At 42.0% G+C, this 72,089-nt stretch overlaps 1 protein-coding gene across 1 annotated transcript; it reads left to right on the top strand.

Annotated features, from left to right (window-relative positions):
* The first annotated feature begins 38,269 nt into the window (after positions 1 to 38,269).
* EGLN3 (egl-9 family hypoxia inducible factor 3) lies at positions 38,270 to 66,295 on the top strand. Its single transcript, XM_054635136.2, has 5 exons — positions 38,270 to 38,997; positions 58,721 to 58,840; positions 60,689 to 60,825; positions 61,515 to 61,588; positions 62,694 to 66,295. The coding sequence occupies exons 1-5, from the start codon at positions 38,641 to 38,643 to the stop codon at positions 62,729 to 62,731; spliced, it is 726 nt and encodes a 241-aa protein (XP_054491111.1). The 5' UTR covers positions 38,270 to 38,640; the 3' UTR covers positions 62,732 to 66,295.
* The last annotated feature ends 5,794 nt before the right edge of the window (positions 66,296 to 72,089 follow it).

Here is a 72,089-nt window from a genome sequence, read left to right as displayed (position 1 = left end):
ATTCACATGGGAAGTAGCCTCAGTCTGCAGTTATTCAAACTTTCCTGCAGTGGTTTGCTAATATTTTATGGAAGAAAGTGCTGGGATGCTGCTGGCTGTAAGCAGTCTTGCTGGTACAGATTTTTGCACAATATTCTGAAACAAAACTAGCCCTTTTACCTTAATTAGACCTGAGCACTGCTCAAAATGCATATCTTGTTATTAAGGGATGTTCTCGCTACACTAAGCACAGACATCCCCAAAGCCTGGTCTGCTTCTGCAGGAAGAAAGCAGGGAGAGGCTCTGTCTTTGTGAGGCTGCTACTGCCTGCCTGCCAGGGTCTTCCACTGACCTGGAGCTGCCCATGCCCTCCCCCACAAGTACAGTCTCTAACCTGAAGAAAGCAGCAATTTTCAGAGTTCTGAAGGCATGGTTATTTGCCTCAGCACGATTTATATGTTTAATCTTGCAGCTGGTTCTCATGGTCATGAGCCTGAGGTCCTGAAGCCCAACTCTTTGGCTGTTGCATCTGCAGATTGCATCTGCATCTGCTAAAGTTGCATCTTTAGCAGCTGTTGGGTATGTTATATAGATGCATCTGGGGTTTTTTTAACATAGGTGTGAAAATATGGGTGCTGATGAGAGTGATGAGAATTGTTCTGTCACGAGGTGTGAGGAGGAGAGAGATGCAGATAGAGTTGTCTGTTACCAACAGCTGCTTGCTGGTTTTGTCACACTTTGCAAGTGTCTCCTGATGTTGCAATGAGTAAAAAGGAAAAAAAAACCCCAAGCCCACCTGATATTCAGTTCTGCAGAATAATTATGGAAAATCTACAGGAAATTCTGTGAATGAATGAATGAATGAATGAATGAATGAATGAATGAATGAATTTGTTTGCTGTCTTTATTGTTGTGAGAAATTGAGCTGTATTTTGCAGCTTGAGATGCCTACAGGTGTAAATCTACCTAGACCAGAGTCTGCATGGTGAATACTTAGTGGAAATGAAGGGTTACTCATGGAATGGAGGTTGGAGTTTAAGGGTAAAATGTGGGTTATGTACACATCACTCTTTCTATTTTAAATAGCTGTTTTTCTTGGGAAATAAAATTCTATTTATTTCACCATGAGGTATTCTGGGAGACAAACAAGACCAAAAGAAAAAAGTAATGGGTAAAATATTTTATGTACTTCTCATTCCTTTTTTCTTACTAATGTCTATTGTCTTTTGCTCAGTTTTTTTCCCCTTGCCCTGCTTTTTCTTGTCAGGCCAAGTTTGTTAATTTCCATTAGCATTTCCTTCAACTGATTTCCCCCCTTTTTTTAACTGAAGATACACCACAGTTGTCTCACATGACTATTTCCTTTTCCAGGCTCTGGGCTCCCTTTCTTCCGTACTGAAAGTCTATTTTGTTCTCATCTTTCTCTCTCTCTCTCTTCCCCTGGCTCTCTCATTTACTACTTCTTCATCTTTTGATTAACATTCTAGCACTTACCTTTCATGACCTTGCTCTAACCTCCCTCCAGTGCTCTTCTCCCTGATTCCTCCATTCTTTCTTTCATCTCTGTTTTCTTCAGAGCAGCATGTTCTTTTTCTCTTACCTTTGCATCTAGGAAAAAAACGTTACAGGCATTGGCTTAGTGGCTACTCACTCTTTCCTACCTGCCTTAAGGTTCCACACCATGACAGACACAGGGAGCTGGGCACTCTACCAGGAGAATCAGAGATGGGAGTAGCTCATCCCATGTGGGGATCTCCTAGTTAAACAGCAAAGAAATTTTACCCTTGCTTCACTACATTGTTTTGGTCAAGAACTTAGCTTTTCATAAACTATTTACTGTGAAGTAAACTGAATTCTGTGTCCAGCATTACTCAGTGAGAACAGGAATACAGAATCTTGTAATAAACTTCCTTTCTCAGAAACTGCCTCAAAAGGGCTTTTAGTAAGAGCAGTATGATAAATTTTGGAAGTTTAGTTCTAAGTGAATAAACTTGTTCCTGAGAGACAGGGAGAGGAGGAAGATACTTATTTTCTCACGTCTCATGAAGGCACTGAAGGGAGGTAAATATCTCATGATAACCACACCCCTTGTCATAGTCTATTAGTCACATCACACGCTTCCTGAGCACAACACTTCTCTATATTGCCCTGACATTTAGCACGTCTCACCAGCACAGTGACTCGTTGTCATCCTCGGGGCGAGCACCTGTTAAATGCAGTTCAGGGAGCCTTTACAGGAGCCTCTCATTGCCTACAATGTACTCTATGCTAGGCTTCACAGAGGCTGTATTTGCTCCTGCCAGAGAGAAAGTGCAGTTGGATGTGACCAGTATGTTTTGATCTTAAAGTTGTGCTATATGAGTGAAAAAGGAGCAGGAAACCTTTCTGCCTTTTACTACAAACCTTGAGGATTGCATGCTGTGGTTCTGCCAGGTGGCACTTGGAGAGAGACTGCATGAAGGTGGCCTTGTCCTAACTGCTGCTCCTCACGTGCTGTGGGCCCATAGGACAGTGGTCCTGCCAGACTGCAGGAAAAGAACTTCCCAAGTTGTGCATTTGGGGATTCTAAGGCAATAGGGTTGCTGTTGGCTGGAGGATAATTCCAGTTATGGGCATCCTTGTCTGCAAAAGGTGATGGCAGCCTATACAATTTTGCAGTAACTTTGTTAACCAGGAGCTACTTCAGCTCATTCACCCTGTCTCTTCTCCTCTAAAGCTGTTGTAGGTAGGGAAGCAAAGAGAATTAGACACTGAAATCCCTTTGGTTTGTTCTGTGAGTTAGTGGGATTCAGTAACCACGATGCCCAACTGCTTCTTTGTCCTTGAGATTTGTATGTCTGGTATGACAGCACTATATTGTGATCTTGTTGCATCAGGATAAAAAAAATATGACAGAAAGTAGTTTCAGTATGAGAGCCTGGCCTGGAACATCAGATAAGCGAGTTTTTGTTAATTTTTATGTAATGCCATGTTATGGATGAAGATGCACAGAGAAACTGGGCTAGGTTAGGTGCTCAGGGCACTATGACTTTAGTCCTTCCTTCATATAAATGTGGCTAAAGTACTGAAATCTTCCTCAAAAATTTCTCTTACTCTTTGATGGGCTTGAGTTAAAAATAGTAAGTTAGAAAGGGCAACTGCTGCCTATGAGAAACACAACCAAATGCAGTTATGGTTCAAGACCTGAACAAAAACATTATGTCCATGCATAAGCCAAATACCTTTTCCTGCAATATAGGATGCTTCCTTTTGTGTGTCAGGCTCTGACCACTGAGTCACTTCCTGTGGGTTTGCATTGTGCAGATTAGCAGGTGCAATCCTAAGCACGTATAGAAACTTCCTTTCTTACTCTCTCTCAAGGGTTGTCCTTGGCTTCCTCTGAAGTTCAAACTTCTCTATTTCCTTACCCACACTACATTTCTCTTCACCTCTGTCTCTGCCCTGCCTGTCCTTGCTATCTGCCCAGGCTTTCTTCCTGGCAGCTTTCTTCCATTTCTTTCTTTGGCCAGTAGTCGTAGAGAAAATAGCCAAGCTAGTCTGTGGACTAGTAAAGCTAACTCTTCACAAGGAAGTGTTTATTCTGTGTTTTTAGAAATACAATCTGCCTGCAAAATCTGGAATTCCTCTGGAACTGCATTTGGTGCATAGGTTTTTGCAAAGGAAAGAATATGAGTGGGAGAGTTTGTTGAAGATGATACAGTCACTGAACTAGAATGGTTCAGGATTCCTACTTTTCCCAAATCTTGTGCTGCAGCTATGGACTTCATGTCTTTGTACCAGAGTAACTATTTCAGCTGAAATATGGAGGTTTTAATCAAAACAACTAAGCAAGTAAAAGTGGCTGTGATTTTACATGTCTTGCCCCACTTTTGTTTTGTTCTGCTGCCTGCATGGGAGTAGCTATGTTGGGGTGTTGTTTTAACTATACTAGAATCAGTTTTTAATTTAACATTTGTGTGTACATGATCTCTCTGTCTCATGTCTACTTACCTTATGAATCAGTAAGGATGTCCCTTGTGAGGACACATGTTATTTTAAGGGCTGAATGTCTAATAATCTGCCAGAAAACTATGAGAACATGGTGATGCATTTGTTGACTGAAAGCATGACAAATAGAAGGCAGGAACCTATTTTGAAGAATGGTGCTGGGATTTTACTGATATTCTAGAACTACGGTGTTTAAAAGTACAATAGCAGAACAAATGGTCTTGGACTTTGCCAATATAATGAGCATCTGGACTTTGCCAATATAATGAAGCTGAAAACAGTTGTGCCTGTGTTCTTCACATTTTCTAGAGCTTGCCTCTGGCTAGGGTTGGGTGAGGGATGAGAAAGCAGGAAGGACCTAGACTCAGAAGTGTGCCGAATGTTTGTTTGTTTTTTTCAGAGGAAAAGGAGAAGTGACTGAGATGATGGTGCTTCACACCCCAGAGGGAGTTTCGCTTCACAGATAAGCACCCTGAGTCATGAGCTGAATACGTGCCAGAAGGTTTCAATGGTAGAAGTAAATCCTATCAAAGTTTGCTGCTGTGGTTGGACTGCTGACTCAAAGCACTCACTACGTGAGCTACCGGGAGAGATGGGGCTGGCACTAAGTCACGCAGTGGCTCACGTGGAAATTGGGAGGCAGAAATTGTTCTGCACATGAACGAGAAACAATCTGGGTATGTGAAAATGTAAGCCGTTTGTTTCAATGAAGAGGTTGGGTTTGGCTTTACTCCATGTAGTTATTTGAAGGCTATTGAGAAATGCGAATCATGATTTATTTTTACTGTGCTATGTGATGGGACTCATACTTCAGAGGCAGAGAGACAAGTTTCTGGAATCTGTCCAGAAATTAGCCAAAACGATAAAATAAAAGAATCACACAACTTATTCACTTTGTTTAATATGATTATGAAAACTTGGGGAAAAAAACAAAAAGGTTAATGTGATTCACAAAGGACAAAAGAAGGTAATTGTCCCAGGGGCTTGCTGCAGAAGGAGATACATTTTGGTCTAGTGGCCTAAGAACATTGGCTATCTGGGGGCTTTAGCCTTTTTCATTAATTCAATTTGTCTCTTTAGGGGTTTTCTGTTTCTCCTGCTTTGTGTTAACTTATTTAGGTAAAACATGCTCAATGTACATATGTTTTACTCTTAGCTGCCAGACACCTCACATAGTCTTTTGTATTCTGTCTGTGAAAAGGGTTGGCACAATTTTTGAGAGACGGCGTGGAAGGATTTTACAGATTACTTTAGAATATAGGTTGTTAGTTATATCCTGGTCCTGGAAAATGCTTTAAAATTATCTTAAACCATTTATTCTTATGAATAAGAGTTGTTACAAAGAGTTATACTTAGCTAATAAGTTAAAATATTTCCTTACTTAGTAGAAGATGCTGACAATCCTATTTATAGGATCATTCTGCTGTTTAATTACATTTTCCTTCTTTTTACTCCATAGAACCTGAACAGTTGAGAATAAACTTGAGACAAACTGGTTTGAAGACAGAATTTATAAAATCTCACAAAATCTGTGTCTGTTGTATGATCTATTCTCCTCATTAAAGCAGGTCAGCTTTAAATAGAAATATTTTAACCTTGCTGCTCTCTCATAATACCTTCCATATTGACACACCTGCCTTTTCTTTGCAATTTCAAAGATGTTAAGCACTAATGCTAATGACACTCCTTCTTGGAATGTGTTAGACAGAAATATTCTTGACTGAGTGTGGCAGGAAATTGAAATGGTGTGATGCCAGAAACTGAAGAAGACTCGTGTTTGAACAGCACTGGGAAATGGAGGGACTTTGCTTGCAAAAGTTCCCTTTGGGATTTTCCCTCCTACTTTCTCTCAGCAAGGGCAGATGCAGGTCTAAGTTTCAGCCCAACACTGACTGTGAGAACAAATCACTTTTTTCAGAGTACAAACACAACTGGAGCTATCAGACCACCCCTGAACCGGTCTAGGATCCTTCACAGCACAGGTACAAGGTTGGCTGCCTCTGGGATCTTGCCATTACTTGCTTATCTGTGGATATGCCCATGTTTTCCAAGAAGAATAAAGAAATATTCCATATTTAATATTGGCATCAAACAGCTGGTAAAAGTCTGTAGGTGTGCCAAAAATAAGCACTGCAGCTTTATATGAAGCTGCACTTGTGATCCTGTTTTCCTAAAGTCTTTTCTAGAAAAAACTTCCCTAGTGGAGGACTGGAGTGGCAAAAGAGAGCTTGAAGAAGTTGCCCATGCAAGAATTATGATCAGTATTGCTGGCCTTCTTCCAAAATTGTGAGTTCTTAATGTGAATTCGAAAGTGCCACTAATAATCAAGTCAAGGGAGAGAAGGTGGAGGCTCAAACAGCTTATTGGTATGTGACCCTTAATCATGTCCTGGGCACCTAGATTCTCATTAGGGCTGAGCTAGGAATGCTTAATAGCAAGATCATTTACTCTTGACTATTCCCCACGACCTCCTTTACTCTCTGAGAAAGGCAGTAATGAGCAGCTCCGACGCTGTGTGGGGCAGCAGGACCACTCAGTCCAGGCTGTAGGTACGTTCAGTTCACCAGTGAGCTGGCAGCTGGCTGGCACACCCCCCCAAACATGCTGGATTTCTTTATCAAATCAGCAATAAGTGTTCGTGTTTGTTCTGGTCTGTGTGCAGGAGCTCACGTATGCCTGCATACCTCATAACTGCCTGAGCAATTACATCCCATACTTCCCTTTTCTGTGTTGCTCTATTAAGAGTTACAACATTACATAGCTATACAGAGATTAAGCCTATCAAAATACATACCAATATACTGCATTTCCTTTCCCACTTATGCTGGATTGCCAAAGCAATAATTTCTTCCCTATTCTTTTTTCTTTGCTCTTTTTCTTTTTTATTCAACTTTATAGCATCTTCATCTATGCCTTTTCCCTGCCTGCTTGCGTTCTGGCACTTGACTTTGAACTCTTCTCTGTCTTATTGTAGTTAATGGTGGAGAGTTAAAAAGTCTTTTATTAAAACAGAAACAGAAGAAAGGGGTGGACAGAGGTAAGAGTAAGTACTACCTGATAAGCCTCATAGGTGTGTTTGGGTTAATACTGAAATGGCCAAAAGTCAGTCCTCATGGTTACTGTCATGGGGCCTTAGCAAACTAGGCTAGAAATATTGCTTTTACTGGTTCTAATGACATCCTATTTTTAAACACAGGATAGAATTTGTTTAGCTCTATCTCATCCTTGCATTACTGCTGCATGTTTATTGTGCTCCTCTTGAAATCAGTTGACTTCTCATTTCTGTTCTTGTCCACCTTTGTTCTTGCACCAAGAGAGGTCTTCTTTCAGTAGTTTTCCTCGTTAACCATATGACTTCTCAAATTTACTCTGTGGGAATTTTCTGTAACCCTATAATTATCTCTATTTATGTAATGGAAGTTTTTTGCATGTCCTATTTAGCTTTTGCTAACTGCTCTTTGTGCTTGCCTCTCCCTGCTAACAATGGACTTTGGATTTATTTTTTTTTTCTGTATGATTAGAACGTTTTTAACTCTTGCATAGTTGGACTGAACTAGTTAACAAGTACTGAATGTGGTATTTTAAACAACAATTCTTTGCAAGGCACCTCTACAAGAGTACAATTTGAGAGCATTAGCTAAGACTGACCTTGAAATTATAGGCAAGACTGAAATCTCAGGCTAATTTTAAATGATGTGAAATGATACTGTGCAAAACTTTTTTCTCCTTTATATCCATGCCAAGTGGAGAATTTGTTGAATCTTCTTTGCCCAAATCATACCAAACTTATTTGCAATAAAAGCAGCTGTTGTTACTGCAGCACTGGGTGCAGCGTCAGTATTTCTGAGATGACTGTACAGTGGTGCATATTTTACCCTACCAACTAATCTGAGGTGTTTTCAACACCAAACAGGTGAGCTGGGAGGGGGAAGATGAAAAGGGGTATTATATTCTTGCTGAAGTGCAGTGCTGGAGTGTGTAGAAACCAAAGAGGTGAAATACTCTAGAAAGATGAGCATTTAGGCAGGGTAATAATAATAAAAATAATCAGATCTACGTGGCCCTAAGCATGATTAAATATGCTGTGTAACATGTTCTGGGTTATTGTGATTAATTAACATTCAAAGGATCTGACAGAAATACAGCTGATGTGAACAAGCAGGCAGTTGCCATGGGGGACACTCAGTGTGGTATTTTCTCCTTTCAGATTTGACCACTAAGAATAATTAATCTAGGTGTGAAAAACCCAGATTGTGCATTCATACCTAGCTCCAGCCAACAGGGAACTTCCAGCATGGGAACTGAATTTAGGGATTTAGGCTGTACTAGTCACCAGGAGATGTGGCCACACTAGCTCTTATTGCTTTCTCTTTTGGACTGTCTGCCCTGTCTGCCCTGCCCTAAAGATTTCTGTTACCTTGAGGGAGAGTTTTCACTTTGGATAGCCAGACCTTGGGGAGATTTCACAGGTAGGAAGGGCAGGGATAGGACTCAGCGTGGTGCTGTCAGTGACATTCAAAAACACATTAAATCAGTGCAGTTGACTGGAGCAAGTCTTATCAAAGGAGGGTTTAATGAGCACAGTATTTTATCAACATGTTAGGAGGAATGTTTGTAAAAAAGATATATTTCTCTTAAGTATAGAAAGTTTTCGAAGCTCATTCTGAAGCTGCATGGAAAACATTTTGGAAGGTTTTCTGCATTCTTGAGCCACTTTCAGTACCTTTTTGAGAAAACATATTTTCAAACTCAGTTCCACTGCTTTCTGTAGACCAGATGACAAATTGAACATGCTTGTTTTTAAGATCTCCAAATTAGAATGGTGCATGAAAACCAGTCACAGGCAGTGAACATTCCTCCTCCAAGCTGAGTGTTTCTAATCAAAATGAAATGACACCAGCAAAGAGAAGAAATTAATCGAGCTCTCTTTTCATACAGATTGGGATTGTTCCTCTTGTATTTTTATTACATTTTTTTTCCCTTACAAGTACCTGATAGGTATAAGAGGAAGTTAACTTTTTTCCCCCTGCACAACTATGATAGAAGACACTTTAAAGCTGGTTTTGTTTGTAATGACGACAAATATTTTTCCTACATTAAAAAGGCAATCCATGCTGATTCTGAAATATAAGTCATCTTCTACTTCCAGTGAAGCATTAGGCAGCTCAAATATGTGTAGAGGTATTGGGTTAGCTGAAAAAATAGGTTTCCTATGGCAACCTGCTGAATAGTTCTTAATTATATCAATAGTCACAGATTCCTTAAAAAATCCCCCAAAACCCAAAAAGAAACAACCCAAAACTTTAACATTTGCAAATGAATGATCAGAGTTCTGAAGTTTGATTAAGATTGAATTGCCTTGAGTTGCAGCAGAACATTAGAGAATATGCTATGTATTATATTTTAAAAAATGCATTCATGATTTTCCTGCTATGTTGCTTTCATTTGAAATAAGAGCATAATCCTGTGTCCCTACTTCTCATTTGGGCTAACATCCTTCTTTTTTCTAGCAAATAGAAAGCCTTCAGATATATTCTGTTGAATACAATGCTGTGAGACTGCAAATGTGATTAGGTTCAGTAATGGTATTGCTGCTACTTATTACTGTGACAACAGAGCTACAGTGCTCTCTGAATGGTAGTAAATATCCTTATTTTGAGTTTTTAGAATCTTAACACCCTTGGGCTCTTTACTGTATCAGTATAGAGTATCAGGAGTCCAAGTGAATGCTTTTTCTATCTGAATCTTTTCCCAGCTGTGTGTCATGGTAATAAGATGTCATTGTGCAATGATATGGAGCCTTTCATCCCAGTAAGTTGTGAATAAAATCTTCAAGGTATAAAGTCAGCCACTGAGGTTCAGTGTGTGTGGGACAGGAAGGCTCAGGAGCCTCCCTAACTCTAGAGCTAAACAGTACCATGGTCACTTACTCAGACTCTGTTTCAGGATGGAAGAAGCTGCTCATGCTGCTTCTTGAAAAAGACAATTATCAGTGACTAATGATCCTCCTTTTGATTTATGAAACATCTAAGATCTAAAGATTGACCTTCATATACATGGGAGTCACTAAGAAAGGGCAAAATCTTATACTCTTAGCTTTTTTTTTATGGTATGCATATAGTTCAACATCTCTCTGGCACAAGGTGGAGTTTTAAAATTTAGTAGCATATCTTACTGAGAAGATGTGAATTTCTTAAGTTTTTCCTAACTTTATGTGCTATTGCAGTCACATCTTTTGAGTATGGAAATAGTTTACCTCAAAATAGGGAACAGGTTACTCCTGACTGTCTCTGGTGTCTGCTCACTAATGCACACTCTACTAATGCAACAAGCTTCATTTACAGACAAGAAACCATAAATTTGATTTTTGAAACCGGAGAAAACGCTTTTAGGTCAGCTGGTGAGCCCATTTCTGCCAAAGTATTGGTTAACCTCAGTGAACAGCATTTAATCCAGGGGTGTATTTTTTTTTTTGTGTTAAGCCATTAAGACTTATTTCTGTTTCTTATCATACTGCTTCTCTTGTTTTAACATGGAGGGTACCAATTTACTTTTTCTAGGTATGAAATGTAAGACAATATTACACCTGAGATCTTTAAAAAGAAGAGCACTTCACCGTGTTCTGTTCAGCCAAAGCAGGATCCAACAACAAACCAGTTCAGCCAAACCAGTCCAACAACACTGGTACATTGCTGTAGCTTTGTTTGGAATTCAAAGTAAACAGAAACACCTCACATCAATTTCATAAAGCCACGGGCAGTCTTTTTACATTAAAGTCTTTTTGCATTAAAGACTCCAGAGTTTAGCATTTGTAAACTTGATAACAAACATGGCAAAATTAACTACACATAATGTAAAATGTTCTCTAAACCCACATTCCTCTCTATTTAACTGTATACGGTGGCAAATAAAGATATATGAAGACTCCTGAATTCAGAGATGTTTTACCAAAATGCTGGTTAGTACAGTGTCCCTCCAGATGTGAAGTGCATTAAGAGGAGCAGATTACAGAAGGACAGGTGTTAAATGCAAATTTTCACCTGCTTGATGTAGTTTCCCACTGCTCCACTTACAGCATTCTAGAATATAAAATGTTTGATCAAGGCCTTGCTCAAATGTGATTTCCACTGAAGTCAGGATTTTTTGCTTGAACAAGGACTACAGGATTTAGTACACAGGATTTTGTAGAAATTATTTATTTTAGTGGGAAGTTTAATAGTAAGTGCAATAAGAGAAAAAGGGGAAATAACTTGGGATAAGGGATTTGTAAGAAAGTTCCTGTGTTTGCATAAAAAATCTCATGATTTTTAATGTTTTGGGTTGTTCTTTTTTTTTTTTCTCTGTTGTAACACCTGTGTTGTAAAAATCAAAAACAATGTTGCATTTTAAAGCTAGCTCCTTTAAATTTTTTCTTCTTCCTCTATTACTCGCATTTCTTTTCCGGTTTTTATTATCTTGCCCCAGTGGGGATATTCTTTTAACTTTGTTATATTATAATAGGTAGTGTGTGTACATGAAAAACCCACTGACCTTTTTCTGACTTGTGAGTCACAGGATTAATAGCTGTGCATATGACCTTTTGAAAATAGGAAAAAAATTTCCCTTAACCTGGTTTGCAGGTGAACAAAAGGTAAAATTCCTATTCTGTATTTTCTCCACATTTATTGCAATAGATTGCTTCTTTTTTATAACTGTCTCAGATTTTCAAGTTGTATATTTTGATTACTAATCTACAGAGTTATCCAGATAATAATATAGGTAATAATATAGTTATATATTCTGTGTTTGTTTTAAAAAGCAGATATTTTGTGCATTTTCCAGTATGTAGTTTCCGTAATTGAAAATATTTTGAATTAGTTGGTTAAGGTCAGTCTCTAAGCTCATTATTATCTTCACTCTTATGAATAGTTTCAGAGAAATACCATAGGAAATCCAGAGCCAGTCATTCCAGTGGTCATGCTGCTGGAAGCATAACAGCATGAGGGAGAGAATCTTGCAACTATGGAGGAACAAGTTGGTTATGGCTTTCCTCTGTAATTCACCCAGCAAATGCTAAGAGCAGCATTAGGACTTGGGATTTGCCTCATGCAGTGACCTTTAGGGTAAAGAAGATTAGTGAAAATTTTCAGAAATCCCAGTTTTAGAGGTTATGATTACCAGTGGCTTTCTCTGAACTTCATGGGAACCAAAAACTTCATCCTAAAGAAGTCACCAGTTCAGATACCCCATATGGAGACATCCAAAAGTGGAAGTCACTTGGGTGAGTTCTGGCCTTAACCTTTGTGTCTCTAAAACCATTCCATGTAACAAGTAGAGGTTCTGAGAAGTGAGAGGGACAGGGAGATATCATGGGAGAAAGATATCTGGCAGTGGCATTTGCTGCAGAGAAAAAAAGGGACACAAATAGCAAGGAGCAGTTTGGGCTCAACAGAAGGGGAGCAGAGCAGTAAAAACATCACTTTGAAATGGAACAAAGTCCAGTCTGTCTCAAAATAAATTTTCCAGGTGCATTATGCAGCCTACAGAGAGCACTCTGATGGTAAAGCACCCTATGCACTGTCTGGAGTGTAAAGTAATATTTGATTTGCATGTTATTTTATTTTACTTCATTTTTGACCCTCCTTACATAGTTTTCATTAGTGTAGGGCTTTCATTATTTACTGAAAACCAGACTTCTTGTGAGTCAGACTTGCTGAGAACATGGGAGTATGTATACTGAGGAAGTGTATCCCTTAGCAACAGAATGCAAGTTAGGGTTCCTCAAAACTTCTCTATTCATGTTTCTCTCATTGTTAATAGATCTTTTACAGAGAAATTGGCTCACTCTTCATTTGGAGTGCTTTAGACCCAAAGGTTAGTCAGTTTAATGAGACAATTTTGGGAGTTTCATTTGCTGCCAGAAAGTGAAAAACATGTACAGGGTTGCATCAATTGTTCCAGAGGTATAGACCTCCTCAGGAAAAAGGTAAGGGGAGAGAATTATGTCACTGTTTTTGTAGGTATGAGCTAATCTACTTAACAAACATCTAAACTGGAGACATGGTACATTTTAACCTAGTTTGTCTTCATGTTGTTTGCCTTAGTCAGGCTTTAGGTGTTAAGGAGCAGGTTGCCCTATCAGATGTATCAGTTAACTGATTTTACCCAGAAAATATTTTAACCCTACAGGAGTTGCACTTACAGGAGCTGCATTTACTATCTGTTCCAGTGCCTGTTTTACTTCCAGCACACAGTGAGACACAGGTGGCAGTGAGAAGCAGGCATGCCATGGGCTCTCAGCTCTGACATCCTGACATCCCGTGTGCCTCTCCTTGGGTGACCCATTGCACCTGGCTCTCTGTGGTTGTCACTGCCACCATTCCACCCTTCCTGAAGCTGATGGATCCTGGCAGCAGAGGACAAGAGACTGAGTTTCCACTGGTGCCCATCTCCCAGAAGGTGGCCCAAGGCAAGTCAGAGCATTCCCACACAAGGCAGCAGTTGTTGGCTCCCAGAACACACACCTCAAGCTGCCTGGCCTTTCATGTTGTGTATTTCTATACTGATGATGGCTGATGAACCCCAGACCACTGCCCCCTATCTGTATTTATTGCATCTATAACCCAGACTCTTAGGGACATGTTAAAGAAAAATCCCCAGACAACTAGAAGGTAAGGGTTGACTTCATTGTCCTCTGTGTATAACAAATCGTGTAGCAAAATCACTAAAGGCTAAACTGGCCAAGTAACACTGATAAGAATGAGAAAATTTGGAGAGGAAAATATTTCTCATAAATTGAAATAAATATTTTGTGTGCCTTTTATGTTGGTGGCATAGTTCACTATTTAATTATTTTTGTTCTAAAGAAACCCATTAAATTTGAAATTATAAAAAGCAATCCTAGTAAGCTAAAGAAAAACTAGACTTTAGCTAAGTATATTGCTTAGTTAAATGAAGTGTGTTGCATATTCTGACTTCAGATCTTTCTTTAAGTGTTTTTTCTGTGTTATTGACTCAGTGAATACTTCATTTGTTTTCTGGCAGTTTTCCTGAAAGGAAAGCCAAGGAACATCATCTGAATAAATAATTGTAGTTTATTTTGGCAACATATTGTAGCACCTCAAGTGGTCAGGTATTTTATTTTTTAACTGAAGCACCCTATCATCTTGGAGCCTCACGTGGAGCTTTCTGCCACTTTACAATTTCCTTGTTTCACTCTGTTACCTGATCATTTTTTGTAAATAATACAGAGGACTTTTAGCTAAATATTGCTGTTTCTAGTTTCAGATGTCTGTCTTAAAAGCCAGAAACATAGCACTAGAGTCACAGAATGGTTTGGCTTGGAAGGGGCCTCGGAGATCATCTGGTTCCAACACCCTGGATTAGGAATACTAATGTCTTTGTGGTACCCCAAGGAATGTGGCTAAAATACTTACAGGCATTCTCTTGCTGGCAAAACCATAAGTAATTTCTTTGAAAGAAAAACTTTAAAAAATAATAGGAAAAGGAATGAACCCATAATCCTGTGTATTCAGGTAGTTTTCTATAAAAGAATCCTCCAAAAAATATCAGATTTGAATAAGTCTTGAGCCAAAATACTGATTTGTAAACTTATTTCACCTAAACTTGGAAAAAAATATTTCCAGCAAAAATGAAGAATCTTTTCTCAAAAAAATAAAAAAGAAAAAACAAAAAGAAAAAACACATTTCCATTGCAATTTTTTTTTTTTTTTTAACTGAGAAGTTTTCATTTTAAAAAGTAAGTATACTTTTTGGCTTATACTTGTGTCACTGTCATAATTACCTTTACAAATAGGTAAAGGTAATTATGATGGACAATGAAATAAGCAAGCAATTGCATCTGAACAAATAAATGTAGGCTGAAAATCTGCTGTGCTGCTGCTTAATGAAGATACTCTTGAAGATGGTTGCTCTCAGTTTCAGTTCTGGCTTCTGACATCTGTGGATTTTACCGTGACTATTGCTATGTGGAATGCATCAGCCATCTCTGGGATTGTGTACAGGCAGAGGGAATAGGTCACACAGCATCTCTTGGCACCACCAGGCCTAAGAATGGAATCCCTGAAGGAGTGCCCTGTATTCTTCCTGTAATCTTGCCACAATCTTGCTACAAATTGAGAATTGTGTTAAGGCTTCTAGTAAAATCAGTTTTTTAAAGGGAGAGTCTGCCAAAGCACCACTTTACTGTAAATGCCCTTCCTTTGCTTCTGTTTCTGTGGATAGCCTTGGCAGAAAATTCACAGTATAAAAGAATTTGAGGATACCTTGGGCCATATTTATTTTCCCTTTCCCATATCCATTTTTTTTTCTTTTCAAACATGAAACTGAAACCAAATACTTTCAGAGATTCATTAAGGAAATCAAACTATAATTACTGGTGAGTTCCACCCTGATGTAGCATGAGATGTGGCTGCCCACTTAAAGCAATACAAATCTGTTTGGTTGTGCCAAGCAGAGAGTTCCTAGTTAATAAACCAGCCATCTTCTGAAACAAGAGGACTAAAATTATCTGTAATGATCTATGCTGAGCTCAGTGGATGGGAAGACCATGCCTTAGCTTGGCAGACAAAGGAGTTGACCTCCAGGTCTTTGGCCCTTTGCAGGCTGTTTTGCTTAGGTATGCCTGTGCTGACCATGCTCCTGCAGATGATTAATTTGGTTTGTGTTTACTTCATCCTTACTTAAGTGGAAGTGATGAGAGCCAGCTCTTCTGAGTTGATGTAATGCTATTCAGAGATTTAGGAGGTGATATTTCACTGCTGAGGATGCTTGAACCTCCAGTCCCCACCTCTGCCAAGACATGGCTGCAAGTTGGATGCGGATACCTGCAGGCAAGATTTGGGTGGGGAAGCACTGGCTAGGTTGGCCTGACCTAGCTGATGTGTGTCTATAAGTTCTGGTTCCAGATCAAGTAGAAATCTCCTGTTTTGCACAGCCAAAACCCTAAGGCTTTACATCTGAAGTATATGTCACAGTCCTTGCTGGGTTTGTTGCTGGTGGTGGGTGGGGTTGATTCTGGTTTTAGTATTTTATTTAATTTTGGTATTTTATTTAATTTTTGCTTTTAAGAAAAGCCTAGGGTGTACCTGAATGTACAGGACTCTGTGAGAATTAAGGATATTTATTTTGGAGGCTGGGCTTGTGTTGCATTTTTGATTTTTTTCTAATCCCTGAGTTGGGAAACTGAATCTCATTTTTCCTGGAATACAGGGGGAGGGTGGCAACAAGAATCAATGTGTTAAGCCATTAGCCACCAACTGCTAGAGTACAAATATTGACAAGTGCAAAGGTTTGGTGGTCTTGCTTTTCTGCATGAATATCAGCAATCTGTCACACAAAGCCTGCCTGTACTTCCAGGAGGCCTGTGCCTGCGTAACATGATTACTGCAGCGTAATAGGGAGGGAAATGTTGGACAGGGACAGTGCAGCTTCCACTGAACCTTCGTTACCCAACACCTGCTCAGACAGAGGTTTGCCTTGCAACACAAATATCATACATAAACTTTGCTGTTCTAAAACCAGCAATTGCTTTCCTGAATCATACTTCCTCATAAAGACAATCTTGTAAGCTCATATCTGATAATTTGATTATGGATCTCTGGTGTCTCCTTTAAAAGATCACATGCTCTGAGGGATGTCCCCCAGGAAGAATGCTATAACTATGTTGTTCACATGCTAGGAATAGAATAACTGTGGGAGCTGAGCAACTTTCAAAACTGAAGCACCTTGCAGTGAGATCTGTGAAATGGATGGTCAGTGGGCTCTGAGCAGGGATCTGTGAGCAGAGAAGTAGATGGTAGACTTAAAAATCTTGTCTGAGAAAAGAAAAAAAATTGAAAACTTTCCACTGTTGTTCAGTCTGGCTGAGCTCCATGAGCTTGCAACACTGAGTCATTATAGAAGTTGAGTCACTGGATGCCACAGGCAGTTTCAAAGCTAGAAGCCCTGGTGTTGGAGATGTCTGCAATCTGTGAGACAGGTACAGCCAAGGAAAGAAGTGTAATCTAGGTCCATCATACTGCAGATCCTCAGCCAAATTGCATACCCATAGTCCCTGCTGGTGTTGTCATTCCAAAGCTGAGCATCCTCTGCAGATATTGTGCTGTCACCTCTTCCCTCTGAAATTCATAAATCACTTTCTGTATAAATCTAACTTTCTACCAGACTCTGTAACATCAGCAACCATTGCTATAGTCCCCCTTCCAAGGAACAGTACTGCTGAGCCTGGTATATATCTGTCTGCAAGTAAATAACTGCAGAACAAGAAAGAACAACATTATTAAGTCTTCCACTTGCAGCAGTTAAAAGCACAGTTCTTTTCCATATTTCCATGCAAGTTCCATTCCATTTTCGTTTTCACATGACTATCATCCAAAATTATGATTCTTAGAAATAATCTGGATAAGGTTAATTACTCTGCCCTGATTAATGAAGAATTTCATTTGTTCTTGTGCATTTTATATGTTATATTTTTGTTAGCAGAAGAATTCAATAAGGAAAGCATCTATTCTTCAGTAGACCTCCTGTGCTTTGCTGGCTTTCGATCTGTAAACTTAATTCACAACATTTAATTTCTTTTTCCCAAAAATGTCTTCTTCAATCAGCTGTGGAATGTCATGTGTTACCTGTCAGCTCTCAAAATGACACTTGTGTCTGAGTGGTTTGCAAAGGAAAGAAAGCAGGAAACTGAGTCTCACTCATTTTGCTTACCTGTTGCATCATTGTCAGTTTTGCCCTTTTTTCCTTCATTTTCTGCTGGGCAGTTGGTTTCTTGGGAAATTTTGTGGCTTTTAAAAGACATGATATCATGTCTTGCTATTTATAACTGCTTAGGCTTGTGTAAGCAGAGGATTTATATGAGGACATGGAGAGTGATGAAACTATTTGTAGATCATGGGTGGTTATAGGGACAGTGGAAATGCCCTTCTTTCCACTGCAATGAGTAGATTTCCAGACCTGCAGAGGACATGGAGCACTGTGAAAGGAGACTGTAAGAGCAAGGAATGAAAAGAGCTGTATATGCAATGCACAGTATGGATCACATCATCTACTCAGATTAAAGCAGCTACCAACAGATCAGATCCTGAAGCTGAGGTAAACAGCCACCAGCAGCTGTTGAGTGGACATGGGTCAGACAGTAACCGCTAGGGAGAGCTCAGGTCTCTTTAGCTGAGGTTTAGCTCTTTGGCTCTGCCCTGCAGCAGGGAGAGGCAATGGGTGACCTACTGAGGTCCTTCCCTGCCCTTGTTTCTGTGATTCCAAAGGTTAAGAGTAAATAGTTCATGCTGAACTCAAAAAGCCATCAGGAGAAAGATAATGCCTGTGACAAGACCATTCATAGCTCACATACTTGTTTTTGTTATCATAACTGCAGCGAAGATAAAATAGAGTCAATGATGCAGAGCTTTGTGTGAAAGAAAGTTTCACAATTATTTTCTGTATTAGTGAGATGATGGAATAAACACAGAAATGGATGCACTTACATGAAAGAGATGAAATAGAAAGATGCTCAAGTGAAAAACTGCCCTCTTATTAGTTTAGCTACTTTCCATACTGATATCAAAATGACCTGTAAAAGCAGCACTGCTAATCCCTTCACTGCCTGGGCTCTGAAGTTCCACAGAGGAAGTTTGTCATGAGGCAGTTATTGCCTGTTTTATTGCATCATTGTGGAAAACAGCCCTCACACTGGACTAAAATGTGAGCAGAAGTGCTGCTTGCTGTAATGCCCATTCAAGTAATGGTGTGTGACAGAACAAGCAATTCTTGTCATTTGCTGACCTTTATGAGTCACTTAATAAATGTTAAGATAACTGGCACCCATTGCTATGCCCCATAGCATATCTTCCCAAAAGTGGACCACACAGAACATATATCTGCAGAATAAGGTGTCTTATGAATATAAGGCACACCTTTAATGCTGAACAGGGCTTGACTGGACTGGTACCTGCATGGAAAATCCATTAAAACCTCTGTATATAGGAATATTTGTCTGCTCTGAATGAGACTCCAAGGTGTAGTGGTTGGACAGTATCTATCCTACTGCATGAATATTCTTTACTCAAAATGAAAGCTAGTTGATACAATTTCTTCTCTCAGGGCCAGATTCGAGCAGGGATTTAGGGGTCACCTGAATTATCCCAAGGTCTGTGTGTGAAGTGTAAGGAGCATTACTTGCTAGGCAGAGACATCTTTCATCTTACATGTAGGACCAAAAAGGTTTGGACTCCTTGTAATCTTAGCCTTTTGTTTTACAAGTAGTTGCCCTGGCTAAATTCCAATTAGCAGTAAAGGTGGACTTAACGAAGAGGGAAAGGGGACTTGGAAGACATGAAGGATATCCTGTTCTGAAGACTGTAGATGTCTTGAATTTAATTGTCAGCTTAGCATAGCCGCCCTTTGTCACCTTGGCATGTCAGAGTTTCTGTTTTCTTTCCCTGGATTTTAAAGAAAAGAGAAGGATTGGTGACTGTGGGTGAGGAATAAGTTTAGTTTTCACAGAGCAATCCTCTAAAGGCATCTTCAAGATTGCCAGCTTTTCAGAGGGTCTGTTGTGTGAAAGATGCTAGTGCAGAGATGATAGTGGAAGTGGAAAGAAAACAAATGACTAATGACCAACAAATGCCTTGTCTAGCCACAGGGTGGTTAGACAAATATATAGACTGTAGTAAGGATAGAGAGAAAAAGTCTGCAGGGGAGAGACTATAGAAGTTGACAGGAGACTACGTGAGGTCCTAAATGATAGTCAAGTTCATATCATAGAGTTCAGTGAGCATGCTGGATCTGTCTCTTCCTCTGCCTTTCATAGCTCTGGAACTAATTTTACATATTAAATGAAGTACTTTGTCGACCCAGTGTGTCTGGCACTGAATTTGTAAATCCATGCTTTCCATTTCAGTCAGTGACTGGGTGAACAACCTCTATAACTAAAAGAAATGACATGAATAATTCTTCCTTGAAATAAGGTCAATGTTATCCTCATGTGACTTGAGCTGCATGGAAGGAACAAAGACCTACATCAACCAGGTGCTATTAGCAGCTCTGGGTGCAGATGTATTTTGTCACAAGTCTCAGCTAATAATTAAAGAGTCATTATGATTATCTAATTTTTTTTCAAGAAAACAATATTCTTCATAGAAATGTCTTCCAGCATCAATTTCACCTTGGGGTGAGAGAAATTTTGTCATTACAAAGCAACTTTCATGTTATGCCCTGGTGCACATTTACTAAAAAGTTGCTAGTATTCATATTCTGCTTGGTCTTTGTCATCATAAGCCTAATCTTTTATTGTCAGATTAAAATGCAGTTTATTTTTTTTTTTTTTGTTGGTTTCTGTTTCTTTCTGTAATTCTGACTTACTATTTCAGTATATAACATAACTGATTTACTATTGTCAGCTACCTTTTCTATACATACAATATTTTCAATGTAAAAAAAAAGTGGTAATAGTGAATGCAGCCTGCTGCTGTTTTCAGATAGCATCAGAAGGGAATGTTTTGGGTTTTTTAAATATACAATCTTAATCTAGTTTAATTTATGTGGAAAGTTTATTTTGTCCTCACCACAAAAAGAAATGAACAATTCTGTAGACAATTTTTTCTACAGAACGATGGAAGAGCACCGGTGGCCATAAAATAGTAAAATGCAGTACATCTTGCTAGTAGAAAATTACAGTATCTTTAACAAAATGAACTTGCAAAGATCTTTCCTTGATTGTTGAAAGTATCCTGCCTTAAACAGTAGGCAATCTCTTTGGAAATGCTTAAGTTACCAGTTTCACTGCCATTTTATACTTCTGCTTACTGTCAATAGGAGTTCACAGTCTGCACTATGTCTACCTAAATCTGCTTAGAGAAAGGAATGGTAAGTCAGGTGTATGACATTGGAAAACCTACATTATTTACTTCTGCTTTTCCTTTCTTAACTCTAAATGTCTCAGCACAAATTAAATAGCATAGATAGGAAAACTTGTCTTTCTCATATACACTAATTTATCAGTTCTATGTATAATATTAAATCCATGCTGCACAATTTTATAAACATGCCACCAGCTTCATAAACACAGGGCTTTGAAAATTGCTTGTGGAAAACTTAGGATCTACTACTGAATCACATTCAAAAGTTATTATAGGTAAATATAAGGCATCATGAGGTCTTGCATGAAAGATCAGAAAAGAGCATTCTGTATTATTGGTTTGTGAACCTTCTCAGGTTACCCAAGAGAAGCCATCTAAAACACTAGCTGGTCTGGAAAAGGCGCAGAGTAACTGGTACTGCTGTGTTATGGGAAACACTTTCTACAACTCCCAGATTATCTTCACATCATCGTATTTGAGATTACAGAGATTGGGTAAAAGAAAGCAGATGGAAATGTGGGTTCATATCTTTTGCTCATGTCACAATGTTTGTTGTTAAACTGTTCTCATTATTGGAATCTGGCACAGGTCATAGAAGAATGTATTTGGGTAATCTTTTTAAAATTTATTACTGATTTACCTGTCTTTTGCCCTGGTTATGTAATTAAAGATAAAAACAATTATTTTTTTAATTCTGTTTCCCAGTGGTGGGCTGCTATTTCTAGTGACATAATAAATTTATTTTTATTTTAAGTCTAGCAGATTGCACAACTCTGGTTTTACTTCACAATCTTTATAGATATAGCTACAGCCATTAACAGCAGATTTCTGCCCTTGTATTCTAAAGGCACAGATTCCTGGCCAAACTCAGCAGTCATAGAACCAAAGAATCATACAATTAGTTTGGTTAGAAGAGACCATTAAGATCACTTCAGTAGTGTTAGAATATGACTAAAAGTCAATTCCTTATCCTTTGAAAATAGGTCAGGAGATAAAAAGGGTAGAACAAGCGACACATTAACATGGGTTGAAAAGAAAACTCTAGATATAAAAATTTATAAAATTGAAGTGGGATACATTTGATTTTCAGGAACTACAGTGAACCAGATCCTTTGAACATTTTAATTTATATAAGACAGTTTGTATAAGCTGACTCCTTTGAAGATGTTGGAATTAAATTCATATATCAGCTCTGATTTTCTGAAGAATTCAGTCAATGTATTTTCTTTAAAGCCAGTGATCTTTTTTACCCCTTCTCATTCTGGTGACAGATGATATTTTAATGATTGGAGAATTAGAAATAAAAAGCTGACTGTATTTTTCTTTCCTAACGAAACTTCTGATCTCCTAAATAAACTGTTCTGCATTTTCCAGGGTCCTCCCTCCACATTCCAATGCCAGGCAGTAAAAATGGAACTTGCATACCCCAAGCCTATTTAGACTGGTTTTCCAGAAAAGCAACTTAGTCTGATCTCTGAATTTAACCTCACATCTAAACAATGCAGCATACTGTAACTATTGGCTCTTTAGCCCTAAACTTAATGAGCAGAAATTTCCTAGATTATTTTTGCTGTCCAGGACTGCTAATCACACAAGATTCATGGGGACATGAGGAAGATTCAAGATGCTAAAAAAACATATATATATATGTAGGTAAAAATTATTCCTCAAACTATCTGGTGAGCTAGCATTTTCTTCTAACATCACTAATTAGGTCTTGAAAAAATTCTGTGGTGTCACAGATGTTATTGCAGAGGAAACCACGCTGGCAAGCAAGAAGGAAATAATAACAGTGCTTTTGTTAATTTTACAGAATAGAAGGCTTAACCCTTTTAGTGTTAGAACAGGGCAGGATATGGTGTTTTATATTAAATATTTTCATTCATTTGAAGATGTTAGTGCCTTTACCCTGGAAAGAGTTTTGGTACAGACTAACTGGACAATTCACATATGCTTCCTTTGATTATGTTCCCAGGTATAAATGGCACCATATAAAAAAGATGAATTTTTGATTAGCTGGAGGACAACATATCAGAGGTTCATTGGACTAATCTGGCTTCAGTCTTGTTGAAGATTGCAATGCAAGTTGTTTTCCATTGCCATCAAGTTGTTTTCCATTGCCATCAAGATTACCTTTGTCAAGTGGGCAGTTTGTTTTATCTCTCTCTTTGAGTGACCACATTCACATCTCCCTCGGGAGGGGACATTGCTGATAACAGCTATTGAATGTCACTGCATGACTGATAAGAACTGTAACATCCCATTGTGAGATGCTCTGCCCAGAGGGAGGAGCCAAGCATTGCTACCCAGATATAATCCAGAAGATTGTGAGACACTGTCTCGGCTTTCTCCATGGGATTCCCCAGAGGAACAGCAGCTGTCTCTTCTTCCATGGGATCTTCAGAGGAAGAATACATCCTCCTCTACAGATCCCCCTTGCTCCAACAGAACCACACCTGATACTTCAGGAGGACTGCAGCCACATTTCCAATTGGACTGCTACCAACACCCCACAGGGTGTCGGGTTGGGTTCTGACTCTGTCAGTGTTGTTCTAGTGTGCTGCATTGTTTATTTTATTCTTTTTTTTCTTTTCCCTATTAAAGAACTGTTATTTCCTGCTCCCATATTTTTGCCCGAGAGCCCCTTGATTTAAAATTTATAGCAATTCGGAGGGGTGGGGAGGGTTTACATTCTCCATTTCAGGGAAGGCTCCTGCCTTCCTTAGCAGACTCCTGTCTTTCCAAACCAAGACAAGTCTCTACTGATAAAACTCAGAGGAAAGTCTAGCTCCAAAGACCACAGAGAAAAAAACACCTTTGATACAAGTGAAAAATGGTAATAGAATGTCATTTTCAAAAAATATATGCAAGCAGTTCTGGTGGCTGCCCAGTCAGTCTTGCCTGGGCTCCCCACCCACAGCCACAAAGGGACCCTGCACCCTGCAGCCAGTCCTCTGGGAGCAGCGTTGGGCTTGAGGCCCTGTCAGTGCACCAGCTCTCCTCGTAATAGTGGGAGCTGAGCTTCCAACGCTGACTTTTGCTTTGTTTAGCCTCTTAATTTATGTGACTGTCTCATTCCTGAGCGCATCATCACCTGCATGGATGAGGACTGAGTAGTTAAGTACTTTCCTATTGTTAGGTCAGCATATATGCTGCTGTGATGGGAAGGACTCCAGGGGTGTTTATGCCCAAGGGTGGAGAACATGAGAGCCTGAGAGGAATAAAGCACAGCTGCTTGTGAGTGCTGTGTTTTCAAGGCAGATGAACAATTTGGTGAATCTGGTTATTATATTGGCCAGCAATGAAACAAAAAACCCTGGGCACATCATGTCCTTTGAGCTGAGGATTTTCAGCAAGAAAATGTACAGGGAGACTAGAGTTCCCACAAGCACTTATTCTAAGTTCCTAATTGGTTGTGGGTGCTATTTTTAGACATCCTCACCCACCTGCCAGGGAGAAAACCAGGAGCTAGTTACCCCCATGTTAGCAGGTTACTGGGAGTGCCTCAGTACCATCAGCCTGGGGTGGAGAAGAGCATTAGGCAATTCAGGAAGCATTTGGCAAAGCTATTAGTAAGGACTTCTCCCTCGCTAATCACCTAGTTGATATTTATGATACTAATCAAGATAATAGCTGTCCATGCTTGTCTCTCTTCTTTTCCAGTCTGATGAAATGCTGTGCTCTCTTCCTGCTAAAGAAGACAAGTGGCAGGTGATCACAGAGGGTGTGGAGCTGTTCTGCAAGAAGTCAACAGGCAAGTGGATATGGCTTAAGTTCAACAAGGAAAATACACGAGACTCCCCTGTTGAGTTTTTGGTACATAAAATTTGTGAAGTTCACCTTTAGCATGTGGGTGGACTGCCATTTTGGGTGATGATGGGGAATGCAGCACTAATTTGAGAGTAGGCGATCATGATATAAAAGTGATTGTAAGGCTGCACCCTGGTGCTTATCTCTACTCTCTCTATTGTTCATTTCCTATCTATTGTTATGGTTATCACTTACAATAAAAGGGCATTGATTTACAAAACACTTGAACTTTATTAGCAAGGCATTGTTGTAAGATGATGAAGTCAATTGAGAGTTCCACAGCAGAAGGAGGAGGTGGCTTGATGTAGTGGGATGTCTGCATTTGCTGGTTGCAATGATTTGCAAGTCTGGCTCTTAAAGGTCTGGGCTTATATTTCCTGCCATTGCCAGCATATTCCTTACTGTAGTTTGCAGTAGTTCTGTCTTGTGTTTCCTTGTCCAGATTGCATCCAGCTGCATGTCTTTTTGGAATTTTTTTGCCATTCCAGCTGGGTGGCCATACTAGATTGGAGAAGAAATCCAGTTACATATGACTCCTTGTGAAGCTCTAGATAGCATAGGATTTACAATTTCTGTTGGTGTTTTGTTGGCCTCTGGACATAAGATTACAAAATATATGCTCGCCACTCTTTTTTTTCCCCTCTTTTATGGTTCCAACCTTGACCAGAAATTTTTCAGAGGGGTAATAAGAGATTGCAGAAATTTGCTTCTTGAGGTTATGGGTTAACAGGAAAAACAAAGAACAGATAACTGTTCCTGGTTGTTTTATTTCCCCACTTAAAAACATATATTTAAACCTTTATTAGAGCCTTGAAGCAAATACTCCATTTAAGGTCTTCGGTTTGAGGTTTTTTCCTTTACTGTGCAAGATCAGCATATTGTAAAACTCCTGGGAATACAGATCTAAAGGGACAGGGAAGGGTAAGCAGAAGAAGTATTTAGTGATGGATATTAAACTATTCCAGACGGAATCCTTGAGGGAATATCTTTCAATAGAAATCCCGAAGTGGTAAGACACAAGCTGGGAAAATATTACACCAATATATTTTACAGCCTTCTGAAGAGCTGTTGGAATAATACGAGGAATGTTTTCCTTTCTTGCCACATTCAGTTTCCTCCTGTGTGCTGGCAAAACGTTAAGCATCTTGTGAAATACTGCCTTAAAATACATGAGTGCTAACAGGTTTCCATAGTGCTAACAGGTTTCCACTGCAGGACTGAGTGTGGCTGCCTCCAGTGAGCTGTTAGAAGCTTCTGTAGCTCCCTCCCCTCTCCAGTAGTGGTTCCTCACCCTGCATCTGCCTGGGGGATCAGAGCAGACCCCCAGTGGCCAAGGAGCTCCTTAGAGCACTGTGACACTATCCTGTAGATGATGCCACTGCTTCCCATGCCATGAATAAAGACTATCTTTGCAGTACTTCTATCATGTGTTAAGACAGACAGAGCATGGCCCGAAACACGCATGGTACAATCCACTACTCAAGTTTGTGAACAAAAAAGAGAATAGGTTATGCACACACAAGACAAATTTACTTTCCTGTGACTGAGTTTGTAGCAGAAAAAATTCCTGTTCTACTTAAAAACCATGTATGTTGTCTTGGAAATAATGTAATTGAATTTCTGTAGGCAATCTTAGATGTCTTCTCCCTTATTTGCTTATATGTGTCCATCACATTTCACACCACATGTAACATAATCAATAAGTGTGGTTTGCATGCATCTGTCATATAATTTATTCCTCTAATTTTCTATATTATGGCATTACAGAAAATTAGTTTTGTCATAAAAATACTATATAATACACTTCATAGGATTTAAATATTTTTCATTATTGGATTGAATCACATGCTTTAAAAAGATCAACAAATTACTGTTTGCTATATCACTGAGTTGAAAATGCTGCCTCCCCAAGCACTGCCTTTTGCTCTTGCATGCAGCTTTTGGCAATAATTAGCTGCCTTTGGGTGTTATGTGAGGTAGAGACCACTCATTGGAAATTACCAAACTGTTATAAATGAGGATTTTAGTGAATTTAAGGAAACTTATGATCTATTTTCAGGAAAATCTTTGGGGTTTTGGGGGTTTTGTTTGTTTGTTTGTTTTGGATAGTGGAGAATCAGAAAAAAAAGTCTTGCCAGAGAGGAAATGGAAGATAATTTGAAAGCATGTGAATGAGCTGGAAGAAAGAGGATTCCCACATTTTCACTCATACATGTTTTCATCAGCTAGGAAGGTAGGGTCAGAGAGGCTTACTGAAAATTTTCTGTGCAGTAAATATTACTTTGAATTCAAGGTTATTTGTCAGGAATTTGACAGAGAGCATGAGTACCAAATGTTTAGCTGAGTTTGTTTCTTGTGGAGTAATATAAGTTCAGGCATGAGAGTGAGATTCTGGGCTCTGTCTCTGTGTTAGGGTTGGACATGGACCAATGCTGGGCTTTCAATTTATTGTACTTTGCCTTTCTGTCCAAGACAATCCATGACTTCCTCTCTGCACCTTATTCACCACGTAGTTCATGTTCACTGACAGGGAATAGAAGTGGAAATGTAGCATCTCATAACATAAAAAAATCTTTTAATATCACTTTGTCTTTGAATTATGGATATCAGCACTGAGAACATTTACCAGACACTTGACTGTGGGATGTGACCTGCCCCAAGATGACTTCATCAGTGTAAGTCACCATTTCCACTGCTCTGATGTGACCCACTGGGAGGGGTTTGCACTAGAAAAGAGTGTGCCAAAGTGTCAGCAGGATGTGCCAGCACCAGATAGATATGGATGGGATGCACATACATTTCTATTAGAGGAAAGCAAATTCTCATGGCATAATGTCCATGCTCAGATGAACAATTCTGTTGTGATTGCATTACTTTCTCAGCCATGACCCTCCAAAACAAACTTATTTTCCCTGACCTTTAAGGCCTTTTGAAAATCACTGTGGTGCCCAGAGCATAAAATAGTATACAGTTTAGCTATTATACATCTAAATATACATGCATGCTGAGACCCAGATCTTATCTATGTTCTTTACTTCTTAGTGCATAGTTCATTTGCACTAAAATGTGTTGCTGATAGTAGACAGGTTAACAGGATGATCCAGTTTTCTCTATAAAATCAACCTATCCTTATCATTGATGCTGTATCTACTCCTGGTCACATATTTAATAACACACATACACTCAGAAAGCTTGTTGATGAAACAGCAGCTTACTTTAAAGACTACCTTTAAAATGTTGATTTATCTTTTCTGTATTTCATGGGAAAGACAGAAGTTTATAACAAAAATGTCAAGAAAAGAGATGAACATGAATCAATCTACTCTAGGATCAATACACTACAGCCTATTGATCTGGCCTCTATAAAAGCAATAAATCTGCTACAAGAAATCTCTTTTTCCCCCCAAGACTTGACTGAGGTCACATGCAAGATTTTAGTGGACTTTTCATCAGGCAGTTTTCTCTCACTTATAAATGCAGAGTAGCTTCTGGGATATAACATGACCTTAAGAATCCTCTCCTGGGACTGCAGGATAGACTCAAGCCTAGATCAAGCCTAAGCAAGGAGTGTAATCAACCTCTAGAATCACAATGCAGTGTGGCACAGATCTCTTCAGGCGTCTCCTCACCCCAAGCCAGAGGGCATCATCAGTAATTCCTAGTTAAGTAAGGGTGCAGTCATTTGCCAAAAACCTTTCTTTTCAAAACATAAACATCTCTTTCTTCCTTAGAGAAGGAAGAAAAAGACCAATTTTAAAGATGGGATTTTTTTTTTTCGGATCCCACTATCTGATCATTCAGAGCACAGCAGTGCAAAGAAGAGCCCAGATGAATTTTCCATTCACAACCACACAATGAGAAGAAAAGTTTAGTCATGGGCAGTCTCTATTTATATTTCTCCCATACATCCAGAAAAAATGGATATTTTTCTCAGAAAATTGCAGAAGAATGAATTAGGTAGAGGCTCATTTAGCACAGACATAAAGCTTTGAAGATGTGCCTGGCTGCTGCAGTCTCTGGATAAGGCAGCTACCTGTATCTGCTCAAATTATCTTAATCTTAATGTAAATCTCCACTGAAGATACTAGCTGCTCCTCTCTGGTTTGAGCACCCACATTCCCAAAGGTGGTGTTGCTTTGTGATGTCCAGGCTTGATGTCCTTGAAGCTGCTTTTGAACCCCCAGCAGATTTTTGGCAGTAAATAGCTACTTACCCTCTGACGTGGAAATCCCCAGAAAGGCAATGAAGGACCTGCAAAGTGAGATTGAGCTGTTTATTAAGTAAGAATGACATTTTGTACTGAGTCTAATTACTGCAGTGTCTGTTCAGAAAAGGCAGCTCCAAAGATCCCTCATGAAAAAAAATGTTGGTGACAAAAATGTTCCTCTTCAAAAGAGAGATTATAGTTGCAATATCCAAGGGTTCTATTTGAACATACTAGCATCCTGACATGCTAACATTTCACAGTCAAACAGACAGTGAAAAAAATATTAACATCAACTTCTTCTCTGCGGAAGAATGATGAAAAGCATGAATTAAAGTCAATCAATCCATTCTGGCATTAAAATAGGAGTAACTGGATCCTTGCTTTGAGTTGTAGGAACATTGGCTTGTCTACAAAATCAATGCTTTAAATATATATGAATTAAATAATTGGTCAACTCTTTTGGTTATGGTATTTTTCACTCCTTTTGCTTTAAATAGGCAAGAAAGTCATTACAGAAGGCCTTTCTCCATTAAATCCCCTGATCTATCACTTAAGTCACCATCTTGTGCCTGTAACACAAATTCTATTTAAGTTTTCCCATAGGACACAAAAATAATTTCAACACCTATGAAAAGAGACATGGACAGTATTTTTCCACAATACTTGTAATTCCTTTAAGAGTCTTCTTTTTTTAATGCACTACATGAAGGCCTAAATTTTCTTTTCTGCATTGCCTTTAGAAAGTTTTGCTGGGGAAAGACTAGCTAGCTAGTAACAGCAAAGTATGTTTGAAAAGGCAGGTTTTAATTACAAGTATTGTTCTTTTTTGCTGAGTTGCAAGTAATTTGTGAAAAGTGATGTTATTTGGCCAGCAAAGAGACCTCGTGTCAGAGATGGAAAAGCCTTGTGCACACTGTTCTAAACACCAGGACAAGGACTTTCAGGTGTAAGAGGACTAGCACAGCATTTGGCTGACATGAGCTGAAAGCTGTGCAAGTAGGATCGATAACTACTGGGACTTCTGCCTTTAGCTCTTGATTTATGAAAATCACCCGATAGCATTGATTTCTGTTGCTATTATGTGGCTGGGTAGCTTGCTATCAGTGCTTGCTATCAGAAAGTAATTGCAATAAGAAAAAAAATTGTTTATCAGAAAACCAAATGTGTGAACAAGCAGTAGCCAGCCACATGATCCTCAGAAATCCATGACTGTCCAGATTTTGATTAAATTTTATTTACAAAAAAAGAAAGTAATATTTTAAATAGATGAAACCCTATGCCCTGCCATGAGGGTGTTTAGAACTGTGTACAGGACAAACTAAATGCACTTTTGTTATAAGGCTGGCACTACAACTATTTATATGTATAAATTATCAATTTTAAAACTTTACATGAACATGTATTTTACATTTTATGCAGCCAGAGTAAAACCTAGGCCCTACTGTTCAGAATAACATCTGGCCAATGTCCTACAAAATAGATGAGTTTTATTAGAAAAATTAATTTAAGAGAGGAAAACAAATATTTTGTGTAAGTTTTATTAGCAAGCTATTCAGAAGAGAATTTAGGGAACTGTATTTTCATGGTTCTGCATTAGGAGGAAAAATTGCTTTAATTAGGTATGGTAAGTGATCAATTTTGCAACCTATGAATAGGAGGACAGTTCTAGTAATTACATATAGGGTAAGATGTCCAAGTGCTTAAACATCTGTTCCTAATTATCAAACTTACAATATAGACAAAACTTACATCTGTATTAATTTTGTATAACAGAAACACAAATCAAGAATATTTTATTGTGATCTTTATATAAAAATGCAAATTCTATTTTTAATGAAATGATTATGCCTTGTATTTTATGGGATTTATTATCTTCCTGATGCAAAAAAGTCTGTATTTTAGTATAAAGGCCCTATACTTGTAGGATAGGAATAAAAGGCAGAAACACACTGCTTTAATTATCTTAAGTAGTCTAGAAACATTTTAACTTCTCACTCAGGAACTTTAAAAAGAAATCTTGGTTTCTGTTTATTTGTTTAACTTATATCATATCTTAATCTAAAGCCAAAATGGAGGACCATAATTCTTGACAGCTAAGGCATGAGATTTAAAATGTATGCTCACTAAGTTGCTTAAAAATTTTCTACTCATAGGTAAATGGAAAATAAATAAAAAGGCAAGGAGATGAAATAAGATAAAGCAAAATCACACTCCCCCATGTTGAAGACTATTTTTGTATTCATATGGATCTGAAATGGGTAAGAAAAACCAGAATTCTGATTTTATTCCCTTTATAGGGATTTTTGTTGTCTCTGATTCAGCAACTTAAAAAAATAAAATAAAAACCCAAACCACACACACACAAAGCACACAAAACACACCCAAAGAGAAAAGTCATCAACAACCCAACCCAGACAGCTCTACTATCTCACTGGCATTTCAGTAACTGCTGTAAATCAACTGTAATTTTTCTTGCCAGCTAGAGATTTCTCAGAAATTAAATTTGCCTGTACTACAATTGCACAGCGGCGACTTTAATTAGAAAACCCAGGTAATAAATGACTGCTCATTCATTAACTAATAGAACAGGAAAAGTGGCAAGTCTGATCCCTAACAATGTCTATCTTCAAATATACTCTCGTTCTGATTTTTGTTTACATCACATACTTATTCCTTGTTTTCCTTGGAAGCTATGGGAAAACTAGAAATGTGAAAACTCAACAACTGCAAAGCAGCAGGGAAGACACTTTAAACACTTTATTTCTGGCATTCTTCTTCATCTATATTAATAATCAGTTAATGTCTTTGAGAAAGAAAAGACATAGAAAAGATTTTGAGATCTGGTTTTATCAGTAGAAATCTCTTTAATATTGAGAACTTTGATATCTTATCTGTCAAAATTTATGTTTCTGGCTGTTATAGTTCTCTGGCTTGAAATCCCTGGCAATGCAGTTAACATGTCTATGGCTCCAGTCTTCTGATCAGAGGATTGTGGATTACTGTTTTCCTGGACATATCCTCTAGTTTATTACAATGCACTACTTGGGGCAGACTTATTTCTCTGTCATTGGGATTTACTGTTTAATTCCAGAAACACTGAGATACACTTGGGAGAACACTTGGGAGAAAGGGATGTGGTTTATGGGGAGGAATATCTACTTAAAAAGAAAGTAACTTTTAAATTAATCATAATGCTATCTATGGTAATTTTCTATTTAAATTCAAACCTAAATACTTGCATTGGATACAGCTCTTAACTGATCAATCCACATCAAAAAGGGAAAACAAACCTCTCTAAAACACAAAAATATATATATGGATATCTGCACTCAGATTCCTACAAAAATGTTAGCAATTTCAAATTCATTGAAATGTTGTTTTACAAAAATATTATACTCTCAAGATTTACTGTTTTCCCTTCTTTGTGCTATTTATTTACCATATTGAACTTCTGTTTACATAAATGAAAATCTCAATAGTTGCCTCTTTTACCCTCATAGCCATACTTAATTCCAAGTTCTTGATGGTATGATACTTGATAGCCATAAAATTAACTGCCTAGTGCAATATTGTCAGACTGTGCATGAAGTGCATTTACCAAACAACTTTGCTCTCCTTGCACTCTGCTCACTTGCTAACTCCCTGCAGGACAGTTTGGAACACCCCAGGGCTCCTCAAGCAGCTGACAACATGCCACGGACATCCACTGCTCTACCAGAGATGCACCACAGGCCAGTAAAAGCTGCAAGTTTAAGGTCTGGCATTCCTCAGGAGCTGCTGGAACAAGATAGGAGCAGTTAATCTTATCAGGAAGCTGGAAATCTCACTTCCTAAAGAGCCATTTTTACACCCAAACTGCTTTAGGAAAACCTTGATAAAACACCTGATTGTGGCTGACAGGTAGCTGAGCTCCCTTAGCCATAACAACACTTACAGTGCTGTTTTTTCTCAAGACAAGGATTTGGAAGATACTGGTACATCAGATACTCAGCCCACTTCAAACAAGGCAATCTTTAGCAGATGTTTAGACTAGTCAAATCCTACCTGGAAGTTTATTACACATTAACTAACTCAAATCTGGTTCAGGCTGGATGGCTGGAAAGGAAGACACCAGTGACAGCTGAGCTCTCATAGAATGCCATGGGTTGAAGAAACCTTAAATATCATCTAGTTCCAAACACCTTGTCCTGGGCAGGATGTCACCCACTAGAGCAGATTGCTCAGAGCCCCATCCAACCCGGCCTTGAACACTTCCAGGGATGGGACATCCACAGCTTCTCTGAGCAACCTGTTCCAGAGCCTCAGCAACGTCACAGTGAAGAATTTCCTCCTTACATCCAGTCTAAATCTCTTCTCTTTTAGTTTAAGTCATTTACCCTTGTTCTATGACTATCTGCTCATACAAAAAGTTCCTCTCCCTCTCTTTTAAAAACCCTTGTAAGTACTGGAAAGTCACAATGAGGTCTCCCCAGAGCCTTCTCTTCTCCCAGGTCTCTCAGCCTGTCTTCATAAGAGAGGTGCTCCAGCCCCCCATCATCTCTGTGCCCCTCCTCTGGGCCTGCTCTAAGAGGTCCATATACCTCTTGTGCTGAAGGCTCCAGATCTGGACCCAGCACTCCTTGTGGGGTCTCACAAGGGCAGAGCTGAGGGGCAGAGTCACCACCTCAGCCAGACAGCTGGGGTTCCTTCTTGTTTATCAAATTGTTCACTCCTGCCCAAAGAGGTCAGTCCCAATGGTTGCCATCCTTTCAGGGCATCTCACTGGACCCAAGACAACTCCCCAAATGACTATTTTTTTGCTCAGAATTGCTTTTCTGCCACCTTAGCAAAGGAGATCAGCCATCAAGGAGTCCAAAGTGTGCCAAAGCAAGTGCAAAGAGAGGTGTGGGGGGAAAAGGTGCTGAATGAGTTGTTAGGTCAGCTCAAGCCATGACAGGTACCTTTGCCCTCACTCCTGCTTTCAGTGTGACCTAATATTAAGGGTGCTGACAAAGGAGCTCTGTCAAGTCCTGTGGCTGCAGTTGGAGGACACATCACACCAAAACACGGCTGCTCTGCCATGGTACCTGCACAGCAGGCAAAGGAAAGGTACAGCTGCTGATGCCTCAGCTATTTCTGTGTAGAACTAAGCCCCCAGTGAAGGTGGACGTAAGGCTCTGGACTTTGCACTTTTGAAGAGGCTGAGGCAGAAATACATTCTCTTCTGCCAGCACTGCAGAGGAGAGATTGAAGCCTGCAGCAGAGGGATGGGAAGGGCAGGTGGGGTTAGTGACCTCTCAAGAAGCCATGGCAAGGTGTGCTAGCACTGGTGTGTCATCCCTGTACAAACACTACCTGCCTCTTGGCCAGAGGGGTTGTATAACCATACCAACATTGTCAGAAAAGTACCTTCTGTAGGCAGAACTTCAGTTATTTTCTCACTAGATCATGAGACATCAGCTCTACAAATCATGCTATGAGGTATTAAGAGTACTGTTTTACAGTTTCTCATTGATACAAAGAATACTCTTCCCTTCTTCCCTTTCTCTTGCTGAGGCCTTTGCAGTTCAGCCCTTGGCACTGAAGAAGTCTGGCTTTCCAGCAGGAAAAATCTGAAAACAAGACTCAAAATGCTTAAAACTCCCTGCTCTAAAAAAGTGTGAAGCAGTTCATCTGTAAATTCTCTTGTCAGAAAAATAGCATTAGTTTATAACTAATATCCAGGCTTGACTGACACCAATTATTCTAATCCTCTAAAACAAATCTCCTTAAAATCATTCTGCCAGCTTGCTAATGTCCTTTTTTAGTCTACTGAACTCTAATGTGTGCCATACTGGCAGTGAAAGCAACAGATATGCAGGATTCAGAAGTTTTCAAAATTAGATGAAATGGAAAATAAGAAGGCACAGAATTAATTTTAGAAGTGAAAAAAAAAATTCTCTATTGTAAGGATAAACAGAGCTTTATATGGCAGAGGGATTGCTCATCTATAATTGAATGATGTAGGATTTTTAATTAAATTGTGGTGACACCTTTCATGCCTGAGATGCACAGCACTGTAAACAAACCTTATGCATGTCCAAAAGTGCAGGTGACGTGAACTGCCTGATTTCACACCCTCACCTTTGTTTGTGCCCTGTGCAACACTGACATTGTACATGGTCTGTGATAGCTTTGTTTGGAGAGCAGAGTGGTCACAAGAAGTGTTATGGAAGGTTCAATGCCTGGTCCTGTTCCAGCTCTTTTGTTCTTCTGGGCGGTTCTCATCCACTGCAGTATACACTGAGAACTGCTTTGCCTTTTTATTGGCAAGCTCATGGCTTAGATTGGGAATTACTGCAATTGCAGCCCAGCATCTCTCAACTCAGCTTTGGTACCCCTAAGGGGAATGAGAGAGCTCTTAAAGAGTGTCTGTGGGCTAGGCAGGAATTTGTCCTTTCTTGGTGATGAACAAGGTGATGTGTGATAGAGGCTGTGATTGCTCAGGCCACAAACTATAATGATGGAATGAAAACTGTTTCTGGGTGCAGTCTGCATGCATAGAGAGGTTCTAACCTAAGCAATCACAACCTCTATCACACACCTTCATTATTATCATCATCAAGGGACAAAGAGATGAAGTAAAATGGCACTGGTAAATAAAACTAAATAGAATCACTACTCTTTTAAATAAAACTAAATAGAATCACTACTCTTTGTTCCTCATGATGTTTTATCCTCACATGGAACAGTAATGCATCTGACTGCTATTGCAAATGGTAGAATGAAAAGCACATCATGCTTCAAAGGCCAAAACACTTTGTCCACCGGAAAACCTGATTTGCCAACAAAGAGCAGCACATGCCCTCCTGAGGAAGACATGACATCAATGGTGGAGGAATAAAAGTATTTCCAACTCTGAACATCACTCTGCAACTGGGGCTGTGGACTCAGTTTTCTAAGACAAATCTCTAACTCTCTAAGGTGACTTTTTCTGATGGAGACCTGGAATCTGTCTAACTCATAATTTCAAACTTTCAAAAGGAGAGAAATAAAGCTGTAAAGACCAACTTCAGCTACTGCCAGAAGGCATCCCTCTTAGCCCTTGACTTGTCAAAGTGGCGTCATTACACTTGATAGAAAGGCTGGAAGCTCAGTGTTTACAAATACCTGATTCTGGTACAGGACTGTATATCTGCACGTGTGTGTGAACAAGAAAAGGGGAAAAATCAAAGGGTTTTGGCACATAATGGCTTTTATATAATAAAAATGTGTACAATAATATGCATCAACAATATTTGCTAATGTATCCAAATTTCATAATGTTGAGATTTTGCAGTTGAACTAATCTTGCATCCCTTGCTTATTATGACAACTGCTCTTACCCTATCATACATGACTGATTTCTCAGATAAGCATTAAGGGATTAATAAGATTCAGAATTGTATCTTATTAATTATAACCCCACTTTAATGTGAAGTGTGTACCTAAATCAAATAAGGTCCTTTGCCAGTCCATATCTCACCACATACGAATTTATCTGATGTAATATTGCTGGGCTCTCGACAGAGCTGTCAGGGGCTAACTTTAGAGGATTAGACCTGTACTTAGTGCTGTGCACTGAGGGTAGACACCACTGGATTCAAGGAGAACAAACGTGGAATACGTGACCCGCTCCTGCATCTGCCGGGGCCTGGAGTTTGCAGCTCGAGCAGCACGGACTGCTTGTAATCCCGTCAGGATTCGCGACGTGAAAGGGAAGAAAAGAACCAGCACAAATTTTGCCTTTTTTGGGGGTGAAATGTGCCGGGTTCCAGCCGGAGCCGTCAGGATTCGCGACGTGCCGTGCCGTGCCGGTTGCTGAGCGGGCTCGGGGGGATCGTCCCGCACGGGCAGGCGCACACAGGGACCGCGTCCCGCACGGGCAGGCGCACACACATACACACACACGGACCGCGTCCCGCACGGGCAGGCACACACACACACACACACACACACACACACACACACACACACACACGGACCGCGTCCCGCACGGGCAGGCACACACACACACACACACGGACCGCGTCCCGCACGGGCAGGCGCACACACACACACAGGGACCGCGCGCGTCCCGCACGGGCAGGCACACACACACACACACACGGACCGCGTCCCGCACGGGCAGGCGCACACACACACACACACGGACCGCGTCCCGCACGGGCAGGCACACACACACACACACACACACACGGACCGCGTCCCGCACGGGCAGGCACACACACACACACACACGGACCGCGTCCCGCACGGGCAGGCGCACACACACACACACGGACCGCGTCCCGCACGGGCAGGCACACACACACACACACGGACCGCGTCCCGCACGGGCAGGCGCACACACAGGGACCGCGTCCTGGGGGCTCCGGCCGGGGCTCGGCCCGCGCTGCCCCCGTGGGGTGCGGGTGTGTCAGTGTGTCGGTGTGTCAGTGTGTCTGTGTGCGCGGACTCCGCGGGGCCAGCGCAGGTGGCCGCCGAGCAGGGGCATGGCTCGGCACACGGACAGCGGCTGCGGTGCTCTGTGGCATCGGTAACTTCACAGACACGGACTCAGGCACGGCCGCCCTGTCCCGCCCGGTTTGCCCGCGGGCAGCGCCTCTCCGCAACGTGACTTTGCTTCGGTTTTGGTTTCTGTGGAGGCTTCTCTTGTTTGTTTAGCAAAACCCGGGCGTGTTGCGTGTGTGAGCGGAGCAGAGCGGCTGTCTGCTGTTCGCTTTTCGGGAGGCATTTTACTTGAAAGCATGCTGCCCGGTCGGAACAGACCCAACAGCGACCGTGGGACCGTACTTCGTGGCCGGCCGGTGCAGGGACAATGTTACCGGCAAGGGGCACGCGCGGGAACGGCGAGTTTTGGTTTGGGACGAATTTTGTCACGGTTTGACCGCAGCTGTCCCGTGGTGGCACGAAGCCACCGACGGTCCGGGAGGTGCTTCCTGCCAGAGCCAAGCAACCTGGCGGGCCCTTTGGGATAAATAATTCAGGGAAGTGCTCTTTTGCTATGTAAACCTTTTGTAAAAGGTGCATTTCTCGCTCAGAAGAACTGCATCTGCCGCTTAATGCAACAGTCCCGTCTGGTGCTGAAAGTGCCGCTGCGGTAGGCGGAGGTAAGAGGCGGCCGGAGAGCCCCGGCGGGGCATTGGCAAACTTCACTTGGGCTGTTCCAAGAGTTCCGGAGCGGCGGAGCAGGGCGAGGCGAGGCGAGGCGCGAGGGTCGCAGCCGACATGCAGGGGGAGCATTCCTCAATGGCGCTGCCCTCGCCCACTCCGGGGGACCGCGGGCCACGCCCCCCGCGCACGTGTGGGAGCCCTCGCCGCGCGTTCCCCGCGGGCCGGCCCCGCCCCGCCCCACGCGATTGGCTGTCCGGGCCGCCGCGGGCGGGGAGGGGGCGGGGCGATCGCGCCGCGGCGGGCGGCCCCTCCCACGTGCGGCGGCGCGAGCACACATCCCGCACGTAGCCGGCGCGTTAATCAGCGCGGGGCCATCTGCCGCCCTCCTGCCGCGGGCGGGGGCTGCCCGCGCCCTTCCCGCCCGCCCCGGGCCGCTCCCGCACACTGCCGGGCGCCGGCGGCGGCAGCAGCAGCAGCGCGGGGCTTCGGCAGCACCGCCGCTCCCGCAGCGTCGGGCCGCGGTGCGTAGCCGAGCCCGCAGCGGCGAAAGTTTTGCCTCGCCTCGCCTGGCGTCGCGCCGCGGCGGAGCCCCTGCCCGGCTCGGCCTGGAGCGGGCGGCGGCCCCGCGGGCATCGCCTCCCAGCGCGGACGCCGGCGGAGCAGCGGCGCGCCCGTCCCCGCCGCGCCATGCCGCTGGGGCACATCATGAGGCTGGACCTGGAGAGAATCGCCCTGGAGTACGTCGTGCCCTGCTTGCACGACATCGGCTTCTGCTACCTGGACAACTTCTTGGGGGAGGTGGTGGGGGACTGCGTGCTGGAGCGGGTGAAGCGGATGCACCGCGACGGGGAACTGGCCGACGGGCAGCTGGCCGGCCCCAGCCGCGGCGTCGCCAAGCGGCACCTCCGCGGCGACCAGATCAAGTGGATCGGAGGCACGGAGGAGGGCTGCGAGGCCATCAACTTTCTCCTCACGCTGATAGACCGGCTGGTGATGTACTGCGGGAGCCGGCTCGGCAAGTACTACGTGAAAGAGCGATCCAAGGTAAGGGTCCGCGGGGCCCCGACCTGCTGTCCGCCCGCGGCACCGGCTCCCAGCCGGCCCGACCCGCCTCACAGCTGCCGCTGGGACCTGACCGAAACTTTCCGCGGGCGCTCGCCCGCGCTGTCGGGAGTGCCTGCGGGTGCCCGTGGCTCGGGCAGTCCCGCGGGGCTGTCCCCGGGTGGCGGAGGCGCCGTGCCTGCCGGCGGGACTCCCGTGACGGCAGCCGCTCTCCAGCCCTCGCCGCCGGGTGCGGGGTCCCGCTGGAAGCGGGGCCGCCCCCTGCGGGTCCCTCGCCCCGCCGGTGCCAGCGGCGCTCCGGGCCGGCTCCTCGCCGCTCCCTTGCTGCGTTTTCGCCGGGCTTTTCGGCTGCCGGACCCCGTCCGGTCCCTTGCCTTTCCACCTGACACCGGCCGTCACTTCTGCAGGCGGCTCTTGGCTCCTGGCGGTGGGCTGGAGCCGGCTGCACCCCGCTTCTGGTTGTGCTCACCCCAGGTGCGGACAGGATGGACCCGTGCGGGGCGTACCCCACGTTGACCACGTTTCGCGGGGGAGCAAGCTCTCCATTCTCTCCCTGCGAACGAACGTACCCGGCTCTTATCCGATTGTTTGGATGTTTTCGCACATGTATTATTATCCTGAATAGTTTCGCGGTTCCAACTCTTGTCGCCGTTCTACAGTTGAAGAGATTATCGTTACTGAATTGAGTATGCACAGAATATGGGATGTTTAGTGGCTTGAGCACAGCAAACTTTTGTTTTAAAGAGATAAGTTGTTTTTGCCTAGGCTTTCTCAGAAATGGAGGCGAAACTTGTATTATTCTTTCCCAATGAAGTTTATTTGCACTGGCAATGACATTAGTGTGGGATAACTTGTATTTTCTTTCCTTACCTGTTTTGCTACGGCAAAGTGAACTAGCTTGGAACTAAGTTTACTTTGTTGTCCTGAATGCTTATTTCTTTATTTCTGACTTGACATAGTACATTTTCAGAGTACAGACTTGACATAGTACATGCTTTTAGAGTATGCCAGAAACAAAACAATGAATCTTTTAAAAAATGACAGTAGGGAGAAATTAGGCATTTCTCTAGATCCTAACTTGCACTGGACTAAGGGCATGTGTGAGTGGTACTGTGATTCTCCCCTGAAAAATGAAGAAAAAAGTACAGTGATGTTCACCAGTTGCTTGGGAACACACTGAAACCTGTGCATACACCCCCACACATTTACACACAGCAGTGGGAATAAAAAAGGTTCCTTACTCTTTGCTCCATTGTATTACTGATCATCAATTCAGTTAAAGCTTGGGTAGGTATGTTTTAAAATGTGGGTAGGTTGGATTGTACTTATTCCTGTTGAGACCCTTGTATTGGGAGGCATAAATAACCTGCCTTGGCACACCTTAAAGGTCATCCCCATCCTTTCTCTGGGTGATTTCTGTTTACCTGTTTACTACTGAAAGTGCATTTCTGGCTAAGGGTGTGTGTGTAGGGGTGGATATTGTCTGTGTGTGGAGGGGAGGGTGGTTAAAAGTTGGATTGGAGTGAAAAGGAGGCTGTCCAGCCTTTTTACAAGGTATTTGTAAAACAAATCAGCTGGATGAATGAAGGATGTTGGTGCTGGCTGGGAAGAAGCATGTTTTCAGCAGTGACTTTGGGTTGTAGAGATGATTTTAAAACAGTTTTGGTGTTTTTGAAGGCATTCTTGTACAAATAGTAAAAAATAGAACAGAACTTGTTTTATAAATAGGCAGCAAGCTATTTACAATGAAGAAAGAGTTCTGGCTCTTGTGCTTTAATGTGAAAGTTGTCAGACTCCAAACAGCACATGGAAGTGCTGCACAACAGTCTGGGACTGAAAGGGACTCAATATCTCAATATTGTTTACAAAACCAAATGCAGAGAAATTTTCATCAGATGTTAATGGTAACCAATCCTCTTGTTATAATAAGAAGTACCATGGGTATGTGAGGCTCTGGAATAGCAGCTGCTGTCTGTAACTGAGATGTGGGATGCCTTCAGCAGGAAGATTATTCCTGTGACTAACAACTGATTACTACAGTGCGTGCAGGTTCCCACGTCGGTTTATGACATTTCCCTTCCACCATAAAATCTTATTCTGCTTTTCATCTGAAGTCTTATGAATGCATACACACAAATCTCAAATTTAAATCCAGTATTTTTATCTGACAGATTATGCATGTAAATGAATGCCCACAAAACTTTCACAGCTTAACATTTGTGGGGTTGTGGGGTGTTCATGGGCAACTGGACCAGAACATCTTTGTGGGACATGTGCTGTTGTAATTTATTGTTTTGGTATATAGATATTACTCAAAACTAAGAGTTCAGAACAATTGGTTTAAAATGTAAGCATTTAGGTACATGTTAACTCAATTTGTCATGAAAATGTACTTATGTTGTATGAGCCCATCATTATTTAAAGGTTTATTCTTTTAATAAGTAGTATGACTTTAGTCTTCAGCCTAAGTGTTGGAAGAAGGCGAGAGATTTTCCTGGTAAATGAACTTAGGTCAGATTATGTCAGTTCAGTGTGAAGTGCTTCAGATTTTTGTAGCTACACAAACATAAGTCCTGAACAACTTTTGTCCAATAATTGAAATTTTCCTTTCAGCTAAATGAGAGAAACAAGTCAGTTGGGATTGTGCTGTTGCCAAATTAATTTCAAGAGAGTTAAGATTGCATCAAAGAAAATGAACAGAAGTAAAATTTTCAAGGGTGCTGGATATTCATTGGAGCTGCTGGCTGACATTTGAGGGCTGATCATGAAATGTAACCTGCCATCTTTGCAGACCAGTGATACAAATATATCTTTGGTGTAAGTTGTATTTTAAAATATTGGCTGGTTAAATGATCAAAGCATGGTTGAAGGTTGATGGATGCAATGCATTGCTTGTTGGCTTTTGTATTCTCATCAACTAGTCTCCATTTTCTAGTAAGATAATGGAATGGTTCCCCTTTTCTAGTAGGTAAATGACTAAGGACATGACTGAGGCATAATTGACCCAAGTTCACTCTTCTCCTCAGAGTGAGAAGATTGATGTCCTTGTGCAGAGGGATGTTCTGGCCTGAGGACAGAAGTCACTCTGTTTTTGAGGACCTGTCACTACTCTGCTTTACTTGGTGGAGAAAAGCTGGTGGGTGTTTCAGGTCAGAAGCCAAGCTGCAGCTTGCTCTGTGAGGCCAGTCACCCAGAGTGCCTTCTGGATCAGGTGATGCTCCAGGGACTGCAGGTGAAAGGATGATGTGCTGCAGCTTCTGACTCCCCAGGTCCCAAAGTTCCTTCTTGGGGTTAACTAGCATTTGCAGGGGCTTGAGGGGGGTGCCCTGTAGGAAAACACTGTACTATAAATTTCTCCTTCAAGACTTGAGAAATGTTTTGGTCATGGGTGGAGTGTCTTTGGAGGTTTTTTTGCTGTTTTCTTAGGAGACTCATTGGAGTCTCCTAAAAAAATGAGGAGTCTCCTAAAAAAAAGAGGAGTCTCCTCCTCATTGGAGCCTGGGGGAATTTGGAAGTCCCTGATGTGAGTAGGCAGGGGTAAGACTATGGCAGGAACCAGGCTGGCTGGCTGATGGGTAGAAGTGTTAAAGCTGTATTTGCAGTGGGGTGTCTGCATAATTCATCTGCTGCTGATGCCCTTTTCTCATTTGGCCTCTGCTGGAGAAGGGCAGCTGTCCCTGTGGCTGGGCAGGGTCCCAGAGCATTGCCAGCAGTGCCTGCTGCCCTGGGTACCCCAGCTGAGTCAGCTGTTGACGTGCTGCCAGCACTGCCTGGGTCCTCATGCTGAGGGGTGGAAGGTACTTTGAACTGGTGTGGCTGCACTCTCAGTGGACTCTGCACCTCCTGCTCTGAGTCACAGATACCCTCTTGGGTACCACCAGGGGCTGAAATCCATGTCAGGGCTGCCACTGGGGACTTTGAGCCCATCTTGCACCTGCTGGGCACCAGTGAGTCCTGCTGGTTTGAAAATAAAGCAAGAATTTGTAATCTTAAGAGCTGCTCTGTGCTGAAGGAAGCCTGTGACTGACGTTTTCAGCTCAGAACAGAACTGCTCATGTTGTGTCAAGTGTATGGCCTAAAGTTAAAAAATAAAAAAGTGTTTTGAATGTAAGATTAGTTAATTTAGAAGTCCCTATGGGATGTGAACCTTCTCAAAAACTTGCTTCCTCTGCTTGTTGCCATAACACAACCCTGGTGGACCCTCTGTAATGGTCACAGGAGAAGTAGGTCTTTTGGTAGCAGTTCATAGCTAGTGAGTGTTTGCTGGAAACCAGAGTGGGTTCTTCTGCCTATCAAATGATGGGGTAGTCCTAGGTAGGTTTTGAAATATGGTCTGCCTAGCAGATTGTTACCAAGATTTCTGTTCCTGAAGATTGAAGAAATGGATGAGATGTTACAGCAGTAGTTTTATAAAGTCCCTTATAACTCAGGTAAGGAGGTAAAGTATTTTTGCATTTATATATGAAGAAAGAAAAGTGCTGTTCTATAACATTCAAATTCTATCCTTTGCAATTAAAACACAGTGAAATGCTGAATTTTCTGACTTGAGGTACTGATTTGAAGAGTGAGATAACAGAAAACTAGCTATAGTAGAGTGGTACTGCCCCTTGAGATATACTGGCTTATTGTACTTACAAGGTATTTTTGATACTTGGGTAGCAATGTGCCTTACAATTAGTTTACAGTGGGAGGTCTGATGAATACCACCATCTAGAAGAAATATGCATAATTTTTCTTCTAATCAAATGCACATGTTCTGCCATAATGCACAAGTTCAAATCTGTTCTTCTGGCCAGCTGTCAGCAGAGTCCAGAGCCCCTGGAACTGTAAATACAACAGACAAGTCATTTTATGATATGAAACTGAAGAATTCAGCATTGGCACAGATCCTAGTGTGGTTGCTTTGGCTCAGTGTCAAAGCTGATGTTTATATCTGTGTTTGTCAAGCAAGATTAGTTAGCCTGGTTAATTATACACAGGAATGTATAATTTTTACTTGACAATCAGATGAGTATAAACTTGGGCATATTAACACTTGTTTTTGTTCTTCATCAAATTATTCTCAATGACTTTTGAAACTTTCAAAAGAACTACTTCTCTGAAAGAGGCACTTGGAGAATCTTTTTGATAAATTCTTCTTTCAGCAGGGACAGGGTATTGGAGAAATGGATCAATATTTCACAGACAGTGATGGACATGTCTGCAAGTGGGTTCAGAAACATGGGAAGCCTCTAGGGAATGGTGTTTGAGTTAATACTCAGGTGTTGAAGTTGCAAGCAGCTTGAATTCAGTAGCTATTTTGTATCCTCACTCTTAAAAACCTGACTGTAGTGCACTGGCAAACTTATTTCATGGTAGGCAGTGGCCAAAACCTGCTGCCTTCAGTGTGTATTACACCAGGGCCTTTGGCTGCCAAGTGGTCCTCTTGGTCCTCCTTTCCCCCTCTTGCCAGGGAAGTCTGTATCCACCCAGTGACCTTCATCACACTGTGCCAGGAGCTTGTCCATGTGCTCTACAGCCGTAGTCCCAGAGAAAGGCAGAAGGTGGTTAATCCTATAAATGAGGGGAAATGTCAGTGCTCTCAGGCAATGTAAAGATATGAATGGTCTGTTTATCCTGAGTTTGTGCATGTGTTTCTGGCATCAGGGTAATTTTTTTTTTATTGTCTGTAGTTTTACAGTCCAGCAGTTCTTAGTGAGTCTTGATAGACTCTGGTATTACACAATGGTGACAAAGCAGTGAAGTTTTTCCACAGTCTGTCATACATTGGTCATGCATTTTCTGCAGTAACTTATTTGTTGCTGTGCCTGTTCTGGTAGCAGTTCTTGCTGCTACCATGTCAGCTCTTAGTGCCAGGGACTTGCAGAGGTTGCCTTACTGGTGTGCTGGCCAGAGCTTGATCACTTGCAAGCCCTAAACAAGTAGGTGCCACTTAGTGTGCTTTTCTGTGAGGACCCATTGCTCACTGAATGCTGGTGTGAGTGTAATACAGGGGCATTAAGGCCTCTGTGTATGGGAGTGTTTGTCCTTTGTACCCACGGGGATGTGTGTGTGGCATCACAAGGTGCGGTATCCTTGGGAAAGCCACTGGGGAAGTGACAAGATTCAGAGTTCAGTGCCCTGTCCTGCTGAGCTTGCATTTTGGAAGGGAGGAGAGCTGGCCATGGAATCACAGAATCAATTAGTTTGGAAAGGACCTCTGAGATCATTGAGTCCACACTGTGACTGAACACCACCATGTCAACTAGACCATGGCACTAAGTGCCACATCCAGTCACCTGCAGGTACAGTGGCTCCACCACCTCCCTGGGGAGCCCATGCCAATATCTAATCACCCTTTCTGCAAAGAATTCTTCCTAATGATCCTTGCTATTAATATTTGTGTGCCTTTTCCCAAGGTAATTGTTAATGAATAATTCAGTCCATTTCATACAGTTCATTGCTAATAGCAGTATATGTTAAAATGGACATTGATTCTGATAACACTGATGCAGTACAGGAAGTATGCAGTAAAAGTGGCCTGTTACTTTGCATTAAAGATTCCAGCTGTGTTAATCCCAATGCCTTTATTTGATTTCACAGTAAACTCTTCTTTCTCTGACTTTCAAATTTATCTGGATGGTGGCTCAATGTAATTCAGACTTTTCCTGCATGTTGCTTCCTGGGAAATCTGCTTGATTTATTACATGGAAGTATCCTCTTCCATATTGCAGAGATTTTTTAAAAATTTGTTTTCCTGAGGTGGTGGTGGAACAGTACTGCAAGTCCTTCCCATTTGTGTGTGGAAGGGATGAGAGAGGGAGGAGATAGAACCACAGTGATCCAAACGTGTATGCATTTTTAATTAGATGAATTTTTGATGTTTCCTGAACAAACTCAATACGCTTGGAAAAATCAATACTTTTATCAAATATTTCAAGATGACTCTTACTAAGACAAGGTACTTTCTTCTCTTTTGTTTCTTTGAGGTAGTCACATTTTTTCTGCTCCTCTTGCAATTGGATTGAGTTTTCCCATTGTGTAGCAGGCCAGGGGCAAGTGGTCCCTTGGCACCAGCAGCCCCATAGCACTCACCCATCTTGCAGTGGATGGCTTGAGAGAATGAGGAGGTTAGGAAGGAAAGCCTAGGAGGAAGTGTTACTGGTTTTACCTCTGTGAAGCAGGGTGTGTGCATACCAGCTTAAAGCACCGGGTTGGATTTGCCATGACTGTAATCCTTCTGTCACAAAGCTGAAGACTGAAACAACATTGTTAGAAAGCTGCCAACAACACATCTCCCTAAGCTTCTGTGAAAAGGCTTTATTGGTAAGGTTTATTAGTAGAGGAGCTCTTGGGAAGAGGTGTTTTGGAAACTGCTTCTGGTACCTGTGCCTATGGCTGATGGCTGCTGTGGTGGGCTCCAGGGTGAATAACTGATGCAGTGGTACAGAACTTGGTGGGGCTTGACAGAAGATTTTGACTGATGCATAACACTACGTAACAATTTAGTTTAGACCTGTTACTGCTTTGAAAAGATGTTACTGAGTTGGTCAGAAAAGCAAGAAGGTCTCTCAGTTCAGTCAGTGAGGTGAAGTAAGATCATGAAGGAGGCTCATGCCAAGTAAATCATCTATCTCCTACTGTTTAAACTGTTCACAGGCACGTCATCCCATCAGCACACCACTCGTGATCATTCCTGTGAATGATCTGGGGAGAGCTGTAAGCTCTGTTTCCCCTCCATCACTCACACATGTGCATCTAATATCTCGTAGTGACAGAAAGGAGCCCTTCCCCCTACAGTCATTTTTCTCTTGACATTGTGCTTTGATAAGATTAGTAGGTGAATAAACTTAGTGCCAACATGCAAAGCACTTAGTAGAAAGCAGTTGATTAAACAACCTACTTGTTGCTCTGATTTTTCACAAATAAAGTAATCAAAGAGATTTTTGCTGACCATAGTGGTTCCATGGAGGCTTACTAAATGTTCATGTTTAGCTACCCAGATAAAAATGAATAGTCTAAATGGCAGGAGTACAGCATAGCACTCTATCTGCACTGACTGGAAACAGCACAGTTTGTCCAAAGCTTTGCAGTTGGAAATGGCAGAGTAGCCATGTCTTTTGCCAAACATCAGGAAATTGCATCTTGCTTTGAAGCAAAAAAAGATACCCATTTTGAGTCTTGTGTCTATCTAGTTCATGTGAATCCTTTTGTCAAAATAAATAGTCTGTTTTCTGTACTTTCTTTCTGAACCTGAAAATCCAAACAAGATACATGTCTGCATTTTTCCTATCTGTAAGTCATAATATAATTAATCATTGCTTATGTGTTCTTGCACTGTATTTTTTTATACAAAGTGATAAGACAAATGTTTTTAAAATTTTGGCTCCAGTTCAGCAATTCACTTAACTACTTTTTCTTAAAGGCAGTTTCAGATCAATGGGACTTCAAGCACATATTCTGGTGCTTGGCTTAGACTATGCTAGAATATGTTTAGAAAACTATAGGAAAAGTTGTGTATCTTGTGCCATCCCTGGTGTTTAAATTTTTTTCTTACATTTGAAATGCAGGTCATGTTTTATGTGGTCTCCTGGGAGGCAGCAAGGAGCCTCATGTGATGAAATACATAGTAGTTATGATTTTTATCTGACCTTTGCAACTGACTGTCTTATGGCAAACTTGTCTTAATACCATTAACAGTAGCACTTATTCCAGTAATGCATGCAAAGAGATAGGCAGTGTGTGGTGAGGAATGCCATGTGGAATGGGAAAAGCCTGGGGTATAAGAGCAGTGGGCTTTGTGCTGGTGGAGATTGGCATGGAGCTTCCTGACTGCCTTGGAACTCCAGGGAGTGAAGAAAGTTTCTTGCATAGCCCCACACTGGAAAAGGAGAAGCTTCACCATAAATGCCATAACATGTTCTGCTGTTAACATATAACAGCCATACAAGTAGATGTGCACAAACAGGAGAGAGTCCCCCAGAATGTATTGATAACTCCGTTCTTGCCAATATTCACAATAATGTTTCCACCTAAGTAAGTTAACTCACCCTCTGTCATCTGCTGTATGGAGCATGTGCATGGTGTCTCTGAAGCAGCCCAACAGGAAGGGTCACTGCCTGGTTCACTGTTTTACAGACTTTCTCCTCATGAAGGAGCATTGAGAGGATTTGTGAGCTCTGGTCCTCATTGCCAAATTTGGTGTAATTCAACATTTCATGATGATCAAACACTGAAGTCTCAAAGTTGTGCATTTTACCAAGATATTTGAGTGCATAACTTGATGTTTAACTGGTGATGTAAAGGCTCAGTGCAGTCTCACATTTGCACTGATAATTTCTTGGCAAAAGTAAAAATGTAGTTGATGTGACTTTTTTGTTTGTTTCTTTACACTTGGATGTCTGCAACTGAAACAATTTTTTTCTTTGCTGGCACTTGGTTAAAAGCATGTTTCACTATTTACCATCTGTAGAAGCTACTGCTGCTAGTTATAAGCTGTATTAGTACAATGTTTTGGCTGCAGTTAGAAAAGGCTCTAGCTGTGCCAGTGCTGACCAGAGCTACAGGCAGACATAGTACCTACTTGACCCTCACACTGAAAAGGGCATATGTAACCCTATAGCTCTGTCTTCCCCTCAAGTATCTGTCCTGCCTCCCCCCTCTGTGCTTCCCACCACAGAGATGCATTTGTAGCCCATACCTCTAGCAAAGCCAGCTGCAGGGCCCCCACCAGGTGGTTTCTTACTCCTGCTCTTACCACAGCCTGTCATGCCTATGCAGCCTCTATCTCTCATCTCCATCCCAGGGCAGAGACAGGCATGAGGGCTGCCTCCTCTGGCTGCCCAAGCAGCTGACACCCTGGGACAGCAGCCTCTGTCCAGCCTCCAGCTTGGCTCAGCCTTGGCTTCCCGTGGGGTGGCTCTGAGTATGTACTGATCTTGTCACACTGGCTGCCAGAAGAAAGATTATGGAGAGGAAGAGGAAGAAGGAGGGAAGTGAGCCAGAAAGAACACTCCAGGCTTTCTGCATCCTCAGGAAACATCCTGAAGTCACACCAGAGAGTCTGCCTCCCTTGCTCAACAGTTGCAGTGCTTCCTGCAAACACTACCTTAGATGCCATAGAACATTATTGCTCTAAGACTCAGTCCTGAACTGGGCCTTGAGTAATCTCCTAAGGCCCGCTGCTTCAGTGAGTTGTGGTGGTGGGAATGACTGGGTGAGGTTCCAGAGAGGGCTGCAGCAGAGCAGAGCAGCAGGTGTAAGCAGGCTGAAACCCTCCAGGCATGGATGTGTCCCTGTGCAGGGCCACTGCCCCAGCAGGAGAGTCGAAGCCTGTGTCTGGCCACAACACAGCTGGCCTTTAGGTTGGTCTCTGTCAGGTGGTGGCAGCATAAATCCACGGGAGACACTTGACCAGTGGACAGAGGGAAGTGGGAATTCAGCAGCCCCTGTTCAAATCCAAAATCTAATGTTGTCCATGTTGTTAAGGAGCAGACTTCCTTGTTCAGGAGATGAGAGCTTTTGTGAATATCTTTGAGACATGCAGATGTAAGGCTGGCAGTCAGTTTGTGGTGTGTGATGTCTGTCTGTGCGTGCTTACTTTGCTCAGAGTTGCCGAGTGTCTGTCTACACATACCTTACTGGTGTAAGTACCAGCTGGGTACATGATGGAGAGGGAAGGCACTAAAACACTTCAGAAGATTTATTTGGTTTTTTTACCAATAGGTTTTATTGCCTAGCTTTAGAACAGGTGCACAGTTTTACTATTACAAATTTCCCTTGAATCTGAATATCTTGTTTCCCTTCCTGCATGGAAGGATGGTGTGTCACTGAATACACATCTATCCACTTTAACTGAGAGATTACACTGCTGTAAAGTGCTCGTGTAGACAGAGCAGTACAACTTTATGTGCAGGCAAAGCCTTAGAGGTAAAGACTACACATTATTGAACCATAGTAGAAATTATTTCTGATGGTAATTTGTTATAGATAATTTTAATGGGTTTTACACTTAATTATTCACTCAAAATCTTATGCAGGATACTGTTATCTAGGCAAGTCCTTTGTAAAGGTATGGGTGAGCAAAAGATGTGGGGGTAGTGAGTGAGATGGCTTCCTTCCAAAATTAACATAGGAGATAACTGGTCTCATCAATTAGCATTAATTTGGTTTTACTGCTGTGATAACAAGCACTTAAGAACGTTGATCTCTCTGTTTATGCAGCACAGTGATGTCTTAGCAGCATGAGGAGCCCAGATGGCTCTGACAGGGAGGACCCTTGAGGCATATTTGGGGTACCTGCCAAGTGTGGTGGTGCTTCTCTGAACCCTGCATTCCTCTCTGGCAGTGAAGGGTGTTTTTCACTGAGCCAGAGGGGCAAAGGAAAACATCTCCCCCAGTGTGGTGCTGCCTCTGGTGTGGTGGGATCATGTGGGGTCACAAGAGGCATCCTGAGTGGTGGCCTCAAGGAGGGACTGTTCTTGGCAGCTGGGGCCTGCTGTCCCCTTGGCACACCAAGGGGGTGGCTCATCACCTCAGCCTGCCAGCATGTCCAGGGCTGCCCCTGATGAGCTCACGGGAAGTGTTTGAAGTGCTGCATACCAAATGTGAGCTGATAAAAGTCTTGTGGGCTCTGCCACTCACTTGCCCTGGGCCCACAGGCTAAAAATAAATGGGTAATAAAAAGAAAAGGATGTTGGCAGTTCAGGCAGCTCCAACAGCAGCAAAAGTTTGGCTATGTTGTGGCTGTCTTTCCTGACCTTTATTAGTACAACCACAAGAGCATCAAAATATGCAGTTATTTAAATCTTGCAAACAAACAAAAAAAGTGGTGTAATCCTCTGGGTGACTAGTAGCAGAACTGAAAAGGTCTGACTTGCTGATGAAGAATGAAAGGCTGGAATATTTCAGGAACTGTGAGATTATCTTTCTACCCCACAGATGAGGAATGTTCCTCAGAGGATGTGTGTGCTGGTTACCGGGCTTTTATTCCCTGCTGAGAAACTGAACATACAGGGACAGTCCTTACAGATTTCCTTAATGAGCTTGCACTTATTTATGAATTTGCCTTTCTGCAGGGGTGGTGCTTGTCACCATGTCCCCCAGGGCTCATTACAGGGGATGCTTTCTCCACCTGCATCAATTGCTTGGGATGCTTTCTCATTAGTGCAGCTTGGCCAGGTTTGGCTCTTTGGGGAGAGGAGAGGACTGAAAGAGTTTTCTGGGTGATGAAAGAGGGCTTCAGCAAAAGGCAAAAATAATCCTAAATGTAATTAGACAGCATTTTTTTTTTGAAGTGTGGGAGATAAGCCTCTGTGCCTGTGTTTGCAGCGCAGGAGGGAGGGACAGCCCAGTAAGAAGGAGAGCCGAGCAGTGCCTGAGCGCCGGAGTGTCGCTGCCTGTGTGGGTTTTTCCCGTTCCCCCGCTGCCCGTGTCTGAAGCGCTCTCTGGAGCGGAGTTTCCTCGCTGGCCATGGCCTCACGCTCCGCACGTAGCACTGTCGCTAAGCCATCACCCCGCTGGCCCCCAGCCAGCGCTCCCCGGCGCAGGGCGGGCGGTCTCTCTCAACTCAGCAGCCTTTATTGATACATCCACGCACTGCGCATGTTTACAGCTGCTAATTGGAGACTTAATCTGAATATCCTTGACTGAACTAATTCGCTGGCAATAGCCTTTCAAGTTTCGGGTCCTGCCGTGCTGGTGTGCCCGCTCTCCACAGCGCTGATCGCCTCTGGAGCGGCGCTGCCGCTGTGTGCGTGCGAGGCACAACGAGCCCGTGACAGCAAACACCAAAGCGTGGTTTCAGCTCAGAGGAGGATGTAAAATAAAAATCTTGTCTGATTCTGTGTTTGCAGAAGACGAGAGAAGCACTTGAAGTAGGGAGAAAAGTGTTAATTGACATGCACATAGACTTATGTAGATTTATTAAGCATACAAGAAAGGAGGCTAATTGTTTTAATTACTACAACAGGCAAAGATGCTCGTTGCAAGGACAGTTGTGCTCCTATGGCAGTTTCAGATTTGTTTCCTTCACTTTCAGTGTTCTGTTTTCTCCTTGCTGTGACCAGAGGCTGAATACAGAGAATTTGGGTGGTGGTCTGAAAGCAGTGTTAGTTTCCTTGGCTTTTTAAAAAATGTGAGCCACGTAGACAGTGTACAGCGGTAGATGAATGCTGGGAACTCTCTTGCCCTTGGAAACCTGGAGAACTTCTTCCATGGTCAGATCCTTTCAGATCCTGTCCCTTGACTTTAGGGTCCTGTAGGATCCCAGGAGGTATCCAGCAGTGGGCACAGCTCAGCAGAGCTGGCTGCTGTATCCAGAGGCTGGTTCCCCAATGCTCCCTGCTCTCTTGACAGTTGCAGATGGCTGCTGCCCACATGAGGCACGGCTGTTTCCTGCCCTCCCATTTCACACTGGCACTGCTCTGGCAGCCAGCTTGAACTTCAAGAGCATCCAGATTTATTTCTAAGTGTGTGTTCTGTTAAGGGAAAAAAAAAAAAAAAAAAGCAGTCACAGGCTGAAACAGTCCTTCATATTAATAGGCTATGAAAAACTAAATTTTTTTGCCAATCATAAGGAAAGCTTCTTAAGCGCCATCACAGATTCATTTAACAGCGAGCTCATTTTTAAAGCAGCATTAATCTGTGATCTGTTTTCCTTACAGACACATTCCATAAGATTTGAGAGCTTATTAGAGGCTCCTTGAGCTACAACTAGATAACATGCCAATCATCAACAGCTGTGTGGCATGGAGGTAATCCATGAACAGAGCTTTCCTGGGTAGTTCTTTTTTTCTACCCTTAGTTCTTAAAAGAAATTTAACAAGCGGGGACAGTTTTCCATCATACAGTAATCAGAATATTATCAGGTAATAAAAGACTTCTGGTTGGTAAGCAAAAATAAACCAGTGTTTTAGCATCTTCTTCCTGCAGATGAGAGAATAGTCTTTCCCACAATTCCCATCCTCAGGTTGTTTCTCAAAAAATTCTTTTAAAAAGTCCTTTTATGTACCTGTAAGCAACAAACAAACTGTGGTGCATTCAAAAGACTAAAAAAATAAGAAAGGAGAGATGAGGTTTCAGCTCCTGGAAGATCTGAATGTAATGATCAGGCTTGCATGTAAGCAAGAAGCAAGTGCCAGACCACCTGGTGAAAGTGCTATCCATGGAAACAAGACTTTTTTACACAGTTACAAGTAATAGTTTGATTGAAGACTGGTAACCAAGTTATGATGAGGAAATGAGGGACCAGTTTCTCATGCAATATGAGAAAAATGCTACTGAAACCCATTTCATGTGTTGCTTGACTGAAATTAGCAGACTTTTACTCCCTCTTGGAACTGGTGATTCCCTTTCCAACAGGCACTAAGCTAATGTTTCTGATTTGTTGGTGTTTCAACATAATTTTTTCTCCTCTGTTCCTTCCCATCTCTATAGAGTATTAAGTTAGATCAATGTTCCCAGTTCATGCTTCAGTATAGTAGTTGAATATTTTAACTTTCATAAATTCAAACAAACTAATATTTAATAATGTTCATGAATATTTTATACTTAACCATTATAAGCTATGCAGCACAAAACACTTAGGTGCAATTGGGTGCAATAAGAAATTACTTAATACCCCATAGTGTTTATATGTCAGTCAAGCCTCAACTGAGAATCTCCTGCCTTTGATCATGAAATGTCAGACTACTCATGTTCTTTTAATGTAGAGCATGCTGAGTGCTTTTCCCTTTCTGGATGTAAAGACTCTGCACATCTATGAACTAGAATCAGGTTGAGCACAATATACATTCAAAACTAAGACAATCAAGTGAATCCTGGTAGTCCTAATACCCTAGAGGACTGGTCAAAAGTGATTTTTGTTTGCCCTCAGATTCAGACCTGAGAACCACATATTGGGCTGAAAATTGTGACCTTCTGACCTGGTGTCTCCACTGCTTCCTATTCAGCACTGTTAATTTCCACCTACAAACATCTTCTATCCAAGATATTTTCTGAAATGTTCTGTTCCACATATCAGGCTGCTCTAGCATTGCTTATTTTGTAAATCATGTCTCACAGCATGATCCTGGCCATCAGCTAAGAGAATTTGTTTTTCTGCTTGCTAGAAGCACTGGGAGGCAGGGAAAAATCCTCTCAATTGAACAGTTGTTTTTTATCTGACTTCAAACTTTACTAGTGTCTTGCAGTTTGACTTGCAGATTTCTCTGGCAGACTTGAATGTAATACTTAGACTGAATCATAGATAACTTATTTTTGCAAGCTTCTGTGCAGTGTGGAATTTACTGACGATTCCTGGGTCCTTCCTAAAGCTGGTAATTGCTGCTTGTTTAACTTGTGGTTGATTTGCACCCTCTTGGGAAAGCTAACATCCCTGAAAATGACAGGGCAGAAGCTGTAGTCCTGATGATTCGCTTTTTATTTTCCAAGTTTTGTAGGTTTAATTTATGACTGTTGACTAGACTACCAGAGCATTGGTCTTCATGTGGCGGTGTGTAAGTGTGACTCCAAAGGCATGCATCTGGGTATCAGTTTTTAACTATTCAGCTGTACTGTAAGACAAACTCTTCTTTTTTAACTTAAAAAAGGGGAGTGTTGCAGACATTTTCTGAGTGCTTACACTGGGAAGTTAAGCCAACCAACAGCCATTGTAATAGATTGTATTGGAAAAGAAGAAATATTAGGTATATTCCTGATCATCACTAAGTTTGATTAGTTTAGGTTTGAAGATTGTTAATGAAGAGAGGAGTTGCTTCCGAAAATGGAGTGTGCTCTTCTGGACACAATAGCCAAAAGTGTAGGAAACATTTTTAACTAACACTCCACGTGCACACCTGGTAAATGGTTTGATTATTGTTATTGAGTCTCTGGCTTTTGTAGCTGGACTGTGCACTAATCTGGCAGATACCAGTGTTCACAAATTACCTAAATTAAGTCTGGGTCACGCATCTCATCTCCTGTTTCTTGTTTGCTTTAAATGAATCCAAAAGTACTGCTTACAGCTGGAATCCCTGCTGAGGCCAGCTTGATCTGCTCTGGAGCTGCTCCAGCCATTGCTCTGATAAAGCTTCATATCATTTCAACAGTCTCTAGGAGGACCAGAATGATTTCCCTTCATTGTTTAAGGTTTCATTCAAATATTCGCTGTGCCAGGAAAAAGGATATTTCACTTCTGCTTTTCTTTTTTTGCTACTGCTACTAGAAACTTTTTTCTCTTTGCTTTTCTGAAAGTTAAGCTATAGTGTGGCCGATACTTTAGGATTCTGTGGGAATTGTTCCACTTAATCTCCAGGGATGGAGTGTGGCAGTTGCAAAAGGTGCACACTGTAAATAAATAAATTATGCATCAATGCTGGAGACAAAGCACATGTTCTAAGAGAACATATTATGTGGGGGAGGCCAGGGGAAACTCTGGCCTTTTGCCTAGATTTCCATAGTAAATAAAGCACCTAAATCCCTTTCAGGGTCTGCAGTTCAGTAGCTTTTTGTTTTTTGTGGCGTTAAAAACAGTAGTAATATTGGATTGATTTTTAGGCAGTTCAGTAATCTTGGAGTAATGTCTACTCTCCAAAGAGAGACTTAAGGCCACCATAATTTTGTGTTGTACACTGACTTAAGACGAGGTACTGTTGGTCAGTGAGGTTGTATTCCTGTCCTGCATCATCCCCTGGCGTGGTGAGCAGGGCTGTGCTGAGCTGTGCTGAGCTGGCCCTGCAGGTGCCTGTGCCCCTGGCAGAGCTGTGCCACACCCTGCTCCAGCACTGCCCTCCTCCCTGCCCCCTCCCCTTAGCCCTCACGGTGGGTTGGGTGTGCAGGGCAAAGTTTTGGTAGCTGAGAGGACATCAGGGTTTTTTTGTGAGAAGGTGGCAGAAGCTTCTGTGTCTGACAGAGCCAATATCAGCTGGCTACAACATGGACCCACTGCTGGCCAAGTAGAGAACTTGGGAGTGAAGTTGAGCTTGGGAGGAAGGGAGGGGTAGGGGGAAGGTGTCTTAAGGTTTGGTTTTATTTCTCACTATCTTACTCTGATTTGATTGGCAATAAATTAAATTAGTTTCCCCAGCCTGTGACATTCACTGGTGGGTGATCTCTTCCTATCCTTATGAACCCATGAGCCTTTCATTACACTTTCTTTCCCTGCTCACTTGAGGAGGGGAGTGATGGAGTGGCTTCAGGGGCACCAGGGTCATGTTTCCCAGTGTATGAAGATCCTGTTTTACACAAGGTTGCTATTTTAATTGTTAGACCTGATGCAGCTCACTGCACGTGGGATGGGTGAAGGTGCCCCTGCATGAGGTGCTGTGCTAATAACTGGGATGGGGAGTGCACAAACTGGGTTATCCTCACCAGTGAGGGCCCAGCTTCCTCAGACCATTATTACATTGCAGATACAGCTGACTTGTGGTTTCCACCAGACTTATGCCCTTAACATGTTTCGAGCACTATGCTGTAGACTGGCCCTTACTGCCGTTATCAGGCTGATAGTGAAATGTAGTGCAGCTCTGGAGCCATTTGTAACAGCAGGATGACAACAGAGCAGATAGGATCTACAGCAAGGCATCTACCTGACTGCTAGGTGTGTGGAAGAGGGCTTATTACTTGGAATTAAAAGTATTTGCTTTTGTTTAGCATAATGTCCTGACCCTGCAGGCCACTAGTCTCTAGGCACCTTTGGCCTGAGGCATAGAGAGCAGGCCCTGGTGACTTACTGCTGCCTGCAGGTACTGTTCTGGTGCTTGTTGTGGGGAGGAAAGTTAATTCATACATGGCTGACTCCTGTGGATAGGTTTTGTTCTTGGTAGCAGAGGGTTTGAGGGATCCACTGTGCTGGCTGGCAGTAGCTTCTGTGCTGGCGTTTGTTGGCACCGTAAAATTTCCTTGTTGATTAAACCAGCATGTGCTGTACTGTACCTGGTCATGTCCCATGAGAACAGCATGCCTTTCACATGTGCTTGGAAGAAGAAAACAGGAATTCTGGGGTTCCTAGATAAACATTTCTCAGTAAAGCCTTATACTGTCAATCTCCAACTATCAATTACATTATAAATTTTGCATATCAGATCATTGGAGCAGGTCATGCAAATGGTGCACAATCATATCCTCATTCTGTGGCATGTAAATACTCTTATATGTGAAGTTAGGGTTTTATTGTCTGAAAGGATGGAAAAGTAGGTGGGTAAAAAACTGATTGGATGGTTGGACTTGGAGGGTCATGGTCCATCAGACTTCCAATACCTGGAGGCTGCTACCAAATGGGGCACCACAGGGATCTGTCATGGGACCTGTTGTGTTAAACACCTTTATTTATCAGTAACCTGAAACAGATGGCAGAGTGCACTCTTCAGCTGTGCAGAAGACACCAAACTGAGAGGGACCAGTTGATGCCCCTGGGGGCAAGGCTGCCACTAAAAGGAAACCAGATAGGCTGGGGAAACAGGCCAACAGGAGCCTTATGAAATTAAACGTGGGCAAATCTGACTCCTGCCCTGGGAAGGAAGAGCCCCTTGCAGAAGTACAGGCTGGGGGCTGCCAGCAGATCTGCTCCTCAGGGGAACCTGGGAACCCTCAGCTCATCCTGGTGGACAGTGAGCTGAACTTGAGCCTGTGGTGTGCTTCATGCACAACTTGTTTATGGGAGTACAGCACACAGATTGAGGAGCGATAATTGCAGAAACCACATCTGAACACTATCTGCAGTTTTCCAGCTGAACTTGTTTCCCATCATTTCCCATCACTCTTGCTGCTAATTACTGGCAAGCAATGGGGAGATGTCAGGAACAAGACTTCTATTGCAACAGCTTTAGGGGTGATCATTATCACTGCCAAGTAGCCCCAATAATGATGAGTGACTGAGACACTGAGTGAAAGATCTAGTACCCTACCAGCAGTCTCACCTGCTCTTGCCTGCATTCTGCTTAGGCTGCTAATTAAGTCAACTAAGTTTAATATGTTTTTACTGTAAAAACCTTTTAAGACCTGTTGATTGCTGTGTGGTTTGGAGTAATTCGTGTCAGGCTTATCTCATCATTCAAGACGAAGTTTAAACCATGAATTAAGTGATTGTATCAGCAAGTCTGAAGATGATCAAAGAGAGAAATGCTCTGAAAGCTATTTGGTTAGTTCTGTGGCTCAGTCCATGAAAGCAAACATGCACTGCCCTGTACAAACACAGCACAAAGGAGTTGCAGCTTTTTGCACACTTTACTCTATGGAGTTTTACCAACACCTCCTGGGGACCACTCACTTTGAGTTGCATACAGGGGTGTATATGACAATGACTGGAAGATATGAATAGAGGAGAATGGTGGTAGTAAAGCATGACATCCTGGGATTGCTTTCTACTTTCATTATGACTGGAGAATCTGTTTTGCAATGACTGCTTATCTGTAGAAACCCAAGCAAATTTCAGCTGAACTGCCTCAAAGTCACGTAGCTTATAACAAGCTTGTACCATGCATACTAGTGCTCTAGTTTCACTTTTTCCCCTTTTATTTTAGTGTATATATTGTGAATTATAAGGGTATTTATTTTCCAGTTTTGAATTTCACACTGGCTGAGCTGTCCATGTTTGTGCAAAAATACCTTCAGGTGATGTCTGCTCTAGGTTTTGGATTGATCATCTGAGAAATAGTGAGCCAAACTGGTGGTGGGAGGATGCTTAGCAAATTAAAACTGAAGGTGGACATCTTGTAGAATTAATTATTTTACAATCTGTATATTTCAGGCTATGGTTGCTTGCTATCCTGGAAATGGAACTGGGTACGTTCGTCATGTGGACAATCCAAATGGTGATGGGCGCTGCATTACCTGTATTTATTACCTGAATAAGAACTGGGACTCCAAGGTGAGTAAGCCATGGGGTTGAGGCACAACAGGAAGGAAAAACTACTTGAGAAATAGAGCTTTGGAGCTGTCCGTTGTTTCTGTGAACTCTGATGAACTTCTGAGCTGCTGGTCCATTCTTCATCTCTTCTTTTTTTTTTTTTTCCTGTCTGTTTTTGGCAATGCTTTGGAAGTAAGAATGTGAACTGTTTCCTTATCATCCTCTCTCTCATTCTACACACATACTGTTTTGTTGTTATAGGATAAAGCTATAAGCACTGGCCTGTATGCTCTTAACAATTTGTTTAGAGGAAACAGCAGAAAAAGAAAATCAATTCACTACAGAATAAGTGGATTGTGGGAGCAGAGTAAAATGACAGCCCAAATTTGTGACTTGATCATTCTTGATACTTCAGGCTAACCTGCAGAAGATATTCAGGCAGTTTCCTTTTCTTATTTATGAAGCAGTGGGGCTTAGGAAGAGGAACAAACATGGTTTGATTCCACCAGTGGGTCTCTTGACTGGATAGAACTCTTGTTCCTGCCTATATTACTGTAAGGCAGTTAAGTCACCCCTGAATGTGCCATATACCTTTAAATTAGAAACAAAAGAAGAGTTTGTAAAATTTCAGGATGTCTCTTTGCAAGTCTGTTGTAATGCACCACAAACTGTTCGTGAGGGTTATCGCTTGAAAATTGTCCAATGTTGTTTGCTTCTCTAACCTCTTTTTAGGGCAATATGCTCTTTAAGAACAGGTAAATACTATGAACCCTAATAAGTGAGTTCAGATACAGAGACAATGTGATTGAAAAATGCAGTGTTGCAGAAAAGCACATCTTGTTACAGAGAGTATGACAGTGAAACATCTCACTGTAATAAAATGAAGGAGGAGATGTGGGAGGAAATGCAAATATCCAGTTTATTTTGTGCATTGCACCCTTATCCAAATAGTGGGGAGGCACCCAAGTGAGCACCAAGAAAAGCTAACTGAAATGCAGGACACTGATGGAGTTTTTTAGGTAGATGTGATGGTGATTTTATGTAAGTGTATGCTGGAGGACATGCTATATAAGAATATAGTAGTACTGGGCTTTGAAAACAGCCATGTGGCTTTAAACCTGGCTTAGTAGTTTGTCACTGAGGTCTGCATGTGACATGGAGGTACCACGTCAGGTTGGTGCTGCACTGCACTCTGTGATGCAGCATTAAAGTCTCCAAAGAGCACTCTAACAGCAGCAGGACGAGGCAGGGTTCATCTTCATCTTTTGAAGTTTCTGGAGTGTGTGCAGATCACCAGACCTTTTTCCTGAAAATCGTGGCACGTGGAAAGACAGAAATTGTATGGTAGAGAAACCAGGCTGTGTTATGAGTAGGGAAAATGGTGGCTGGGATCTATAATGCATTTGAGAAGTTTTACAAATCTAACAATAAAACAGACTTCACTCTTCCTGAGGTGTAGAATTTACCTCCTAAGTGATCAGGCACGTTGTCTGAAATACTGTGAGCAGTATCTAACAATTGTTGGGCAGAGAGCTTGATCTCAGGTAGAGCAGCTCTGTGGTATTCACTGGTTCTAGAAATGTGACTGGAAGCTCAGAAGTTTCCCAGTGTTTGCTGCAGGGCTGGTGTTACCTTTATCTTGGTTCATTTGCTTTAGGTAGAAGCTTAAGCTGAAACATTACAAACTGGTAAAACAAAGTGGCCAAGACACACAGTAAGGTTTTCCAGTGTTGTCACGTAGGTGTCACATTTATCATTAGATGTTTATTCCCCATTTGTTAGGTGTGGAGGAGAGAGAAATAGGTTATTTTTCATGTGATTGTGTGGCTGTTTATGTGTGCAAAAAACCAATCTTTCCTTTTCTTTCAGCTGCATGGTGGAATTCTTCGAATATTCCCAGAAGGAAAGTCCTACGTAGCAGATGTTGAGCCGATTTTTGACCGATTACTTTTTTTTTGGTCAGATCGAAGGAACCCACATGAAGTCCAGCCTTCTTATGCAACCAGGTAAGTAGCATATTTAATATTGGTTTCTGGCTAGGAAATACCCCAGGGCATCTCTTCTACCAGTATTTTAATCCAAAATTATGGCGATCATGTTTTAGTACGTGTGCATAAAAAATAGACAGATGTTGAGTGAATTTCCTGGTTTTGAGTCATTGGGAATTCTCTCATTAAGTAAGGAAGAGCAAGCTCAAATGATACATTTCCTCATGTGTTGGAAAAAAAGGCCCTTAACCATTGACAGGAGAAATCTTCCAAGCTGGGCATAGCTATTTAGCTGGGAGGTGCTGGGTAATCTTTTGCCCTTGTAACACTATAGGGAGTGTTGGGGCTACCATCTGTCAGCAGCCTGTGAAAAGCTGATGTGACGCAGGGCAGCCCCCAAGCTGCCTACAGGCCTCTCAGAACAGAAAAACATCCAAAGGTCTGGAAGCTACTTTTGCCCTCTGTTACCAGGGGCTGTGCTCTCTTTTATGCCTCCAGCAGAAATTCTCACCTATATTTTTATCTGACTTGTTAAAATATGCACTAAAATGCTGTCTGTGTTTGCCTCTAAAGATGTGTCATTTTCATTCTACTTTTTTAGTCTACTAATCCAGTTTTGTTTTTGCTTTCCTTATAAGCATAAAAGTGCAGTGCTGTATTTTAATATTAAAAGTGGAAAGACATGCAAGATTTCTTTTTTTTTATAGATATGCCATGACCGTGTGGTATTTTGATGCCGAAGAAAGAGCAGAAGCCAAAAAGAAGTTCAGGAACTTAACTGGTATGATTTTTTTATAAATGTTCGCTAGAAATAATTTAATGCATTTTGGTATTTCCAGAATCAAAGATAGACCAGAAGTGGTTCTGTAGCTGCAAGCATATGTAATGCATATTTAGAAAGCTTTTTCTCCTGTTATTGCTAGTCAGTTATTTTATGCAGGTGAAGTTGTGATAGGAGATCAGGCCTGGCCCTAGAATCCTTGATGAACAAAATGGGGAGAATGGGAGAGACAGTTTCTGATCTGAGTACCAAATGACTGCCATTTTTTTCCTACCCTGGGTGGCTACTCCAATCACAGGGAGTCAGCTCTTCTTTGTTATTTGGGAGGTATATTTTTGCCTCCTCCAAACCCTGTTTAGTACTGTGTTTGGAGTTTCACAGACAGTTTAATAATTATGTTCTCTAAATGTCCTGAATGAATAGGGTCTCCTGTATTAGTGAAGGGCAGAAGCCCACAAAGGGGTGACCCAGCTTTCTGATGGCAGCCACCCTCCCTGTGCTGCTGCTGTAGCAATGGCATATGAGTCATGGACTTGTCCAGATATGTTCCAACACCCTACCTGGGACCATGATCTAAGGGTTGCTGTTCAGAGCAGTTTAAGATCTGGTCTTCAGGGGCTGCCTCCTCAAAAAACAGTGTGGAGAGCACTTGTCTTTTTAAAAATATGTGCAGCTGGGCAAAGTTGTAATTAGTCAAATGATTTTCAGAACAGACTGTTGTCATCTCTGTAGCTTGCATGCAAAGCAAATACTGGTTTCACCCGTAGAGAGGATCATGAAAAAGGGACCAAGAGGTGGTTGGGGGAAAAGTATCACTGATCTGGGGTCTCAGAGTTTATTGGGTTACTTAAATATTGCATGTGTCATCTTCAATTTGAACATGAAAAATGTACAAGATCTTTGTGTGACTGTCCTTGTTAACATGCTGTGGTATCATGTAGCAGTTCAGTCCACATAGTGGATTCACGGCATGATTCTGAAATGGAAAGTATTGTCCATTGAAAACAAACCAATTTTTTTCTGTTTCTGAGTTTTCAGATGAATACAGTCAGAACCCCTTAGTTTAAACACTTCTTGATTTTTTTTGTTTTTTTTTTTTATGTAGATGCGAGGAAGAGAGAAGCACCTCTTAATGAAGACTAATCAACTGCTCATGAACTCTTTGTGAGGAAATAAGATCCCAAAGATGACTTCCATTTCCAGCAAATAAGGGCAAAACATTTTTATGCATAAGTATGCACCGGTTGTGTCTAGCACGTGCATCTTATGCTGATGGTACTTAAGGCAGCCTCCTGTCATGCTGCATCTGGTAGGAGAAAGACTTGTTTGCTCTTTGCCTTTTGCTGGAAGAAATAACCAGGGTTTAAAAAAAAAAAAAGAGCGTGTGATACTCAAGCCTAGTGGTAGTGGCTCAGCCAATTGGCTTTTGATCACTATTGTAACTAAGATAATGGTCATTGGAACTAGTGGTAAAAAACTGAGTCTTATTTGCACTTTATGGGGGAAAAAAGTTCTAGTTAAATGGGAAGAAGCCTTGCAAGTTTAAAATCAGTTGGCAGACTGCTGACAGGCACAGAGAGATATTTGACATGGGAAATTAAATTGGATGTTTGTAGAGCATTTTATGGTCTGTCCCAAGTGGACCTGTTGATGTATTGTTCATCATTTTGCTGTGCAGAACATTGGTTCAGCTCTTCAGAAACATGACTTCCCAGATGTTTGTCTACACAGTCGTTGCATTTTCTGGATATTGTTTGCTCTTCAGGAGGCACATCCTAGCTCTGTACCTGTACTGCCCTTTCTGTCCCAGGATCGAGGGGAAAGTAGTTATGCATCTGTTCACAACTTCTTAAAACCAATTTTTTTTTCTGTTTTTAGGAGGATGGGTTGTATGTTTTCTATTTTCAGCGTTTGGTAAAGCAGCTGTTTTCTCCCAAAGATCTGGTAAACTTGAAAGGCTTATGGCACACAATGCATTGGCCCTTAAGGCCAGTGATATGTGGAGAAGTGTTTGCTTTGCGACTTCTCCATCTGCTGTGTTCTGTGTGACATAGATATGAATCTGAAAGGGAAAGATATATCTGGCAGTCTGACAAATATATGATAAATAATGGGTAACTTAGACCTGATTTTTATGCTGCCTATTTTTAGTGAACACACTTGTTTAATTTTGCATGTGTATGTGATTTGGATGAAACTGCAATTCTGTTTCAGTTGATCTGTGATGGCAGGTAACTACTGCTGCTGTGCCCAGGCTGTGAGATCAGAGTTATTCAATGGCAAAGCACACATTTTATCCCTCCATTATTTTTTTAAACTTAATAGACTCAATGAGTAACTGGTGACCTATTCCCAGTCTGTCTAAACTTCTACAACCAGCACTTACTATGCAGTTCAGAATAGCTCTTAATGAAGCTGGGATCTGGCAGTGGATGTATTTATCACTCACACTAATTGTTCTCAGCCTAATACACTCACTTGCATTCATTTTTATCTCATGCTGTCAGTGTGTATGTCAGACCCTATTAAATGTTCCAAATAGATGCCCCCTTCCGTGTCCCATATTTTCCTGTGCCACCTGCCCCTGCTGGTGAAGGTGGTGTGTCTGAACCTCTGGCCCCTGCACTGCTTCCCCATGCTCTGCTGCGTCATTGTGCTGTGATGGGCTGCTCTTGAGCTAGGGAATGCAAAAGCAGTGTGCAATGGCAGCTATTAAATGTGAGTGACAGAAAGGTAACAGCTGCATAGGACAGGAAAGAAGTAACTTTCATGGCATAAAAAATGATAATAGAAAATGGAGTATTTTTTAAAGCAGTTTTGTGTCTTAAAGAAAAGCTGAGCATCCTTCAGCCTGCCCATGAATGCTGAATGTAAATACAGCAGTGCTAAGAAACCCTTTATTCTCTCTGGCTTCTCCCAGAGATCCAGCTATGGTCGTATAGCACTGTGCACCCTAAGAAAGGAATATGAGGGAACATGTGTGACTAATATATTTACAATTAGAAAAAGACAAAGAATGTGATAAATGTCCTTTAATGTTAAGAAAAACATTATTCTACTACAGTTGCTTCTAAGTAACACCAGAGACTTGAAGGAAACTTAGTGATAACTTGAAATTCTCATTCTGATATGTTCATGTGGGAGGTGAAAGAGTTTGGCTCTTCCTTGAGAGAGGTAATCCTTTGAAATGTGTTGGAAAAGACAGCATTACTATTTAGAGAAGGTGATGGAATACACCTATTCAAAGTTAATAATGGCACATAAATTTGAAACTCTTACATGATTTTAAAAGGAGGAGAATCAGAGCAGAGGAAATACTGCTTTGCCTCTAGAAACCATAACCTTAAAAATGAACTAGAAAGCATTGTTAGTACACATCTCACTGTAGCCTGGAACAATGGAAAAACAAGATGTTGGAAGGGGAAAAGCTTTGTGTAAGGGCTGAAAAGGGAAGGTACTTCAGTCATCACTGTTGCTACCACCAGGTTTCTGCAGTGGTCAGCAACACGTGTGGTGAATGGAGCATGGAGCAGTACAGTTGCATTTATTGTAAATAAATACATATTTTCTTTTTTGTGAATATCTTCCTCATCTATATTACATATATAGAAGACAGAGCAATTATTCTGTGGCAGGGTGTGTTGTCTTTATTAAAACTTGTAATCAACTGCAAAAAATTTTGAGGGCTTGAGAGCTTGAAACCAATTCCTCAGTCCTCCATTTCAGATCTCTACCCTGTTTTCAGTGGGACGATCTCCTTGAAGAAGCTGTGGTTTAATTGGGGGTGGGGTGTGGGGGGCGTTGGTCATGTGTGACATGCACATGGGGAGGGTATTTCAGAGAGGCCTTTTCCTTGTGTTTTGTCTTCATAGCAAACTGTTTGAATCAAATGGCTAAAGAGCACTTGTCAGCCAGTTGTGGAAAGGAATGCTTTCTCTAAGGTATTTAACTTTGAATCCTCAAAAAATTCTGGTTGGTATTTTTTTAAATCTTTAGGTAATGTGCCTTTGTTGTTAATATCTGTGAAGATGTTTCATGCTGCACGTGCATGTAATGTCATGCAAGTTTTTGATGGCTCTAAAAAACATGGTTGCCTTTTCAATTGCATGGGAAAAATGTGCAGAGCCACTAAGCTGCAATTTTCAACAAAAGGTTTTTGTTGGGCAGGGAGGAAAAAGGCCAGGAGACAGTGCTGAAAATCAAGAGACTGTTTTTGTTCTTAAACCTGTGAGCACTGGCCTTTTGAGCAAAGTAGCCTCTAATAAATCTTTTTCTCTAGATTACTTCTGGTTCTATGAAGAATGACTTCTACAAAATAGTGTCTAAAAAGCTCCACTCTTTTTTTCCCTTCTATTTTTAAACAGTTTTAGTCCTGTGTGTTTTTTAAAATGCTGGAATATATTATATGTATTTCTTGTTGCAAAATAGCTGGCTCTAACACCACTTGCATCTAGAAGAAAATGTGTCTATTTGCAGGCAAATGACTAGTTCTACTTTGACTGTGATGAGCTCCCAGCAGATATCTGAGAGTGAGTTATGACTACATCTTCTCTTGTCAGGTTGTATGCTGGTCAACAATGCTGGCACTTTGCATTGGATTCATGTAGAAACCCCTAGTAGTATTTTACCACACATCACATTTTGTGTTCCTGTTACTATTGATAAAAATGTCACAGGAGTCAATAAACACTGGGTCATGTTAAACACTGTCCTGTGCAAATCTCTTCAGTCTTGTGTCTTACTGTGGCCGGGATGCAAGGGTGGGTGCAGTGCCATGCAGCTGCATGTAAGGTGACACTGAAATCTGTATCCACAACTGTCTTCTGCTGATGGAGAGCCTTTTTTGTTGCCCTGGGCTCAGCACATTCTCTTGGTCACTTCCTGCTATTTTGAAGTTATTTACCTTGCTAGTGATCCTCTTCTTGAAATGCCCATTTGTTTTCACGCTCCTGTTGAACCAGATAACATTCTCACGATTCAATTGTTGTCTGATGAGTTTTATTTTTAACAGTGTTCACATCCTCCCCCTGCTACTTTTCCAGTCTGAATCCCACAGTTTTCTCCTGTGGCTGTGTGGGAGACTTCTCCTCACTCCCACTAACAGTGCAGTTGAATGAAAGCCAGAGCATTTTCACTCGTTTGGTGGAGCTGTGAACTTTCTGATTCCTTTACAATCTTATGAGGAGTGAGAATTTTCCTTTTCCTATTTAAAACATACTTTCTATCATGGAGGGCTTGGATTTGAATTGTGGGGTTTTTTTGTTAGAGAGGGAAGAGATGTCTAAATAATTTGCCATTGATTTAAGCGTTTCTTTTACACTGAGGAGTTCTTAGAGCATAGGGAGAAGACCTATGGAAAGCAGGGGGTTTCTCTTCTGAGCATGCTCCTCAAAGAGTAAAGGTTTCTAGGGACAGCTTGAGAAGAAGCTGGCTGTTGGCCATCCAGCTGCCAAGGACTTTGAACTCTGACTAAACTTTCTCTAAGCAAATATGTTTGCAGTAATTGTTATCTTACAGCTATTTAGGGGTTTCTTTCCTCCCCCACCTACCCAAAGGGATATGGCTAAATATATTTGCACTGACAATTCTCATGACTCTTGAGAATGCATCTGATGTTGGAGGTTGCACTGAAAATTGCAAAGGAGCATGACAGAGGAAGAGAGGTTAGTAAAACTTGATTCCCCTTTCCCACATAATGTTGTCTCCATGGAGTACTTCTACTTCAGAGAGTTGGTTAAAACTCCCATAATCTTCCACAAGGCATAGATAGAGATTTTATCTGTTTTGCAGAAAGCAGGGATAATTTCATCTGCATGTGTGCTTATTTTAAACAAAGCTGGAGATACTAATAAACCACACTGGGTCAATGGCAGTCACCAGCAGTTCTTGCATGGCAGTGAGCAGAGTCAGTGCCAGCATGCTGGGCACCCACAGTCCTGCCACAGAGGAGGAAGTTTGTGATCCCTGATCTTAGCAACACCCTGGACCTGATTTGACAGGAGGGGAGTCAAGAGTGTAACTGGCTCTTAAAACCCCTCTGTGTGTGGGGCTGGTGAGAAGCATGGGAAGAAAGACCTTGTAGTCCAAACTAGTAGAGCTCTGAAAAATCACTTGTGGGTACATGGGTTCACAGCTCCCTGGGTAGAGGGAGCAGAGCATCCTCTTCAGGATGGGTTATCCCTTCCCTGGCAGAGGATGTTGAGTTGTTAAAGTGGATGGGAGACAATGGTTACTGTCATTGTACCCTCTTGCTGAACCAAAGAGTTGATTAACTTCCTAAAAGGGGCTTTGCATTCTTCTGCAGCACAACCTTCAGAGGTTGTCTGTCAGGGACACGGTGCTGATCCACCTTGTGCCTGGGAAAGCTCTGGTTAGGATGTAGTCTTGGGGTGTTGATGTGGCGTGCAGCGCCGGCAGGTTGCTTTATTTTACTAACCATTGTATTTCATGGTAGCTTTGACACCTGTCCCACCTATCCAGTGGTTCAGTGGATGACCTGTGTTCATGACTGTGATACATGCTAACACACCACCCCATGATCTAAGCAAGGGAGAAAATGCCTACTGTCAAGAAGTACCAGCTGCTTCTTTTATAAGAAGAAAAAAAATCAAGGAAGGAAAAAAAAGACATCTGAACAGACATTTAATTGTCAAAGGAAGAGTCTTAACAGACTTAAGCTCGGCTGTCTTCAGAGAGTTTTCAAAAGCATACTGCAAACACTTCTGTTTCAAAGCTTATGCTCCTTTATCTTGAGAAGCTAAACACTGGCTAATTCTTTAATTAGTTCCCCACAAAATGTTTTTCTCTGTAGCCAAGACTTGCTACAGGATAATTATGTCTTTAGTTTGAAAACAAGTGTCAATACAGAAGGTTGTTTTGATTTTTCTTCACCTTCTTTATTTTGCTTTTTACTTAGTTTCTACTCTTTATTCTCACCTGCAATATCCCACATACTCCCAGCCCCCTTGCCATTGTGGCAGTAGGAAAGGCAGAAAAGGTTTGTATGAGCCTTGCTCAGTGATAGGAAAAACATCTCTGTATTATCAACCCAGTATTCAGCAGAGATCCAAAACAGCCACTGTGAAGAAAATTAACTACCCCAGCCAAAGCCAGCACTGAGACAAAAACAGGAGGGAGAGGAATTGCCCTCTCTACCCTTCTCTGATCCCTGTCTGTCAGTGCATGGATGCAGGATGCCAAAGGTCAGACACCAGGCTTACCCAAGGACAGTCAGACTGGCTTCATTTATCCCCAAGGAGAAGATCCTCACTATTAGGCTACACAGTATGTCCACGTGATGAGGGAGGAGTGTGACCTTTCTGTTGAACCCATTTAGTTGTTACATTTCTGAGGGAATTAATATATTTTCATTGATTCAAGAGGAAATTTGTGTGAACTCAGATATTGTGGCTTCTGTCTTCAAGAAAGATGTGGAAAAAAATGTTCACCTATCAGTCCACTGGAAAAAATAAGTATGATCAGAGACCTACAAACTATAACCTGTGAGGATAAGCTTAAAGATCTGGTACTGTTCCTTCCAGGGACAAGGGGAGTGAGAAGACAAGTGAAGGAGGAAGTAAAAGCATTATAAGTAGTTTGCTCTCTATACTTATGATGCATAGCACCCAAATAATGGGATAAAATTGGAGCAAGGAAGTTACGAGTCATTTGTTGGGAAAAGCTTTCTTATGGCTGGGATGCTGAACCACTGGACTATCTGAAGATGTTGTAGAGTTCTCTTACCAAAGATTTGGTTGGAGAAATGTCTTGTCAGGAGTGATGTAAGTAGAAGGGGCTTTTTTTGTTGCTTTTGTTTTTTCTCTTGGAGCAATGAGTAAGGACCAGCCAGGTTAAATGACACGTTCCGTGTCATGGCAATGTAAGCATTTTTTTGGAACTTACATGGTCAAGGCATCCCAAGAAGGGAAGAGGTAAAAGGTTGTCCTGTTCCAGTAAAGATTATAAAGACCACTACCATGCATTGTTGCAGGACTAAACCAGGGCTGCCCTTCCCCAGGGGTGAAGTTCAGCCCAGCCCTGCCATGCTCAGTTGTTCTCCCTGCACTTTTATTTCAGTCATGATGCACTCACAGTTACCACAGGCATGCACTGCACAGCAGGGTGGGCTTGGTGAGCAAGCACCTCAGGAGGATCCTGTTGCCTGGCAGTGCTCTGTGCTGAGCAGCACCTCTCCTCTTCTTGGGCAGCAAAGAACTGAACCCACATTTTCCACAGCCATCAGGCATCAGTATCTCCTTTTGAACCCGCTTGCTATAAGACAGTTCATGCAGGTTGCCCTTATTTGTTGTCCAAACCTAAAGCTGTGCTTTCCTCATTCTCTTTTTCCTGTCTCAATTCATTCATTCATCCTGAGTGTGATGTCCCTTTGTATCTAGACTCAAGATATAGTGGGAAGCAACTTCCCCTCCTGTCCAGAACAGCCATGAAGCTGGTTGGGTTCTCTGTTCCCTAGGAAATGTGTTATAGGTCATCAATCATTCACTACTCGTGGAAATAATATTGGGAGGGAAAAAAAGGGAACGATGAAGAAATATACAGTGGGGTATCAGAAGTTAGCCTTTGAGGGAATATGATTTTAAAGGCAGGAACCTCCCCTCTCTTCAAGAGTCCATGTTCTGATTAAAAACCGTGTGCATGTGTCTGAGAGTTGGTGTTTGCTACGTCCATTAAACATTTTCTCCCATGTTGCTTTCCAAGCATGTTTTAAGTAAGTCTCAGTTGAGTCATAATTTCACACATCTGAAAGGGCTTGAGTTAACTAATGTGATCATAAATTTGATGACTTTGAATATCAGTACTTGAGCATAAATATGTTTATTATTAATATTAAATACTATGAGTAGTTCTTGCAAACTTTTCTTTCACTTTTAAAACTGGCAGTTCATCAAAATTTTATATGAGGTTGGAACCTATACTATTGTTGCTGCTATAAACATGTTAATATCATAAGCTAAACATTTTCCCTTCATTGTTAGTATATTTCCTTTTCTTTGTGACTGTGCCCAGGGAACACATGAAAATTGTTGGAATCTCAGCTTCCTTTCATTCCCCTTGTCAGCAGATCATGACCATAAATGTTTTGGAGGACATGGGGGAGTCCCCAGCCTCTGCAGGTGGCATGCCTTCCCTGAGCTGGCTTGGTGTTTTGAAGGGATGGATCCCTCACCATCCCCACTGGCCAGAGCACCCATGCCAGCACCCCGACCAGCATCACCCTGTGCAGCAGCACAAAGGAGTTTTCTCCCCTGCCATTTTAAGACTCAAAGTCTCAATTTGCTCTGTCCACTGCTGATTTTGAGGTTTCTGTGCTATTCTATTTATGCTCTGTCTCCTGAGAGTTGAGGAATAGATAAAAGCACCCCAGCTCTGAAAATCACCTGTTTCATCACACTGACCTGTGCTTCTGCAGCAGCAACCCCACGGTGGGTTTCTAGAAGGGCTCCTGGGGCAGGCTGAGGCTCCTCAGTGCCTTTGGGACCCAGGCAGGGCTGCAGATGTAGGGTCAGCATGTGGCCTCCCATTCTCAGGAAATACAGACTGGAGAGTCCTGCTCAGGCCTGGAAATGCAGCATCTGCCACAGCATCCTAGGGATTGCACAGCTTGGGCCTTGCTGCCCCAGGAGGAGGCTCACAAAGTGCTTTTCCTGGTGGCCCTGAGGTTGGCTCAGTTGGTCAGTGTGGTGCTATTAACACCAAGGTTGTGTTGTCAATCCTTGTATGGGCCATTCACTAAGGAGTTGGACTCAGTAATGCTTGTGGGTCCCTTCCAACTCAGAATATTCTGTGATCTAAGAAAAGCATGAGCCATGTGGGATGGGGATGGCTCTGCAGGACCCTCAGCAGAGTGTGACACTGGGACTGCAGGTTCTTCTCTGCCCATGTATGCCTTGTTCTTGGCTATTACCTGTGAGTTTGCAATAGAAACTGATTTTAGGCTTTTCTGCATGCTATCAGAAGTTCTTCAGGTGGATTTCTTCCTCCCCAGCTTCTCTCAAGCTGAATCCAAGCCTTACTTCTTGCTGTTTTCTCCTCCCTTGAAGGCATATCTCCCAAGCACCACCTCTGCCAGATCCTAGCACCATCTGAAGCACAACACCATACTCTCCAGCTCCAGCAGCTGCTGGTCACCAAAGGAATGCTTAAAAATTAATCCAAACTTGTATTTCTCATTAAGAGTGCTAAATTGTTGGTGCACAGCCCAGAAAGTCTATATGGGTTCAGTAAATAGTGTCCCCATATAGTAGAGGAAATGTATTAGAATTTCTGTATAGAGGCTTTGCCCCAGAGGTCCCGGTTGCCCTTGATGGGCTGCAGCTGTGATGTCCTTAACTGGGCTGCAGCTGTAACCAATGAAGATAACTGGGATAAAAGGGGGTGGGTTAGCCAGTCAGGGAGAGCCTTGGAGGAGCTCTGACCTGAGAGAGAACAGCATGCAGAAGAAGGAGTCAGTGAAGATCTGCAGCCATGAGAATACACTGAA

Source organism: Agelaius phoeniceus, chromosome 6 (assembly GCF_051311805.1).
Source record: "Agelaius phoeniceus isolate bAgePho1 chromosome 6, bAgePho1.hap1, whole genome shotgun sequence".
NCBI classification, from domain to species: domain Eukaryota; kingdom Metazoa; phylum Chordata; class Aves; order Passeriformes; family Icteridae; genus Agelaius; species Agelaius phoeniceus.
The sequence above is the reverse complement of the archived record's forward strand: the minus strand, read 5'-3'. Positions and strand labels throughout refer to the sequence as shown.

What these genes read in the sequence shown, in the direction of transcription:
- EGLN3 (XM_054635136.2), top strand. Translation starts at nt 38,641, where the DNA reads ATGCCGCTGGGGCACATCATGAGGCTGGACCTGGAGAGAATCGCCCTG. An exon ending in ATAAGAACTGGGACTCCAAG is followed by an intron (nt 58,841 to 60,688) that starts GTGAGTAAGCCA and finishes CTTTTCTTTCAG; the next exon opens with CTGCATGGTGGAATTCTTCG. An exon ending in CAGCCTTCTTATGCAACCAG is followed by an intron (nt 60,826 to 61,514) that starts GTAAGTAGCATA and finishes TTTTTTTTATAG; the next exon opens with ATATGCCATGACCGTGTGGT.